This window comes from Lacerta agilis, chromosome 10, assembly GCF_009819535.1.
Source record: "Lacerta agilis isolate rLacAgi1 chromosome 10, rLacAgi1.pri, whole genome shotgun sequence".
NCBI classification, from domain to species: Eukaryota; Metazoa; Chordata; class Lepidosauria; order Squamata; family Lacertidae; genus Lacerta; species Lacerta agilis.
In genome coordinates, this window is record NC_046321.1 from 29,667,644 (window position 1) to 29,731,341 (window position 63,698).

A 63,698-nucleotide genomic window follows, 5' to 3' on the forward strand; every position below is an offset into this window, starting at 1 on the left:
AGAAGCCCCTAGTGGTGATTTCTGCTTTATATATGGCATTCAGTGGCTTCCAACCATGCTTTGGGAGATTTCATTACTGCAACATTTCCAGTTGTCATCCAGGTGGCTTTCAGCAGGTATCAGTCGCATCTGGTCTGTGCTATTTCTGCAGCGAGCTCCTCGCTCACCCTGGGGATGTCTCAGAGAAAGAGCTGAGCCTGTCTTCAGGACATTTACTTTCTGGCTTTACACTACTGCACCCATCTGGAGAAATGTCCCTCCCAATCCCCCCAAAATCCATTTCCCACCCTTACAAACCCTTACTGCCCTTGCACAAACAACAGGGACAAGAGGCTATTATATATCATGCTTTTAATACAAACTTAAAAAAATCTGGAACAATAGAAACTGTACAGATTTGATCAACCTTTGTTGTTTTTTAACTAAATCTCTAGACACGCCAATGTCCTGTTCCAAAATATTGCACAACATTCTGAATACAAAACTCTGATTGTATTCCTCCTTCGCTAGAGAAAAAAGAAAGAAAAAGAACGAAAACCCCCTCTGGATCCCTACTCAATGGCCCCCTGCATGTAAGAACCAAAAAACCAAACAAGAACAGCATGGACCTCTGCATTAAAAAACATACATAATTCTGTCCTCTGTGTCCATCCATACTCCAATATCACACGTTGCTGATTCGCTCTTCAAAAAGGGTCAGGAAGGAGGGAAGCGAGGGGAGAAAAGGAGCTTTCACTGCTTTTTTAAAATTTTCCTGAAAAAATATTTTTTTCTCTCTCCTCTAAGAAAAAATCTTGAAAAGAAAAAAGTTCAATTTTTTACGTTAGAAATATACATATATTATATATACCTCTTACATTTTACAAATGTAGCAAATTATTCAATATAAACGGACAACAAAAAAATTAACACAAACCCATAAAAATAAAAGTTAAAAAAAATCTCTTTTTCTTCCTAAGAAACCAGGTAAATTAGTGCAGGTTTTAAAAATAAAATTGAAGCTGAACGTCTAACTCTTGAGACAACAAGACCAAAAAAGAGGCCGTGAGTTTCATTGTCGCCAGCACTGGAAATGCTTCTGAAGCACGGTATATGTTCCTTTAGGAAATACAGAGGTTGGTCGTTCCCCCTTTCCTCCTTGTGAACGCAGACTTCTTTTCAAAAAGCAGTTAACAGGATAAAGCAGTGTGAAACATCACATGTTGCAGGTGCTAGTGAGGTTCTCTCTCTCCCTTCAATATACTTAAGCCTGAGAAGGGTACATAACCCCACCCAAGGCAGTGGCTCAGGGCAGCTTTCTGCTGCACGTGGAAGTTCTCAGCGGAGATTATGCTGGGCAGATAGGGAGCCAGCAGCTCTCCTAGGGAGGAAGTCCAGTGTAAAAGCATGGCAGTCTACAGTACATGTTGAGAGGAAAGAAGTGGGTGGCAGTGGTAATGTTGGGAGTGGGGGTGGGGGGAAGACAAACAAATGTATTTGCTGAAGAGGTCTAACGTGTCTTGTTCAGGTTTAGGACTTGTAGCTTCATGAAACTTCACCCATCACATTACTGCCCAACAGTATCTTCCCTCCTCATCCATTAGTGGCTCACAGAAAACAGGCAGAATGCAAGTAAGTTTTTTTTTTTAAGTGTCCTTTTCCTCAGCCCAGCAAAGAGGCAGAGGTAAGAAGGGGTACAAAGAAACAAAAAAGGGCTCAACTTGGGGATACCTAGAGAAGATCTCATGCATAAGCCACATCAATGTGGCCTGGGCAGGAGACATTTCCCATCAATTTCACCGAATGATCTCTAGTGCATCAGAGTTAGGCATCCTTCACAGGAGGACAGATGCTTGTGGCAGTTAAGGCTCATATACAGTCCTGCAGGGAATCCTCAGTTTAGCTTAAGTGGAAACGCAAGTCTCCAGGTCAAGTCACTGGAGAGCTCTAGAATTGTAGCTTATTTATTCAATATGACTTTGCCAGAGAAGGTGCAAAAGCAACACTTTATACACAGTCCAAACCATGCTGTTGGGGGTGGGGGGAGCAGATAGTGATGGTAGAGAGAATATGCCTAGAGTATGTAATCCACAGCCACATCTATGTTATCTCCCCTGAAGCTCTCTCACCCCTTATCGCCGTAGATAAGTAAACTTTGGGACTCCATAATTATCTCACAAGGCATAGATGGGGAAATGTTTGCCAATCATCTGCCAAAAGAAAGAAAAAAATCACTCTTGAAGGCCTCTACTGTCCCTGTCTTCCAGGCTGTCCTCTCATGACAGAAAAGGGAGATGCAGGGAATACCATTAGGATTCCTAGTTCAATAGCAACAATAAGGAAGGAGAGACTCTACATTCTTATCAGAGAACACTTTCTTCTCACCACATGTTGAGCAACATTCTACAGCAAGCCCACTTCATTCCTCATGCAGAGTCTCGAAATGGAACAAGTCCAGACTGGACCTGATATGTGGGGCGCTCTTCTGTACAGGAATGCCTGCTTCCTTTCAAATGAAAAATCATAAGGTTTTTGGTCAGAAGTCTTAAGAGACATGAGATTCAAAGTGCAAACCCTCATGCTGTTCATCCAGAAAGCAGTCTGCACAGTAACTTCCTCTTCCCTGCCAAAAAGTAGTGCTATCATAGTCAAGAGCAGGAAACCATTCTTTCCATGAGAATTAGTAACCAAATGCTCAGCTGTCAACAGAAGAGCTCAGAACCCCATAAACCAAGGCAATTGGTCCAGAGGAACATCAATGGGGGCTGCTCAGGCACAAAAAAACCCTGGAAGGCCAGCTCTCACTCCTACCCTTGAAAGAGAGTGCAATATACATGGATCAATTTTTCTCACAAGTCAGAAGTGTTTGCATCTAGAGTCCTATTTATAAATCATAGCATTAGCAGCTGACACGGGATCTAAGCTTCCCAAATAGTACATCTAACTCCAGACTCTTAAGGGGGCTAAGGGGGGAAGAGGAGCTTACAATGGAAAACTGTAGGGGGGGGGAACCTGTCCCAGATGCTACAATGCTGCCCCTTCCAGCATTCCCCTGAAGCTAGAGGGGCTAAGGCCTTGCCATCACCAGTTAGCGCAGGAAGAAACAGAAGCTGAGAACTTTGTTCTAATCCCATTTTGCAATAGGAATACAAAAACTGAGTTATGAGAAATGAATACATTTGCTCCACTGTCTGGGCCTCTCATTACACATAGAGAAGCTCAGGCCTACCCTAGGAAGTGCTTGAGACTTCACACATCCAGAAGCCGTCTAAATCATCCCCCATCACTCCAAAACAGGGAGGGGGGAATCAAGGTATCTGGCTGCAAGGGACATGACAGCACCCTGAAAAATGTCATCCTTGCAGTAAGCATATTTGAGAACCAGTTCCAAGAAGCAGCATGGGACATAATATAAAGTGGCTCTGGCTCCCACCACTGCTGGGCTGGAACAATAACCTTCCTCATTAAGTGTACAACAACGGATAGGAAAGAGCACAGGAAACAAGTTTAAAAAAATAATCAGTGCTTCAGCAGCGCTTCCTGGCATGACACAACGAATCAGGATTTGTCTCTTTCCAAGAAGCTATATTTATAAGATTTCAAATATTTCTAATTATTTTTTCTCTTTTTTTGGAAGTTATTTTCCCCAGAATACTCTCATGGTGGTCAGTTGGCCAAAACCACTGGCTGAAACGACTGGCTGGGATACTGCATGGCGTTCAGATTGTAGCTGAGTCCTTCCACGAAGGGTGTCTTCTCCAGAAAGAGGCTGTTGGTGCTGCCCCCAAAGACCTGAGCCATGTCAAAATTGCCACCACCGCCACTGGCACTGAATTGGGATGCAGGAGGCATGCCGCCAGCCTGGTTTTCGGTGGCTACACCATCAAAGAAGAGGCTGCTAGCTCCTGGTGATCCACCATTGTAAACAAACTCCTTGGCATTGGGGGAGAGCTGAGATTGAGGGGCCGTACTGCCCCCAATGAAGTTCAGAGAATGCATAGACAGGGAGAGACCTTTGTGCTTCAGCAAGCCATTGGTGGGTGACCTGGCCAGGCGCTGCTGCTGCTGTGGTGGAACCCCTGTGCCACTGGTGGCTGCTCCAGCTCCTCCGCCTTTCTTCATCTTAGTTGAGCCAAACTTAGTGGCAGCAAAAGTGGCAGTGGTGAAGGTAATGGGCTGGGCAGAGCGGGGAATGAACGTGGGGCTGGGTGACTGGCCAAACGATGGGGATGGAGAATTGGACAAGGAGTTGTCCTGGCTGCCAATGGGGACGAACACCTGAGCGTCAGGATTGAAGCTGCTCTTGATCTCCTTGTCCAACTCGGCTGCACTGCAGCCCTCGCTGTCATCTAGATATAGGACCTTGACAGACCCTTTCTCACCAATCTGGTAGGAGACCTCAAATGGGTCAATCCAGACACTCAGTTCTTCAGGAACATTGGCCCGCACATCCTCTACAGCCAGCCCACTCCGCTTGGCTGCCATCTCGACTACGGGGTCCACCGTCTCCCCAATGTGAACACAGCGGTAGCCAGAGCCCTTCAGGGGCTTCTCTGGGTACCAATGGCCTTCATATTTTTTCTTCAGCAGCCGCTCTAGCTCTTCACCAAACAAGTCGGCCCGCCTCCGTGGAAGCTTGTTGTACAGATATGAGATGATGAAGTTCAGAGCAACTTTGATCTCCAGATGCATACTCCCTTCACAGCAAGCAAGGTAGGGCAGTATATTAAAAATAGACAGCGGACACAAACATAGACGGATTTTGGCTCCAAACAATTCTGAAAAAGACAAAGAGAAATGAAATGTAAGGTGGAAATATTGTATCTTTAATACTGTTGCAGCACAATGGTTATACTTTTAGTTGCAGAAACGGATTCCTGAGAATTCAACATCATAACTGGCAACAATAAATCAAAGACTGTGCAAAGTGCATTTGCACCTTGACAATTGTAAAGAAGAATATTCCTTTATGCTTTTAACACATACACATTTCTTTGGTTCTTTGTATGCTGTCAAACATTATTATTTATTAGTTTATATCTAGACCACCCACCATCCAAAGATTGCAAGGTGATATACAACATAAACAGCTGTAAAACTACACAATAAAAAATACGATAGATCCTTTAAAAAAATCACAGTAAGTTAAATGTTATAAAGTAAATCAAACCAGCAAAATATATACACCCCTGGAGTGCCTGAACTTCCTTCAAGAGCCTCAATAAATAAATAAATAAATACATACATACATATTTTTTAAAGTGCCTAAAATTGCTAAGGAGACCAACTGAACCTTTAATGGGAAGGATTTTCATAACTGGGGTGCCACTAAAGAGAGGTGTTGCTATCTGGACAATGCCATTGATAGCACCACTAGCAAAGCTTTCAGGTAGTTGCTACTGTTTTAATGAGTCAATGTTAAATAGATAACAAAAAGCTGAAAAGGTGTTTCTTCTGAAAATAGCTTCAGAAGGTCAACTCAGATAACAGAAGATAATCCTGGATGGAACTAACAGTAGCTTCTGATCCCAAGTAATATAAAAACCATCAGGAAGACTCAGGAAGGTTAGTACTATGTGGCCTGGAAGAGAACTTTAGGTCAGGCTTTCCCAAAGTGCTGACCTCTAATGTTTTGGTGTACAATCCCATCGTCACTGGCCAGTGATGAAGCCCAAAACACCTGAAGGACAATAGAATGACTTAGGTTCCCAAACACCAACTTTTCTTCTTTACCCCTCCATTACCCCCCCCCATTTACTAACATTCTAGGAGACCTCCAATCACCACCGTTTCACTCATTCTATTAAATACAACTCTAAATGCCCCAGAAAAATAATAATAGAAAATGAAGGATATTTAAAATGAAAGCTATATATATTATCTTGGCAGCTTAGCAGGACAGAGACTAGCTTTTTGCTTCCTTAGGATCACCTATAACAAGTGCCTACTAAAAAGCAAGGGCAAAGGATACACTCCAAACTTCTGGCATATATGTCAAACTGCTTCTTCTGGTGTGGTGTTTGGAGCTAAGAAGTAATCTAGGCTTATCCTGAAGAAGGAACAAAGAGACCTTTAACTACAACATCAAGAACAACAAAGGAAGCTACTGGATAAGTTTCCATCTTACATGCCATTTCTGAACACTTGTGGCAGCTTATCTGCCTTCAATGTTTGAGACTGCCCTGGTGTATGAACAGCTGGAATTAGACAAAATTGTGTGAAAGAAGGAATTAGCACACAATGACTGTACAAACTGTACACAGGTAAGATACTGAATTTGCTACCAGAAAATGTGGTGATCATAGGTGGTGATTCCTTAAAACCAGGGTTGCAGTTGCCAAAAAGAATGCCTAGTTGCCATTTTGGCAACGGCTTAAAAGTTGTATTTTTCAAAATGACTTTTTGGTTCCTGAAATTCATTCTGATTGTGCAAATAAAATATAATGGATAGAATTCTACAGGATGTGTTGCAAGTGTGTGAAAATACAGTATTCAAGATCCAAGGATTCCCAGGCATGCATCTCCAGATGGTGAAGATGTCAGGCACCATCCTGGCACCCAGGCATCTTCACCTGGCTCCAAGTGGTTGATAGCCAGCTGCAAAATGCACCTGGCGATTTTCAAACACTGGCAACCACCAGTATTTGAGAGAGTAGACAGATTTACAGAGAGTAGTCCTATCAATGGCTACTAGTCATGATGGCTGTATGCTATTCTCCAGGACCAGAAGCAACATGCTTCTGAAAGTTGCTGGGGAACAAGAGCAGGCTATTGGGCTTATACTGTATTTGTTCCCATAAGCATGTGGTTGGCCACTGTAGGAAAAAAACTGGATTTAATGGGTCTTTGGTTTGAACAAGCAGGACTTTGTGTTATTGTGTTTCACTAAAGCGTTAAAAAACTAAACTCTGCATTAAGTATGTCCACAGAAACCTGCCGATTCTATGCCTGCTGTATTATCAAGTTGCAGCAAATGACAGAAGAGCTCTCTAAAAAAATTCCTCTGAACACAGTCTTATGTATGGCCTGACCGCTAACAGAACAGCCCAAGACCTTGGAGCTTGTTTTTCAAGAGTTACTAAACCATGAGAAGTTTTATCACAGCTATTTGAATGTGCTTCTTAAAATGGAAATTGCCACAGGAGAAATTTGAGTAAGGCAAATTTCTGAAAGGTCAACTAGAAGCAGAACATTTTCAAGCTAGGCAGTCAAACAAACTCTTTAAGATGGAGCCTTTCAATGGATTTCTGGCTGAAGAACTATTGTTAAGGCAATGATCCCCAAATTTCTCCCCCCACAGAGCCCCTGAGGGTCTTGGCAAACCCCTAAATTCTGTTTATGCCTCTTGCAGAAATTATAATTATTTGTAATTTTATTATTATGGTTATTTATTATATTTGCATATCATCATTTATCCAAAGATCACAGGGCAGTTCATAACAGAATGCACTGTGCTAAATACTGTATGATTTTTAATTGTATTTTTATTGCTTCTTCTTTTCTTATATTGTTATTTTGTTGTACTGTAATTTGAATTTCATAGAATTCTATAGAATTCCTTCACCAGCATGCTGTGGAACACCTGAATGATATTCAGTTTGGGAACCCCTACCATAAAGCACACAATCAGGTTGGAACAGAAGCTCATGTGCAAGTTCAGCACTCACCACCCTCAGTAAACAAATAGGCTTACTTCTGCATTTATTCCACATATAGCGAAGTTTCAGTCTGCTGTACTGAAGGCCTAGCAAGCTTGAGAGGGTAATACATGACTGGCATTAAGAGACCTTATAGAAATATGCCACATTTTGGAAACTGGCTACTATAATTCAGATCTGATAGGATTTCTTTCTTTCTAAAGGGAGACAGAGCTGTGTACAAGTATGTTTTCAGAAGATAAACAGTTTTTGCTTGTGTACATGCTGGATACCTTGGTCAGAATATTAACTTACAGCTCACTTCAGAGTAATTATGCACAGGAGTAAATACCACCAAGTTGAAAGGGACATACTTGCAGATAACTGTACAAAGGATTGCAACCTTCAGACCTAAATACCATTATCGTGATTGAGGATTGCTCTTTCATAGTATAGCTTTAAGACAGGCATCTACAGCTGGAGAATGGAAAGACTTTTTCTCACAGTTCCCTTGTCCATCTGGCTCTCTCTCTCAGGGAAATAAGAGGAATGTATTACTTTTCTTCAAGCAGATGGTTGTCAGTCTTCAAAGATAGTATGAAAAACTACAGTTATCTAATCTTCTACTCTTTGGATATACCATGCTGCATTTATACCACAATGATAAATTAAATATTTGTGTTACAGCATCTATACAAATAATAACAATCAAACACTAGCTGACCCCACATAATTTAGCACAACTGTCTAAATTGTTTTAGAAAAAGGTCCACAAAGGAATATAAATCTAGTTTACATGTCAACAAAATAAGCTTTATATCCATCAGGATTCAGTAATCCCTAGGCTGTTAACATGGCAACCTACACAGGGGACAACTGCAGGTGGCAAAGCATAACAGTCAATACAGAATCCCTGGTTTTCTCTGCAGAACTTCATCAATAAAGGTACACATTACCTCAGGACAGCCTATGGTTCTGAAAATGTAAGAGGCAAGTAGCAATTTATTTTGCACGAGACAATTACAAGCACATGACACAATGTGGAATAATGAGCTACACAACATTTGCCTATGATTCGATACAAGAACAATCTCCGGCATTAGTGCATAATGTCTCAGTAATACAGCACTGTCAAGGTACATCACTTGCACATGAGGAAATTCTACAATGGTCCAGTCATATTGAGTAAATACTTTAAATAATGACCTTGTCAGCCAGGTTTCTGACCCTTACAAAATATAGCAATTACTGCAGGGAGGAAAGCTGTACAATGCTGGCTTTATAAAGCCATCATTGCTTTATACCAATATGTCAGAATCTCAGAATAGTCTCCTAACATTTGCTTGCAAACCACACCCAAGCAAAACAGCAACCTTCGATTCAGTTGACCCCACCTCACCAATGCACCCAATTTCAGAGGATAATCTGAATTAAGTACAGATGCAATACAAAGCGACGGTGCATGGGGAGGGGCAAGCCCGAGGAAGAAACGTTCTCGATCCACGATTGCACAACCCACTCCCTCTTCTGCTGCCAAAACCTCCTGCGTCTGTGGGCGTTATTTGCACAGGGCACCTCCCTCCCAGGCCTCCTCGCGCACGCAAATCTGGCATTACCGTCCCGCACGGGGACCTGCTCTCCGCCCGCCTCCTCCCCCCACAACTTCAATAATCGCCTCCGCCAAGGTCCACGGATGAATGACCCAGCCAAGGAAGCCTCAACACCCATTAAGGCTGGTCCCCTCCCCTCCGCCTCGACTGGAGTGTCCCGGGAGTTGTACTACGTAGCGAGCCCTGCTTCTCCTACACAAGATGCAGCGACTGACCTACTTTGCCTTTTAACTACCCTTCTCAATATGCTTTGCGCCAAAGCTGGCCCAGACAGCGAGCGCCTGCTCAGTGGAGCACGGCACAAAATTTTCCAAGGCGCATGCGCTCTCTGTGCTCGATTGCTCAACGCTTCCCCCCTCCTCCCCCCCCCCCCGGCCTCAACATGCCATCTTGCATTGTTGGATTTCTATGTGGAATAACTAATTTCTCGGCCTCTTTCTCCCCCGCGCGGAGAGGCGGCTTGCGGGGCGGGAGATGGGATTAAGCGGAGGCAATTCAATCAGGGTTTATTGTTACGGTTGCAACTCACATCTGCTCCTGCTGGGTGGCTCAGAAATGGACAACCCCCCCCCAAAAAAGACACACCAACACACACACGCAGGGCTGCTAGGCCTACGAAACAGACACTTGGCCAGGCGACCCCGCAGTCCTTGCAATACTCGAAAGTAAATCCCCGCCAGTTCAAGTGCGCCTTGAAACTGACAGCCAAGGCACCAAGCCGGGAGATGCGGCCCGCACTGGGGGGAGGAGGAAAGGCCGCTTCCCCTTTTCCCTCCCCAGCCAGCAGCCCACCTCCGCCTCCCCTTCCCGAGGGATGCACGCACCGAAGGACCACCTGCAGCCTCCTCTTCCTAAAGGAAGGCCCGCAGAAGCCAGCCGCCCCCCCCCGCCCCAGATGGGCGGAGGCCCAGGAGAAGCGTAGGCCGAGTGAAGGTGATTCGGCCCTGACCTTTACCTCCAGGCTGTGGCTCTCCCTTCAGGGCCGCCCAAGCTTCTGGGTCACAGGCGCCCCCGCCCCATAACTGAGCCTTCCCTCCCGAAATCCCCCTTCTCAATAATGGGGGGCAGGGCGGAGGTGACACCCCAAAATTAAATTCGAGGGCAGTGCAAAAATGTGAAGCGTTGGCCGGCTTTGGGCTCCAAGATGCCCCAGGCCCGCACCTGCAGGGCTCTCTGAGGTAGATCCCTGGGCCTAATTTACCTCACAGGGTGGCTGTGGCGATGAATGACAGGAAAACGGCAAAAGGCCCTTCCGACACCGAAAACTGCTCCCAACACCGAGTCCAGTACTGCCGTTTTATTTTCCTGAGCCTCCCCTCCTCCATCCCATTATTAAATCACTGCGGAAAGGAGAACAAGTTCATCATCCCACTTAAGCTTTGGGGCTGCGGGAGGCTGGATTTCTCCCCCCCTTTTACCCCGCACTATAATATAAATATATCTATATTTGCTTTGTTTTAGGTCTGCGTTTGTGACATAAGAAATCCTAAAGAGGGCCCCGGGGCTCTATTCCGAGGAGGGAGGGGGAAAGAAAGTTCGAGCACAAAACGGGCTGGAACCATCTTTTTTCCTGACAAAAGCCGACCTTTTGAGTATTGATCCGGATTGAGCGGAATGGAGCGAAACAGAAACCATCTTCTCCCTCGCTCGCTCGGGTCCCAAAGATCCCCCACGGCTACCCCTTTCGGTCCAGCCCTGGTGGTGGTGGTGGTATTGTTGTTACCACCACCACCGTTTACATTCTTAAAAAGGATTCAAATTTTATCTCCTAATTCACACGAACCTTTTACACGATAGGTGGTCCAAGGGCTCGATCATCGCTAATTACCTGAGGGGTCTGGGGTGGCTGTTGTTTGTTTTAATCCACTCCGGTAAAATGAGTGAAAACAAAATGGTGAACCGGGGACATTTTTCAGTCGTTCAACCCAAATGACTTTCAACCTCCCTTCACCATGAAATGAAAAACATTAATCGCTTTTGGAGGGGGGCGCGCGCAAAGAGTGCCGCGTAAGAGACACAGCGCTATTAAGACTAAGGCCGGGATTCATTTTTTTCCTCCTTTCTTTTAAAGGGGCAGAGCAGATCTGCCTACGATGATTTGAGTAGAAGCCAGCCCTTCTCTCCTTGAGAGAACTAGAAGCGGAGTTGGAAGACCGGCGGCTTCTGAAAATCTTATTAGCACAATGCGATTAATTCGTTCCTTAAAGGAATATACGAGGCGCAGCAAAACCCGAACGAGATAAGCCGGCGTGCGGAAGAAAAACATCGTTCAAGCAAATGATATTTACATTGTGTGACTATGGAAATCGTTCCTCTTCCTTTGCCCTCATCACCCCTCAATTCTAGCAATAAGCCATCACTTACTTCTTTTTTTCAGCACCAGGTGAGATGGTTTGGTGGCTTCTTTTTCTTTCCAGGGTGTTTCTTGGGAGTTCCTTTCTCACAAAGTGCTGATATGGTGGTGGGCGTTCGATTTTTTTTATATAAAAAAATTAAATGGATGCTGTTTTAGATAACTTCTCCCCCTTCTACAGGCCCAATCAGAAGTGGGGTGGGGGGGATGTTGACTGGGGCGCCCCCTACTTCCTTCCTTCCCTCCCTGCGCAGGGAACCTGAAGCCACCCTCTCCCTGGCCCAAAGTGAGCAAAGTAAATGAAAAGTTTCACCCTTAGCAACCCTGCGCAAGGATATTCCCTTCCACACCCAGGGTGACGCGTCCTGCAAAGGACAAGGAAGGGGAGGGGAGGGAGGGCAGGCTGGAACTACTTTCCCAAACACCGGCTTTAAATTAACCCGTTCTGCGCCGGGCGCGTTACATTGTTTTTTATCAGATGCTTGGAAACGCCTCCCGTAAAGAAAGTCCAAGTCCATCATTTGCCACGGATATTTATTTATTTATTTATTTAGATACGCTTTAATGAATTTCCCCTCTTCATTCTGTGACAGCAAACAACTTGTATTCAGAGAACCCTCCTGAGAACAAACCAAAGAAAAATTTAAATAGATTGGACACCTTTACTTACTTCCGAGTAAACCTACATAGGCTTGGGCTGCATGAGAGATCAAGCTTTTATACCGAAGACTTTACCCCTTGTAATCTGAGTTAATTAATCTGGAATAACTACCAACAATCTTGCTTCCATACAGATAATCATTTACGGAGAAAGAAATGCTCCCCTCCCCCTAAAGATGTGCTGAAGGTGAGAAAATTCCATATTTCCCACCCTTAAGCCTCACTAATGGTGTGAGTGGGTGGTTAGCAACCTTTCACCACCAATTAGTGAATGTTAATAAAGAGACAAGGGTTGGTAATTATATTTGATTCTACTCTGCTATCTTCAGTTAGGGCTGAGAAAGATTTCAGACAAAAGTCCTGGAGAGCTGCCAGGTAGTGTGGATATATACTGAGCTAGATGGACACATAGTCTGATTGGATAAGGCAGCTTCCTGCATTTGACATATGAAGCAAGAAATATTGTGCAGCCTGATGGTATCTATGCATGTTTATTTGGAAGAAAAACCTATGATGTTCAGCGGTGCTTACTTCTCCAGTAAGAACCGTAGCTTTGAACAAATATACACCTATTCTGTACCTCCTACTTTACTCAATTAAATGTTGATAATGTTTGTATGTCATCATACCAATGAAGGATAATTTGAATTAGACTGAAACTGAACAATCTCTCCCACACTTCCTACTGAACATTTTGGTTCACCCAGTCCTGTAACCCTCCAGTCTGGTGCTGTCAGACGCCAACTCCAGCCTCAGATGGCACAGCCAACAGACAGGGGTGATGTAGTCCAGCATTAGAAGAATGCTCATTGCAGGGTCAGCCCAAGACATTTTGCAGCCTGAGGTGAAGCACAAGGTGGTGTGCTTCCATTTGATATACACAATGCAACTGGACTGGTAGCTGGATTTTATTTCATCACTGGCAATGGGGCAGTGGCCTCTGCCACACCTGTGGGAAGCACGTTCATTTAGGGCGGCCCAGGTCATGTGGCAGATGGAGATCTGTCATCCAACAGAGAAGAGTGGATCTTGGAGCCAGGAGGAATGCCTGTGAGGCTGCCTCTGCTGCTTCCTAGCATCTGTTGCCTCACTATGGCTAGTGGTAAGCGTAGGCCCTGCACAAAAATTGGGTTCTGTGCTTAGATTTTTTTTTTAAATAAACATGCTGCAGAAATAACATTTTATAAAATGACAAGCTAAACATGTTTAGGGTGGATTTGTAGATTAGCGCAACAGCACTTGTACCACAGAGTAGGACTACTGTTTGCAAACACTTTATTCAGTTTAATTAAGAACTGCTTAATGTAGGTTCTTATTATAAAATATGTCCATAATTTTAGTCCACTAAATAAAAATTGTGTTGCTTCCCTCATTTTCGTAAGTGATGGGCTTTTTTCAACCAGGACTATGATGACAGTAGCAGCTGGCTTAATTATGCCATAAAAGTGTTTCTGTGAGAAATTCAGTGAATGAAGGATTATAGTTGAAATTTTGTTCTTATTGGCTCCATTGGCTCTTAGTACCTGTTTATATTACATTTACTTATCAGGAAAAATCCACCTGCACTTTAAACATACAATATTTTGACAGGTGAAATTGACACTCTTTAATACTTGTCTCTGTAAATAATACTAAATACCCTGCACTGCATATTTCACTCATCCTTTTCCATGCATTGTTCCCAAAAATGTAGTGGGTGTAGAATAGGCTTACCAAGAGAGAAATCCTATACATCACGTATACTCAAAAGCAAGCCACATTAAGTTCAATGGGACTTACTCAAAAGTAGCGTTTTCCAGACAGGTAGCTATGTTTTCTGGTTGCTGCAAAAACATCGAAGAACCCTTTGGCACATTTAAACACATTTACTGTATTATGGCATGTGCTTTTGTGAAAGAGAATCCCTTTCATTAGATGCAAGAGTCCAGGCCTTTGGTGTGCAACGGATGACTTGTCTATATCTAGCATTGACAAAGTGGTGTTGGTGTGGAATCGGAGACAAAAACCTATTTAGCTGTTGTTCCTGTAGCTCTTTGGCGGAGCCATACCCAGCTAAAATAGTCTTGTCATAGCAGGAAATTGGATCCCCGACCATAGGATCTCCTTCAAAAAATGGCAGCTGTTACTTTCTTTAAAAGGGAAAGAGAGAGAAGGGAGGGAAGGTTTGCCCTTGCTTGGAAACCGTGGGCTACGACTTCACAGCTCTGTGGTAAGCTTAAAACTATCGGCTTTTTGAGTGCATGAACTTTCTTAAGAAAGAGCTCGCTTAAAATGCGTGAGGTGGTCTTGGCCCCTTCCCCTTCAATCATTTATGGAGGGCACTCAGAGGCACATTGCGCAGTCTCAGGATACGCTCTCGCTTCACAACAACCCAGACCTTTTGCTGGCACGAAAAACAGATCCTGGGGCTTGGGGATCTCTGCGATCCATTTCCCAAATACCGTCCCCCACCCCACCCCCACTTTTATTGGGAATTATGCCCGTGGTTAAACCAGACTATTGAGATCTAAAGACTCTGCGTGTGCGCGAGCGTGTCCTATTCGTCGATAGACAAGCCTAATTATATTTTTTTCGTTGGAATTCGAGCATAGAATACACGTATTTATTTGTAACACGGTGGCATAAGGGGTTGGAGTGCGCCATCAGATCTCCCCGCTGGCTGCCTTGCGTTAAAGCACGCGAACTGCAGGCTGCACAGAAGCGCACCTCTATTTCCCTGTTTATTTTCATCCTTCAAATGCCGGAGGGTATGCAAATCAGCTCACAGCCCCTAAACAAAACCCCACAAGGCACGGATGTCAGATGGCATTTTAACTATTCATGGAGCACGTTTCTCCGCCCTCAATTGCAGGTGTTACTCCGCACAATTCAGGGACTACTTTTTCAGCAGTGCGCCTGTGCATTTGCCTTCGTCGACGTAACTTCAGACGCAAGCACTGAGATAGGCAGAACAACCTGCAAGGTGTAGGGAGCGCAGGCTGTTCTAAAAATAACAGCACCATGCTAGCAACAGCCTTCCCATTGGCTGGAGTCGTTAGGGGGTTCTGCAGATTGGTCTGCTGCGTTAACCAGTAGGCTAAAAGCGGGGTGGGGTCGGCGTGTTTTGTGTGTAAAACTGGAAAGGCAACAAGGTTGCTGGGAAGTGTAGTTTTTGCCCGTAGGTTCCCTAGGCCTAAAGTTGCCAAACGAAGGTTCAAAACAAGACTTAAGGAACGATGTGAAGCTGTGCTGTTCAAAATAAGGGATGTGTTGTATTTTATCTGCTCCCATGGACAAATATGCTGTTTAGTATGTGTCTCCATAGAGCATTTTATTGGTTGTTTATAGGGAGGTGTAGAGACACATGAGATGGTTGGACAGTGTTCTCTAAGCGACTGGTATGAGTTTGGCCAAACTGCGGGAGGCAGTGGAGGATAGGGGTGCCTGACGTGCTCTGGTCCATGGGGTCACGAAGAGTCGGACACGACCGAAGGACTGAACAACAACAGAGACACATTCTGTGCATCTAAATCCTATTAGCGCAACTATGGAACTTATTCTATGTTTTTCTCTTGCCTGTCTGCATAGCACACAAGCAGGAAAGCAGGACAGGTTTAGACTGCCCTGTGAACCATTTAGGTCTTATAGTAGATAAAGGGTATCTCTACTCCTTATTCTTTCTATTCAGATTTAAGCATGAGAGCTCTGCATTTCCTGCTTCTAACAAAAGCCAGGGGCTTTGGCATAGTCTTTAAGCCAGTAGAAATATTTTCTACAGCATTTGTGTTACTGATTTTTATCGTATGTTAATTTTTATTTATTACACCTCTACTAGAAGCTCCAGAGATGTAAACAAGCATATAAGTACAATTTTGCCAGTCACATAACGAGTTTAATCCTAACTGCGCTTACTCGAAAGTCCACATTTCAATGTGGCTTGTTTACTCAAAAGCACTGTTCATTACTGAGCTGTAAGGCTGCATTCTTAAATATACATGCTTGGAAGTAAACCTCACTGAAATTAATGCAACCGCTGGGGGCATACCATGGATGATTAATTAATATGAAATGAAATATTACTTGTATCAATAGGATAATTTGCCCTATATTATTAAAAATAAATTTTGACATGTTTTAAATCTGGCTTACTATTCCTGTTGTTCATTGTGCTGCTCACCTCCATTCCACTCAGTGGGACGTTTGTACTGTAGTTTCCTGTGCATAGTAGGAAAACTTTGTGGATTGTGCCCAGAGTGAACATAACAGCTCCACAAGTTAAAACAACGAGTTTGTCCAACAGGAAGTTAGTAAACCTGCTAATCCAGACAACAGAAAAGTAGGACAGAATTAATATACAATTACACCAATTTGACTTAAATGGGACTATATATTATGTCTCTATCTTAAACACACTTAATGCAAGGCTTTTTAAGTTCAAATCTCATTGTCCAGAAGACTAAATAGAGCGCTCAAAAGGATGTTTTTCAGATTTCATATAGTCAACTCAATCTACATCTAGTAAAATGAAATTACAGCAGCATTTCTATACACATTTACCTGGAAGTGTCTTATTGAATTCAGTGGGACCTCATTTGTTCCATAAAAGTAAATGGACCTTAAGTTCCTTTACAGCACAGTTCTATTAGAACTACTGTATCTTAAATCCTGGAAGCTCATATAATTAGAATGTAATAAATGTACCGCCCAGTATGCAATCTAGCCTAACAGGTTATGTTCTATATGAAGGCTATATGATCATCATAATCATTATGTATATTAATAGCAAACTCACAGTTGCTGAGTTACAACGGCTATGTACTGGTAGCCAAAATGGGGCTACTGAAAATACAAGAAGTAAAAATATCAACATGCTTGAGAAAACCCAAAAATAAGCAAAAGTAGGGAAAAATAATTATATTCATTGTAATAACATTTTGTTGCAGGCCCCACTTGTAATATCACATTCTTTTGCCAACATATTTGGTTGTTTATTAGGCAGACAATGTTCCAAACATTTAAATAAAGGCAATGAATTTCCCCACACATCCTGAACTGTCCACTGACATACAGTACTATGTAGAGATGCCTCAATCATTAATTTTTCCATGGTTCATGTGCTCTTTTTACAAAGGTGAAATATTATATTCCAGTCATCAATGTTATACTGTACTTGAAGGAATACATGCACCCTGAACCACTATGCATGTTTATGAAAAAACGGATCCTTGTATATTCAGTAAGGCTTGCTCCACAATACATTGAAATGCAGCACACACGTCTATTCTCAGATATATCCGTCAATGACTGCATCCATATTTCCACGATGTTTTCATCATTCGTATCCATTTGGAACCAGTCAGGGAGAGTTAGGAAGACAAACTGAAATAGAAAACATTTTCAGCAAAGACACACAATTTATTATTAAATCCAGCAATTCCTTATTTTGCTTCTGGTATACCAGCCTTACATTAGACTGACCAGTCCAATTTCAAACTGACACTGGAATTTATGTAGATTTTCTAAGAGTGCAATATCCTACACATGTCTACTCAGAAGTAAACTCCACTGACTTCAGTGGGATTTACTCCTAGGTGAGTATAGGATTGCAGCCCAAGATTACATTTTAATTATTGATTTTAAATTGGATGAAATTGTTTTGGCACGTTTTTTATTTCCCAGGCATATGGGCAGCCCTAATGGTATTTTATTATATTATTAAATCAGTTTTTAGTATTTAGTAATTTTATTATTGGATTTTTTATCCGTTTATAAATGGCTTTGGAACTTTTTAGTGGAAACTAACACACACATTTAATACACTTTAAAAATAATCCAGAAAACTTGAAAGTTAATATTGCTGCCGATGACTGAATAAATCCTATTCATAGGAGAGAAAAACATTCCTTCCACCATACTAGCTTTGCTGTGAGTTTTTAATACCAAGAAAGACCAGTCAGTCTATAATTAGGTGTAATTAGCACTTAACTCATTGCCCAGCATTCTTTACCTTCGCATCACCTGACACTTACAATCCAAGGAAATTAGTTCTTTCCTGCCTTTCAAATGAAGAAACAGTTTGACAAGGAGCAGTTACTCACCATGAAGGTGCAAAACACAATATATACTACAAAGTCAGACTTATTCATCTCAAATCATCCTCCAATTTAGTTCTCTATATCTTAAGACTGGAAGGTGAGAGGTGTGGACTTTTGTGAGGGGAGGAACAAGCCATTCTCCTCCACCCCCTTCTTGATTTATGGCATGAATAATAGGGCACCTGTGGTTATCCAGATATTATTGGACTACAAATTCCATCCCTGTCCCTCCTGATGATTGATCGTGCTCGCTGGGGATGATGGGATGTAGGCATCCAATACCATAGATTCCTCATCCATCCTTTATGTCCATTTCCCTGAGTTGACTTACCAAGCTGGGAATCATGGGGGCAACTCTGTTTTTCAGTCTTTATGCCTTCCCTCAAGTGCTCACCTGACTTGGGAAAACTTGACCAGGTAAGATAATTGCTTCCTTGACAAGTATAGCTGGGATGGCAAAGTCTGAGAAGCCATGAGACAGAAAACTACTGAGTTGTTCACACCTATTTTAAGATGGTTACATGTAAGACTCAGGAAGATGATCAGGCATGTGATACGCATGATATTACTAAGGGGCTATTATGGGCCATTCCAGGTCTCCTCACATGACCAAATTTCAGCTTAGTAGTTATGACTCCTTTCTTGGCCTAAACAAAACATTGCAAGTTTTATTTTCATAGGACTTGGCCAGATATGCATCTAATGGGACACAAAGGAATAGATATGAACAATTGAACATAACAATGCATTTTAAGCAGGGCTAGTTGAAAGGTACATAATATATTCTCAACACCAGAGAGCACAATTTACACAGACCTTCATGCAAGTTATGTTGTGTGTGGGTTTTTTTTTTTTTTTTTTTTTACAAATTGTATTATCTCATGTTGCAGGACCAACATGAGTACAGCATCCATACCATAAATCTTTGCTTCATTATTTCAATACAATAATCTCACAAGGCAGGCTTTTGGCTCCATTTTCAGAGGAAAAGCCAGGCTGAAATATAGTGACTGGATTTGGGATTGGTAAATGCAAGTTCAAAGAGACTATTCTCCACAGAGGCTGCACTGGTTTTTAAATCTTTTAAAACACTCTTTAAATTTTGTAATTGAAGAATAAGGAGCCTATGCCATTAGTAACTACACATCAAGTGGTACAAGCTTTTGAGTGCCAAGGTCGCTAAAAGTAGTGCACACTGTATCTTGGTAACATTGGTTTCCCTGGAGATTTACTAATGTAGGCCTGCATAATTTGTAATCCCTCAAGTTGAAAATAGCCCACCAGCCACATTATTGTGGCATGCCAAGCAATCCCCCATCCCAATTTTTGCAGGTCCAGGAAGGAAGTAAAATCAAGTTTTTTGAGCCCCTAGATGGCTGCCACATGCGGCTAGTGGAACGCATCCAGCTTGGTGATAAGACAAGATGTTTAGTCTCATAACAAAAAGTTGCAAAGAAATCAGAATAAAATTCTTATCTGAGCAGCCTGCTTTACATTTTCACTTTTGTTGGATTCTTAGGCATTAAACCAATCTCTCAAACCTGGGTCCCCAGATGCTGTTGATACCAGGACCAGTGGTCAGGGATGATGGGGGTCGTAGTCCAACAAGTTTGAGAAAGGCTACATTACACAAACATATATCAACTTTAAGATATCTGTGCCAAGTAGAAGCAAAACTCATTAACAAGACAGTAGCTCACATTAAAAGGAATGTCACTTCTCTTTGTATCAAATATTTTAGTCAATAACATAAACAGTAGACCAAGGCAAGACAGAATCCACAAATCATGTCACAAGTCATGTTCTGAACACTTTTCATGCTTTCACATCTTCTTCTTTTTCTTGCATACACCATTTTCAGCCATTCCATATCATATACCCATTGTGGGGAACCTATGGCCCACCAGTCCTCTCCATTTGGCCCATTAGGTCATTTGGGCTAAGCCATGCCTACCTGCTTTATATCTAATATCACATATGATGTCTGGTGTAGGACAGATAAAGACATGGCTGTGCCAAACTGGGGCTGCAAGCACTACCAATCTAGAGTACAGAGTCTTCATTTTGAGAATTAATGAATCATAGAAGCATAGAATTGTAGAGTTGGAAGGGACTTCAAGGGTCATCTAGTCCAGGCCCTGCAATGCAGGAATCCTGCCCACAGCCACCCCTGGGAGGGCTCAAGCCACCAAACCTCTGGTTAACAGCCAGACATACTGACCCATTGTGGCACTGGTGGCTACATGACTGGATAGATTTGCAATATTTTGCGTCTTGAGTCTTTCCATTCTGGTCCCATCCTCCCATCCAATTGCTCCTCAAAGGTAATACAGTATATCTTATTGGTCCCCAGCACTAGCTCAGTAACAGCCTCTAGAGCCATTACCATTTTTTGTAAGAAGATGAAGAAGAAGAAGAAGAAGAAGAAGAGGAGGAAGAAGTAGATTCACCCGCATTAAAAAAATAGGAAAGGCAAGAAATATTATGAAACCAGCTATAAAAACCAAAATTCCAAAAGTAAGCTTTTGGAGCTAGTACAGGGTATACCGAGACCTGTTCTAGTTATAGCATTTGAGAAACAATGTTATTCATGGCTGTGCTGTAGTGGTGTGTTAATATGCTTTGCCTAGCAGGCACAGTGCACTATGGAATTGAATAAGGTCAGTTAAGAGTGACCTATCTTCAGAAACTTTGGAAGCAAAGGCTGAGGTCCAGGGTTGCGAGTATGTAGAAAGCTTGCTGCTTCTCTTGCTGAACCTGTTCTGTGGAGAGTAGCTTTCTACCATGTAGAGGCACCTTGGTGCTTAGAAGTACACGTTTATTACCACATCTTTTACCACACCAACTATTTCCCTTCAGAGACGACAACTTGTGCATAATGTCTGGCTGTGATCTGGAATCTGGTAATCACAGCTCATAACAATGCCATTTATGGGATGGAACAATAATCTGGGCAGGGCAACACCCATCTTTTTATAGTCTGCTTCTCATGGGTAGGATGTCATTTTCCTGCTGCTGAACTAGTTCTATGTAGATAATTGCACTAGAAAAAACTGGGTAAATCTCAAATGGCAACTAGACTTTTTCAACAGTACAGTAGTCAAGAATGGCGGTTTTACAGCATAAGCATTTCACACTGATGCAAGACATTTTAAGAAAATATGAACTGCTGTTCTTTAAAGCCTTTCAGTGCTGTGGACTTCAAACTTGCCACTGTTGGAGGATATCATTTTATACATATCTAACAACAGAAGCCCAGAAAGAACAATATGGAGAGATTCAGAGACAAGACCCTCCTTTAGAAGACTACTATAAAACTTTATTGATGCATAATTCACAAAGAAGCTGTGGCTTGGCTTACTTCAGAGAAAATATAGGCATGGTCATAACACTAAGTGAAAGGATTCAGTCAACAGAAATTTAGGTTGCTTATCTATAAAGGGGTAGATTGGAAGTCACAGGGGCTGAAATGTAAATCTCCTTCCTCTGAGACACAGATGCAATAAAAATGCTCAACTCCCTTGGTAACATTAGGGACCACTGAGGAATGGCAGGGAAGACAGCAACCTCCAAATTTAGTTTTACATACTAGTTTCTGCAACAAATTTTAAGGACTAAGAACAAATGAGCTACTTTCCAGTAAGATGGTAGTCCTTTTTTAAAAAAAGCATCCTTGCAGTCTCCAGCAAATGCACCATGGTGGAGATGAGATCACCTTTTCTTAAAGCCATACTTTTTTCGCTCATAGAAGAGATCTGTTTTTGAGCTGCCCAGATTGACAATCTTAGGACAGCCATCTCGCTGAAAAGGAACAGAAAAGGGATATGGTTAGAACAAGGGTAATGCTAATAAATGTTATCACACAAGTTACTTCACAGCTCAGATAGGGTGTGCAAGAAAACATTAATCATCACTAGACCTGATTCTGATACACGTACTTAGTTGGTCTCTAAAGTGCTACTGGAAGGAATTTTTTTATTTTGTTTCAACTACAGCAGACCAACATGGCTACCTACCTGTAACTGGCTACAGATAGTTATGACAACCTTCCATTTTACGTCCAACAGAGATTCTGCCACAAAGGCTGCAATTCTAGATACCCTTAATTATTTCTGAGTACAGTATTTTAGGATAGTGTTGCAATTCAATTTTCTCTACCGGGGCGTATGAATTCTACATCCAGAATAAGTTGCACAAAGCTCCTTTATTTAATTTGGCCTTGCTGTTTGGGGCTTTGCAGAATTTGGAGCGTTTTTGCAAAGACAGAGGAATGAAAAGATCAAAGTCATACCCTGTAGACCCATGAAAATCAACAATTTAAGTTAGTGATGGCTGACTTAAGTCCATTGATTTAATGGGTCTACTCCGAGTATGACATGGCTACCCAAAGAAAGCAGGCATGGACAGTGAGAAATATTAAGAGCTGTACAGAGCAAGAAGATTAAGCACTTTGCAAGCCAGACTCAAAAACTTTGCTTCAGCTTTCTGCAGATACATCAGCATTATTTTTAGATTTCTCTTCACCACCATAAGAGCTAGAAAATGAAAAAGCAACAGAAAGCCAATATGTGAGCTCCTCAAGGAGTCAAATAGCATGCTGCTGTTCGACTGTACAGAATTTGATGGGTTAAGGTAGTTCCTGAAGAAAGAACTGATGTTCTGAAATGCACTGAGCTGTAATGAATCTCAGTTGGCACTTTTGAGAAGTTTCTCCATTTTGTATTCTTTCACATTTCTGTGGCACCTTACAGACAGCTACTGGCATGCAGTGTTTGAAACTCCCATTGTGACAGGGAATTTCATTAGTGTGAGCAGCTTCTGAGCTCTGGGCGCAGTACTGCGCCTAAGATTTCATATTAAAAACTGCAGAGTGGAAGGAAAGGAGGACCCTTTTCTGCCTCCCCACTTCCAGCTACTCTCTGAAGACTGGAGAAGAGACCCTCTGAAAAATATTAGGAGGGTAGGGTAGGCAAATGAACATAATATTTTAGCTGCAGTTCATTAATTTTCAGCTTTGTATGATTGTTATAAAAAAGCGAACCTAGACATTTTGTTGTTGCACCCATAACATAGGTTTAAGGTGCTCCTAAATTTAGCTCCTAGCTTTCATATCTCAGTTTCTAACACTACTGGCATGGCAGCTACAGGGTTAGGCAGGTAGAAGATCATTTGCTGTTGAATATGCCAGGGTAGCTTGGATTCAGGGTAGGCAGGGACCACTTATTGTTCCAATAGCTGTTGTGAAGGGATGAAGAAACAGAATGTGGTACAATTACAGCTGGAGGAGCCCACCTTACAGATAATTTTCAGTTACATTTAAGCTGATAGATTTGTGAGCTTTTTGCAGGGTACTGGATTCTGTTCACCAACCCACTCGCTCAACAGATACAATATTTTCCTCAGTTTACACTTTGACACAGGAAATCAATAAATGCCTCCCCAGTCTGAAGTGACACATTTTGTGCATGCCCCATGCCAGTTTTCTGGAGGGGCACTTTCATTACTGTGTGATCAGATGCAAAAGCGGACAGGGCGCCCACACAACTGTTAAAGGTGAAGGAGCCCTGGCCTCTTTTTCACCTGGCTACCCTATTGTATTCACTGGCAAACTTCCCACAATTATAGAAATAGCTTCAGAACCAGTTCCAACTGTACTTCATGGCCTCGCCATTTCAGCACCTGTCTGATTTGGAGAGGATCCTCTTCATAGCATCCCATCTTAACCAGGGTGCAGCAGTACTTTATGCTAAAAGAACCCATTGTTACTGACCCATTTTCTTCATACTGCCCTAGCAGCCCTAGTGCCTTCTTTTCTGTCTACAGCCGAGACGAGTTTATGCACACATTCAACATGCACTCAACTGTAGAATCCAATGTTGATTTACTCATAAAGCATCTATCACACCATAGATGGCTCTAATGTCACAGCATCTCAAACAGTACCTTTAAATGGATGTAGTCAATACACATTCAACTGCAAACCATCAAGCAATGTATATGCAAATTCAAAAAGCCCTTTAAAAAAAACAAAAACAACCTCCTCTTCCCAAGCTCTTCCTACACAGTTAGTATCAGACAGAATGAATTGTCAGCTACTCCATTTTCAAGAGCCACACTCTCTACTTCTGCTTATTTTTCAACTCAAATGCAAGACGGCTGGGTAGGAACAAGGTCACTTCTATTGTCCCTGTGTAGCAACCAGCAAAACAGGTGCATTTCACTTTATAGATAATTGCACTTCTGTGGTACAATTGGAGCAGCGAGGTGAAAAAGGAGAGGACAGGAGCTCCTGCACCTTTAACAGATGTACCTTCCCTCTTCTCTACAATTATTAAAGATGCATGAGCCCTGACCTATTTTTCACAAGGCCACTTTAGAGTCAAGGCATTTTTTCTGTACTCATTCATTGTTAAAACAGTCTGAATCTGCTCTTACTGTAAGGGTTTCTGGTACAGAAGAACACCAGCTCTACTGTGGCAACATTGTAATACCCATCCTCAGACAAAAATATAAGGTGTCCCAAATTCATAGAAGGGATCCTGAGGGTTATCTAGTCTAACCCCCTGCAATGGAGGAATCTCAACAAGTGACATTACAAAGGAATTTGTAGGACTGTGTCATTGGAGAGAAAATCCGATACCATTGCTACTTACAAACCACCCCACCCCAAGACCGCCAACCCAGATTGCTGTTTAGAATATTACTACACTACAACGGCTGGTTGTTGATACTATAATTTTATATTAAAGGTTCAACTGCCAATGCTGATTTTTATTTTTTAAACCTCTGTCCTTGATCTCTTGATCTCATCTAAGGCATGAATGAAATCTATCTACTGGTTTGCAGTCATAAGTTATTTTAGAAGAGTTTGAAATTATAAATTATGTTCGTTTTAGGGCCCTTTTGAAAGAGACAAGTGTGAATAGGCCTTTATTGAAGGTACTGGACATGAGAGCATATAGATATTAGAATATAAGCATCCCAAGATTCAGATGTTTACCAACACATGGGCCAACAATAATATTTAAGAACAAACTATTGCAACTTAGAGAGTGGAAAAATGCAACCCCCCTGTAGCAATCTTACATCTTTCTCCTGGATGGTGCATTCTTTACAGTAGTATGCATCAGAGACACCAGGACCTCCACATATCACACAGCGCCCTTGATAAGACCCATAGTTGCACTCATCACATATGCGCACCAGTGTGCAAGGCCGCACATAAGAGTCACAAATAACACACTTTCCATCACCTGCAAAATAAGTACATGTAATTCAACTGAAAGAAAAGATGCAGACAAGCCACCCACAGAAAGAATATACACAGCATATTAGATTACCGTACCCACAGAACATGCAACAAAAGCAAAGCATCAATGGGGCTTGCTTCCAGGCAGAAGGTGGAGTTGCCACACCCCAAATACAATGGCTTGAGTTGTTTACAGATTAAAGCCCAAGGCAATTGGCATTTCATTGAACTTCTCCATAAACCAGTCTGCCACATTTTTCGAATTTTTTAATCATATGTAACACCAAATCAGTATCTGTGTGCAGGGATGAACACAGAATGCAGCATCACAAATACATCAAGCATACAATGCCAATGCAATCTTCTACACTTGAAAGGTATATTCAGCAATCTTCTTTTCTTAATTTGGCTTTAGGAAAGGCTGAAAGGGCAAGTGCACACATACATAATTGAAGCCATTATCGCTGTAGATAGCTCTTGAGGTATGGAACCAAAGTTAGCAAGTAAGTAAATAGCCAACAGATGGCAATGACAAGCACTGCCAGCCTGGACCATATCCAAGCAAATGACCTAAAGATGAAGAGCTTCATATCGCATTACCCTAGTCCAGGCATAGGCAACCTTCGGCTCTCCAGATGTTTTGGCCTACAACTCCCATGATCCCTAGCTAACAGGACCAGTGGTCAGGGATGATGGGAATTGTAGTCCGAAACATCTGGAGAGCCGAAGGTTGCTGACCCCTGCCCTAGTCCATCTAATCTTTATTCCTACTAAGGACTTGTTTAACTTGCTCTTTCTTTCGTAAGGTGAACAAATTCTTTTTAAGAATGCTGCTGATAATTTCCTGGGTGACAGCTACAATAGACCATCTCATAGTTTCCCCCCAGTACTGCTGTATTTCTAGTTTCAAGGATGGGGCAGGAGTAGGAAGCCATTTCATTTGTGTGGCAAGAAGCCTTGGGAAGCACCCAAGTGCAGCACCTTCTACTCTCTTAATCTGCATCCCTTGGCTGAAAAAGCATCTCTTTCCTGTCTGCAATAGCTTATGCTGTTATACTGTCATTTTATGACCAGCAGAGACAGCATATGTTACCCCAATAGCGATATTAAGAAAAGCCATAATCTGCCTATAACTTCATCCTTTCTGACATCCTTTTATTCTTTCTGACGTCCTTTACTTCTGCCTAGTTTCACCTCAAAATGGACACTAACTAGCCTGGTCGTTATGTGGCCTGAAATTTTGCTTTCACTTTACAGGTACCTGTGCTTTTTAAGGACCAGAGGAACAGCTGCAATAGTGCTTTCATACTTCTTTTGATCTTTGAAGAAGACCCTGGAGTGCAGGGTGGGGATCATTTTTCAACCCAAGGGTTGCATTCCTTTCTGGGCAGCCTTCCTGGAGCTACTTGCCAATGGTAGGTGGGGTGGGGCAAAAGTGGGCATGGCACCAAATTTAAATTTTACCTTTGTAAAATAGCCTAGTTTCTATGCATACTCAATCAACCCTCTCTATCCTCCATCCATGAGTACAAGAGGAATTATCAGAGTTCAAGGACACATTCCATCCAGGCAAGAGCTCCTGGGGTGTGAAGCATGGTCAGTGAGGTGTGTACTGGGGAGAGTTCCAGGGGCCAGGCAGAAAGGCCTGGAATTTAGCCCGAGCCTGAATTTCACTGCCCCTGATAAAGTGCTAATGCATGTGTGACTGTTACGTCTTAAAATGCCAGTAAAGACAGCTGTCCAAGGCATGATGTGGTGCATCAAGAAGCATGAGGCTGGTGCACACCTTCCCTCTGTTCACAGGTGCCTTGCTTTCCTGGTCTGCTTCCTTGAAGTCTTAAGTTGTCAGTGTCAAACTATGGTTTAATGTTACATCTGAAACAGCCCATGGTCTCTTCAGACATTCTAAGGTTGAGAAAAATGTAGCTACAGTAGTACTGTAGCAACACAGACACAAACATCCTTGCTTAAGACTGTAAAGCTTTTAGGAAGCATGAAGTCAAAGAGGGATTGGAGGGAACAGCTGCCATGCTTTGATACATTTTTCAACCCTTTCCTTTCTTCTCTTAAACTCTTACCAATTTTTTTCACCTCTTACAATCTATACTGTATAGCATTGATCCACCATGACTTTATTTTTAAATTATCTAAAGTAAACATATAGGTATGTTGCCAATTTTTATATTCCTTCTCTTCTCTTGGGTTTAGATTTGAAAGTGTTTCAGACAAGTTTAGGTGAAAAGGTGGAGTTTCTCAAATCAATGGCAAGTCTTGAACATTCAAATTGCAGTTCTATACTAATTTGCCTGGGAGTTTCAATGAACATAGTGGGGAAATTCTGAATATGCAGGGTTATAATATAAAAGATGATTATATTACATGTGTAGCTAGAATTTTAAACTTAAAATGACATTACACCCAGTGCTTGTTTTCAGGGAGTACTCAAGAGTACGCACAATCAACACTTTGTTGTTAAAAAGTGTGGCACTTACTATAACAGCTTCATGGTGAGTACTGGCACCTATTTTTCTAGAAAAAGGCACTGGTTATGCCTATCAGTTTAACTGCATTTTAGAAGAGAGACTTTACTCAGCTTGGAAGAATTCTTGATTCACAATATTGGGCTCCAAATCACAGAAGACACACAGTATGTAAAAAGCTATACTCACATTTTTCACATAGTCGTCCAATAGCTGCAAAAAAAAATGGAGAAAAATGAATAACATTCATTTGGAAATTCTGAAAGGTCTACATTATTTCTAGAATCTGTACTACTCTTCAGGATTAACCTCATATTCAGGTGGGGTTAGGTGAACTATGAAAGAATAGTAGGTTTTAAAGGCAATTAACTAAAATGTTTAATAAACACTTAACTTTTGGTATTCCGTAAGAAGATCCTATCCAGACTGATATTCGGGGCTAATCCTATCCATGCTTCGTCAAAGGTAAACTGAATGAACTTTAATCAGTGAGTATCTAGATACAGTAAAGTGGCAGCAAGGCCACATGGCACAAAGTACCTGAGTATTGTTATTTTTCATTCAGTTTCAAACAGTGGGGCCTATTTCCAGGTACATGTGCTTAGGAATGCAACCGTAGGCTTTTACTCTTAATATTCGCAGGACTAAACCTAAAGCAAACATAATCTTTCCTCACTCTGCCTAAAATGTTTTGCCAAGATTTGAACTTGTCATTTTCAAAGCAGCTGTAAGAATGTAATACTCATAGGGAACGAAGGCAAAGAATGCACTATTATGATGAAAATACAATAACAAAGCCTTGTGTCTCATGTACATCACAGGCTGAGAGTGACGTAGCATGATGTAAACTTACAACTGCCAAACATAAATAAGAGGGCAGGAGGTCAAAAGCCTGTAGAGTGGTACCTCAGGTTAAGAACTTAATTTGTTCTGGAGGTCTGTTCTTAACCTGAAACTGTTAACCTGGGGTACCACTTTAGCTAATGGGGCCTCCCGCTGCCGCCGCACCGCCGGAGCACGATTTCTGTTCTCATCCTGAAGCAAAGTTCTTAACCTGAGGTACTATTTCTGGGTTAGTGGAGTCTGTAACCTGAAATGTCTGTAACCTGAAGTGTCTGTAACCCGAGGTACCACTGTACCTGTATGGTAGGAAAATCTTGTAGCAAGTATGATTTAAAAAAATAAATCCTTGCAACTAAGCAGTTAATAAAATATCAATTAAAAGCATGAGTGAGCGGGACATAACTCACACAGGAAACATGTAAAGCTGTTGTACTGATACAGCGTTCATTCCACTTTAAGCAAGTATTTGGTTGCAAGAGGATGTCCCCTTTTGCAGCCCAGCTAGCTGAAATCCTTTTAATTATAGATGTTAGGGATTGATCAGAACTTGTGTATACAGCAGGACTTAAATGCTCTATCTAAAAGCCACAATGATGCAGCAGATATATTTGTTTTTCCATCTAGGGCTGCTTATGACAGCTGCAAGGTTGGCAGACATACACTGCACTGTGTTTAGTATTTGACAAGGCGGGGGGAGGGAGGAATAGTGATGGGCTCCAGAGATGCAATTGTGTGCAATAAACCATCCTAAGGGTCAGCTGGCAGTTGGAGGAAGGGAGAGCCATTAAGGAGCAACTAAGTTATACTGTACAGAACTTATGCTCTAAATTCAGCTATCACGGCTAGCCCTTAAACGGACTAGACCTCATCTGATTTAAAACTCCTTCCAAACTAAAGCCACCAAAGCCTGCGACTATCACTGCATCTGAGGGCACGGAATCCCCCGAGTTCACTGCGGCTGCTGAGATGAGGAGAATGAGGTTTCGCCGGTCCATTTCTGAATCTCCCGCCGATCAATTTCATTGGGCGGCTCCGACTTCAACCACTACGAGCGAGGCCCACGCGCTCTCCGTCCACCTTCTCCGCAATTCCGTTTCAGACGTGAGGCGCCACTGCATTTTACCGTTTGAACCAGGGCAGAAGTCAGTCGAGCCTCCCGCCTCGGAGACCCGGCCGGCTTGGCCTTCCCGGCCGCTGGTCTCCGCTGGTCTCCGCCCGCCTCCCGCGCAGCCCAGGCACCCCGAGGCTCCTTGTCCGAGAGAAAAGGGGAAGGATGGGGGGCCTCACCCACGCCCGCCTGCTTGCGGCAGAAGATCAAATCCGGGTGGTGCTTGGCCATCCCTGAAACCCTTCGCCTCGCGCCGCTGTCGTTACTGGCCTTTCACCTTTGACCCCTTCAGGTCCTGGGGTAAGCGGAGGTCCTACAAACTCGTCCACCTCCACACAAACCGGCTTTTAATTTCCTTTCGCGCGCTACCACGTCGGGTTACAAAACTCGAATATCCCGCAAATAAATAACGTGTTTCTTCGTAGCCCTTAGAATATCTTTAGAAGAGGGGAAATGTCGGCAATTTACAACTCTCTCTCTCTCTCTCTCTCTCTCTCTCTCTCTCAGGACCTGGCAGAGTACCGCCCTCTCTACTGACGTCATTGGCACGCTAGAGATTGGACACATTTTTCAAACGGGCAGTGTAGACTTGAAACGCTTACAAAGGCCTCAATTTTCGTTTCCTTTCGCTCTCTAAAGGTGGAAGTGAGAGCTGCTCATAGAATTTTGGGAAGGAATTCACGATGCTAGCGCAGCAACCCGGTCTCTAAGGTGCTACTGGAAGGAATTTTTTTATTTTATTTTGTTACAATACTCCTAATGTTGCTACTTTTTTTGTTTCTGGGTGAACGCGCTGCTGCTCCTCAGTCAGCTATGCTAAGCTAATAAATTTCCCTATTGATTTGTACAGGCAGCCTTATTTTCGGTACTCTTGTAGCGGGACAGGGAATACGTATTCCCACGTAAACCCGGAAATTTCCATTTTTTAAAAGGTGGACTTCTCTGATTTTCTTATCACTATATGCTATGATTGACGAGAAAACCGGTTTCCTGTGGAGAAGTCACGCCTCCGGAAGTACTTTGTTTCCACGTGCTCGCTTATAGGAAACGACGCCCGTGCTTTAAAAGAAGACTTGATGGGCGCGGCTTAGGCCCCGCCTACGAGGCACGTCCTTTAAAAGCCCCGTGTGACGCTATCGCTCGGCGACTTCATCTTTGTCAGTGAACAAAATGGCGCCGTACTGTGTCCTAGTCAGTCGGTTACAGGTGAGTCTGGTACCCGTAGACTCGGTTATGGGCAGAGCAAGCGGTAGAAGCTGAGTGTAGCTCGCGGAGTCGGCAGTGGGGGTCGAGGCCTGCGCGTTCCTCGCTGCTCTTCGGGCTCGGCATTCCGCTTCCTCGTTGTAGGTCAATGTGTCCCCCATGCCGGTCCTGCCTGTGACTCCCTGCGAGGAGGGATGTTTGCTTGGCAGTACCGTAGAAAGCCCTGCCATGCCAACCCATGTACACTAGCGAAGGCTTCGTGCTGTCTCCGGGGCTGGTGTGCTGTCTGGTGGGGCCCCACTCACGAACTCAAGGTGAAGGCAAGGTTACTGGGGTTCTGCACCGCCGCTGGCTTCCCTCCACACTCGGCATTTGTAAACGACGCATTGTACCGTTATGCATGCAGTCGTATTGATAGAGGGATTTTTACAACCTACACACGGTAGGTGGCATAGGAATTCATTTCTCAGCAATAGGCCTCTTCCCTGTGGCTTGTTTCACACAAATAGTTCCCCAAATTTTACGCTACAAATTATGCACAGAACTTATTTTGGGTAGGTACGACTTAACCTCTGTAGTCCTACAATCCTGAATACACTCTTATTTGGGCGAGCCACTCAAAAATGTAGACAATTTTGCTGTAAAACTTATGGACCAAATAGTGGAGCTGTAAATGTTAGATGTATTGTTACTTTTTGTAATGTTTTGTAATACCTTTTGTTAAAAAAAAATTTTTTTTGTTTCAATCAGCCAAATAGCTCAGGCTTAGGCATTAGATGGACACGTATAACTTTGTTTGTATGCTGCCTTTCCGTAGTTCAAACCATGCTCAAGACAGTTTGCAACATAAAAATACATAATTATAAGCATAACAAAAGTAGACACAAACAATAAATACCAAAAGTTCACAAACAAATTAAACAATTTCCACATAAATAATAATAATATTTAAAACAAAGATACAAAAAATTGATTACAGCAGCAACCCCACTCAACAAAACCCCCTAAAAAGTACACCAGTCCAAGAGTCTGTTCAGCATCCTCAACTTTTGTAGCTGGAATCAGTCAGGATCCTGCCCTCCCAGGCCAGGTGGGTAAAGGCCTGCAGGGCAGAGAGCAGGTCTTCCAGGACTCACAGCCAAGATGGACACCAACACTGCAGACAGGATGAACTTGAAGCTAAGATTGTTGGTTTATGAAAGAGATACTATGTGCGTAAGGGAATACTTAGATTGGGGGCTTAATGGTGTGTGTTGATGGGTTCTGAAGATTCAAGAGATACTGTTGCTGATACCAGCCTGTATTTTTACCTGCCTTACATTTTTCCCAAGTAGTAAGTGGGACAAATTGATTTCTTAACACCCCTACTTCATATAGCCCTCTTCATTCTCTCTACTTGTTGAAAAGTCTGCCTGCTTGACCATAATAAAGAACGTTGCCCAATCCACATATGTTGAATGTTTTCCCTGAAACAGTATCTTCCAATATCTTCCATTTATATAAAGTCAGGTCTTGTTAGGGACATTGAAGACCCAATATGCAGCATACTGAAAACAGTTATTTTCTTTACCCAAACTAGCTCCTTGCACAGTGATGCTTTCTTTCCCCCCACTCCATTTATCCCTTAGTCACATACATTGAGTAAGGGTGTATGGAGGGGGGCGTTCTGTGATTATTTTTACTAAAGAGGGCAGAAGTACTTGCATGCTACTTCTGAACAGTCAGCCCTGAGGAAGGAACTTGTGCTGGATCTTCTAGCTGTTTGGTGCATCAGCTGCTAATCAAGTATAAACCCTGCTGCTGAAGATGCATATCAAGTGGTAGATCATCAATGAACACACTTATACAGTGATACCTTGGGTTAAGTACGCTGCAGGTTAAGTACGCTTCAGGTTAAGAACTCCACTTAAGAACAGAAATCGTGCTCTGGCAGCGCAGCAGCAGCAGCAGCAGGAGGTACCATTAGCTAAAGTGGTGCTTCAGGTTAAGTACGCTTCAGGTTAAGAACGGACCTCCAGAACAAATTACCGGTAAGTACTTAACCCGAGGTACTGGATACAGACGGTGACCATTTCACATGGGGGTTCAATTCCTAGAATCCATGCACATCGGCAGAGCATGTATAAGCTCAAAAGATCCCGTGTGTCAGTGATCGTGCATCAATTGGACATTTCTAAAATGGTTGCTGCCTGTACAGAGCTCCTTTTAAAAGTATTGGGAAGCTGCTAGAAGCTGGCTGTATTGTGACTCTATACTACACAGTCAGAACTATACCGTGTATAGTAGCAGTGTGAGGGAAAGCATTTCTGTTCTGTTCTGGACAGCTCCAATTTTATATAAGAAGCAAGATACTCACTGGAAGTGGTGGCAAGCACAGAATAGAATTGGAAAAGTAACAGCTGTGTCAAGAGTTTTGAGAGGTGTATGCTAACTTCAGGTAGAAGGAGAGATTGCACACTGATAAACTGACAATGGAATGAAGCTTTCAAGACCAACTCTGAAAGACTGCTGTGGGGACTCAAAAATCCGTGAAGTTTTGGGTTGCATCTTAAGATTAAAAACAGTATTTAGAGTAAGGGTGGCCTTCTAGATGTTGCTGGACCACAACTCCACTTATCCCTGGTTTATTGGACATGTTGATTAGAGCTTATATGAGTTGGAGTTCAACAATATCTGGAGGTTAGCCACCCCTGTTTTAGGAGACTTTATGTACAACTAGGGGAGAAGTTTGAAGAGGAAAAGTAGAACACATACTTGTGGGGGTGTAATGTTGACCTGTTTACAAAAATGCCATTGTGGTTGGCCAAGGACCTATGACTGAACTGAGACTTAACCCTGTGACCAGTGGTAATGGTGGTGCTTAAACACCTCTTTCCCCTCATAATTAAGCTATCTACCTGGAATGTCTCATGTGCAAGTTCTGTTAACATGAATGTCACACTAATTTCAGTGGGATTGCGCAAGAGGCATTCCATCTTAGTCATGATTGCTTTGAGGTAACATGTGAACTGCTCACTCAAAATGCCAATAGGAGAAGAAAAATGAGTGAAATCACAAACAGAATGTTGCCAGATTTGTATTTTGGGTTATGAAGTGAACAGTTTTCCAATTGTAGTTCCATTTAACTAAAGCACTAGGTAGAAAATATAATTGTGCACTGAAATAAAGATATACCTCTTACTGCACATAGAAATGCTTACAAAGTAGAGTCAGTGTTTTTAATATTCCGCACAAAGTGATGAATCAATTTCTAAGAAGTCAAATTGAGGATTGGAATCTTAAGTCACTTCCTTTCTCAGAATTTTGCACTGAGATTTTTCAGGACAGATTTATGCAAGAAATTGTGAAGGTGGCTGACCATTACTTGATCAGATTTGAAACTGAAAGCTGTTTTAAGATCTGCTGACTTCAGTCATACAAGGACATAAAGACAGCTTTGGCTACAATCCTAAGTGCCTTTACTAGGGAGTACCATTTGACTAAATAGGATTTACCCCTGAATAAGCATTATTAGGATTGCAGTATTGTGTTTGTAAGTCTCATATTAAAACAGTCTTAAAATTTGAAAGCAGGAAGCTTAATCAGGGATAGTGACAGCAACTGACAATGGTGCTAATCTTTGCTTGACAAATAAAGTTTGTCTACTAAATACATGCAGTGGTTGCCTATCTATTATTAGTACATTAATCTCTTACCTGTGTGCATGATGCTGTTGCAATCAAAATTCTGACACTTCTTTGCTGTGAACAGAGTTTCTAGATCTCCAGTGCAATTGATTTAACTTTTCCCTGAAATCATCTACCCTCACAATTTTATAATTGTTCTATTTTACATTTGTATCTGCATTTTAGCCTCACTGTGATCCTGTAAGGTAGGTTAGTTTGCAAGAGAACTAACTAAAAGCTGGCAGCCTACCTATATATTCTGCTTGAACATTCATGATTTTCACATGCTACACATGCAGCAGAAGATGATGATAGTAGTAGTGCTTTAAAATGGATTGTACTACTTCAGATTGGAGATGGGGATCATATTTTTTTAATGCTTCCCCATGTTAGGGGTGGGAGAAACACTCCCCAGAAGTAGAAAGCTAGGCTATGTGTATTTCTTCCCCTAATTTACCAGTTTTTCTTTTTGCTCGGGCATTTTTTGTTTTTTGTTTTTCTGCTATTCTGTCACTTCTCTCTCCTACCTCTCTCCTATCGTGTGTGTGTTGGTCAGGCCTTTGCTGCAAACTTTGAAGTGTGAACTTCTGGCAAGGATTGGCACTGGGTTGGTCAGTGCTGTTTGGAAAACTTGAGAGGTGCTGCTAGAGTGTGCAGAGGTGTACTTACTGCAAGCTTGAGATGTTTAGGGAGTGGCTTAGCATATTGGGCCTTGAAAAAAGAAATTATTCACAAAGTGGTACTTCTAGTCTTCTTGTAGCTGCAGGTGCTCCCTAATCTCCATAATCCCATTTGGAAGCAGCCAGTATCCTGTTGGCAGTAGCTGGTGAAAGCTGTTGGAGTTATCTCACATTTGACATTTTGTGGCTTACAAGTATTTCTCATATTTCTCATTGTAAGGTCTACATTTCATTGATGGTGACAGCTAAGCACTCCCTTGTCTGTTTATTTCAGCAAGCGTTGAGTAAAGGTGTTCGGAGGTACCATGCCTCTCGTGTCCTGTGCCAGAGGGCCAAAGTGGCCATGAGTCAGTTTGAACCCAGTGAATATGTGAACTATGAAAAGCTTGAGAAAAACATCAACATTGTCCGGAAAAGGTAAGAGTTGAGCTTGAAGAACGTCTTATTAAATGGAATTAGCTGGGAGGAAAGTCGTTATTACAAAAATACACTTGTATGCAAGATCTTGTAGTGGTAGTGGAATACGGAATATTTCTGGACAGCTTTCATGTATTGAGGCTTGAATGTATGTGGTGGCAAAGTTTTTTTATTTCAGTTTTTTCCTCTTTTCCTTAAAACTGGTTCTGTTAAAAATATCACAAAAGATTTAGGCTTAAAGTAGTCTTAAATGCACAGGTTATTTTAAAAAGTGTTTGCTTAATTCTATTACTTCATTTTAAATGCTGCCATTTTAACTGAGCACTCTAAAGTGGTGAGTGAACTTGTGGAATTCTGTTGCGGGGGGCATATATTTAAAAATATAAAGCTTCTAGAAATACCTTCTGTTATGGATAGTCATTTTTGCATCTTCCAAGTTTTTGGTAACCAATCTGAGTATGAAAATAATTGCATTAACTGGTTCCTCATGAGTAGTCCTGGCTGTGAAGCTTTTAGGATCAAAGCAAAAATGACCATTAAGCGCTCTCGCCTTCAGAGCTGTGAGGTAATTATCGCCATAGATCCCATAAGTCATTCCACCCTACCTGTAGCATCTAGGAAACATAATCAATTCATGCAAGCTGTTATCATGTAACTAGTTGAGATTTTAACCCAAAATAGAAGGTGAATACGTGAGTGAAAAATTGCTTCGAAAGTCATACAAATTTGTATTTATTTTACAAAAGGGGAAACATCTCAAATGAGAATTAGAGAAGCTAAATAGAACTGTTGGGAGTCAGTTCTGGTAAAACTTTCCTGCTTTTTAAATCCTGGTTGAGCAAGCAGTTGTGGGCTGCAGGATTCTCTGCTTTCCGTCATGCCCTGAATCTTCTGGAGCACAATTTCCCCTTGTTAGCTCTAACATTAGAGTGTATGCAGCATCAGGATCAACTATTTCTGGCCATTAGCTCCTGAAGCTCTTTCCTCTAGCAATATACTTGCGTGAAGAACCTGACAATGAGCCTTCACCTATGACAGAACTGGGATAAAGTAATGGGCTACAATGGGGTGGAGAACTTTTGGCCCTCAAGAAGTTGTTGGGACTAAAACTCACATCATCTTTTACCATTGACCACACTGGCTAGGACTAATGGAATCCAACCTGTCTGGAGGACCATAGTTTCCCTACCCTGGCGCTGCAGACAGGACCTTTATGAGTCTCATGTTAACATTTTGAAATATGTGACGTGGTTAAAATGAAGGAGCTGAAGACATAAAGTTCCCTGTTTCCTTCCCAACAGATTGGACCGTCCCCTTACCCTGTCAGAGAAGATTGTATATGGCCACTTAGACGATCCTGCCAAGCAGGATATTGAGAGGGGCAAGACATATCTGCGTCTCCGGCCAGACCGTGTAGCCATGCAGGATGCCACTGCCCAGATGGCCATGTTGCAGTTCATCAGCAGCGGGTTGCCCAGAGTGGCAGTGCCCTCAACCATCCACTGTGATCACCTTATCGAAGCTCAGTTGGGTGGTGAGAAAGATCTCCAAAGAGCAAAGGTCATTTATTTATATTTTACACCAGCATTTTATTTACTGGAAGCTTGCAGCCAAATAATTGGCTTGTTTAAATCAATATGTGAAATTTCAGAACACCCCTCTTCCTTTTTGACCTATGGGTCACAATGCTGCAGTCTTATTAGCAGTCACTGGCAGAATTCCCGTTTCAGACCTAGCAACCACTTTGCATGAGGTTGCATCTAAAATGGAAGTTAGGACTAAATGGATGTGGTGGTACAGAGCAAGAGCCTCTAAACTACCATTAAACTAATGTAAGGTAAGCCTGTTAAATACAGGGAAAACCTTCCTAGACCTCAGGAAGCCATGAGGATCCTGCATATTTCAATATTTTCCAGTCTTGCCCTTTAAAATAACTTTCCATCTTCTCACTTTTTCCTCTGAAATGTTTACCTTCGTTTCCAAAACAGTAAGACTTAGAGCAATACTGCTGTAGTAGACACTGTTGTAGTTATGATCAAGGTGACTCATGTGATTTCTTGGGTTTGAAATGTACCAGCTCAAGAATCTTTTTGCTTGTTAAGTCAGCAAAGTAATATCTGGAGAGTAACCAAAAAAGAAGGGGAAAGAACTGATTTTTTTTTATTTGTTCTGCATTTGGACAGTGTTGCATGTCAGGTTGAATAATGTAACAAATGTGCCCTCTTGGTTAAAAAAGGGGGGGAGGGGGGGAAAGGAAACAGTTCACTGCAGCATTTACAGAGAAAATCATGCTTCATGCATTATAATCTTAGGTGTATTTTTTAATTGGCTCAGCCTATTACATTGGTGGGATCAGACATAGCATCTCATTTTGCATGTGTCTCAGAAGAATGTACAGTGGTGCCCCGCTAGACGAAAATAATTCGTCCCGCGAAAATTTTCGTCTAGCGGGGTTTTCGTCTTGCGGAGCGGCAATGGGAGCCGCGCTCCGCAAAACGAAGAAAAAAAAAAAGACGAAATTTTTTCGTCTTGCGAGGCAGCCCCATAGACTTTTTCGTCTAGCGGGGCAGCCTCCCGCTAGACGAATGCTTTCGTCTAGCGAGTTTTTCGTCTAGCGAAGCATTCGTCTAGCGGGGTACCACTGTACATACATATATCTGTGTATTCTGCAGGAAGAGCATGAAGTGTTTGGAAAAGAGTCAATTTTATACAATTGTTTATATTTGTCCTTTGCCATAACAAAAAAGAAAAGAAAACTGAATAGATTTGTATACAACTCTTGCAAGCTATAAAATTAATCTCTGGATGCAGACTTGTTTTTAGAACACAACAGACAGGTTTTGGTTATTTATTCTGCCTGTCAACATATGCCTAGGAAAATTATAACTTATTGTAAGTTGCAACCAGCAAATTAAATAAAGACCTAACTGCTTGGTATCTTGACTGGAATGTCATTCTCAAAATAAAATCTCTGTACAGAGTAAAATCAAGGAATTAAGGTGAAGAGTGGGGTGGCTGATGATCTCTTAACTATTTGGGGTAGAAACCATACCAAGATCTTTACAGATACACTTCATTTTTTTCTGTGTATAAACAGGACATTAATCACGAAGTATACAACTTCCTAGCCACAGCAGCTGCCAAGTATGGAGTGGGTTTCTGGAAACCTGGATCAGGAATCATTCACCAGGTAAACTCTTTCTTCCTTAGCAGCAAGAACAGAACTTTAGTACATATGGTTTAGGAACATAGGAGGTGGACTTACATTGTTTTAGACAGTTGGTCTGTCCAGCTCAATATTGGCCACTTTGACTGGCAGTAACTCTCCAGAGTTTCAGGCAGAGGTATTTCCTTGCTCTACCTGAAGATGCTTAGGCATAGCCCATCCCCACCTTCTTGAGAAATAACTCTCTGTACTTTGTGACATCCTTTGTGTGGTTGATTTTCAATCTTTCATATGAGAAGAACTTGGATTTTCTCCTTTTTTGGACATGTGGTCCTGCAGGGTGACTAATGTGTGCTGCTCTGGGCAGATTTTCCAGCTGTCCATTCAAGGTCATGCTGATCAGTGTAATTTGATATTTTGTTTTCTAGGACACCATTGGAAGGGCTTTTTTGGGGGGGTCTCCAAAATCCAGTGTTTCTTCCCTTGTAGTCGCAAATTTAAGAGATAGTTGACAGGTTAGAATTTCAGAGTTGGACACTGCACCATGTCACTTGCATGTTTTTTTCCTGCTGAAATTCATTGTTGAAAGCAGGGACTTGAGAAGGGGCAGCAATGGATTTGTGCTCTTCACAATTAAACTGGCATTTTCTGTGCCAGAACTCACTCACTCTTTTAATGTAACATTAGTTTTCCTTTGGCCTGGTAGAAAGGGCTTTAATATATCCTATTAGATTTGACCTTGAGGTTAACTGGTCACAGTATTTTTTGAGCTATTGGTATTCTTATAATTAACTATGATTTTTTTTAGAGAGCAGGAGTTCAAGGGGAAATTTAGGAGATGGAAGCCTTTAAATTCATATGATTGTGTCAGCAAGCTATTCCTGTGTCCCTTACTGATGGCTTCTTTCTTCCCTACCCTGATGAGCATGACTCATAGCCAGCCCAAACTGATTGACCCTTCTGAATCTGCTTTAGTACTAGAAAAGTTTCCAAACCATTTTGGTAGTTATTACATCACCTTAGAGTCTTGCTGAGTTTGTATACATAAATCTCTCCCTCTTTCTCAGATCATCCTGGAGAACTATTCTTATCCTGGTGTTATGCTTATTGGCACAGATTCCCATACCCCCAATGGTGGTGGCTTGGGTGCAATCTGCATTGGAGTTGGTGGAGCTGATGCAGTTGATGTCATGGCGGGAATCCCCTGGGAGCTCAAATGTCCAAAGGTGAGACAGTGGAACATATAAACGTTGCCTCCATGCAGACAGTTGGGAAAGGTGAACAGGAGGGTTCTTTCTAAAGAAAAAAAAACGGGGATTTTACAATATCAAAATATGCTGATGTAAATGTATATCTATTGCTTGCAAGTGGAAGCTCTGAATTTCCACTCTTCCCTTTTTCTTATTCTTGCAGTTTGGAAGATACGCTGATGCCACTAACTTTAGTTAAGCATACCTGAGCTTAATAGCAGATAAGGAATGTGAATCTCTGCTTCAAGAATCTCTCTTATATTTGCAATAAGGATATTAGTAAACAACCATTTGAGAAACTGAATCTGCATACTTATTTTTGGAAGTGACTCTTTCTGCTAACTCATTTTATTTGGTTCTTCAGGTAATTGGTGTAAAACTGACAGGTTCGCTGTCTGGCTGGAGCTCTCCTAAAGATGTGATCCTGAAAGTGGCTGGCATACTTACTGTGAAAGGTGGCACAGGAGCTATTATAGAGTATCATGGGCCTGGTGTTGACTCCATCTCTTGCACAGGTAGGGAAAAAGCATCTAGAAAATTTTGGACCATGGGAGCTGGTGGTAATGGTCAGATCAGTGACTGAGAATGGAAAGAAATTGTTGATCCTTGGGAGTGGAATTAGAACATGTCAAACAGCCATCAGCTAAGTAGATTAGCAGTGTGATGCAGAAGAATCTGTGTATTAATCCCTAATTTAAGATTATTGGTACATTAGTACTTTAACATAGCAGTTCTAACAATATATTAAAGGTAAGTAAACATTTATCAGTTTTAGAATTAGACCCATAAGTAGTAGCAGTTGCCAGGACATTGCCATATTCACCTCTACATAGCTCCAGCCTTATTTCAGATATCGTGATCTATTGAAATATTGCGGTGTTTAGCTGTGATACATCACGATATTGAAAACCAGATATCGCCCAGCCCTAGTCAGGAGTGGCAGTTTCATAGGTCTGATGGCTCCAAGTGGCTCAAGTGAGGCTTGCTTTTCTGTAAATTTATGTCATCATGCCCAAAGAGGTGCTATCTAGAAGCAGCACACAGGTGGTTGTGTTTGGTCACTACCTGGGTACTGTACTAAAAATACATGTAAATCTATAGAATATTTTTTAAACGGTTATTGGTAGTAAAATGTGACTTGTTTTCTTGGAAAAGACAGTATTGCTGTTATTAGAAGGAGAAGGGATTGCAGTACAAGTAGTGTATTAATCAAACTATCTAGTTTTTTTGCTGCTTGGCAAATCTCTCTTTTAAAGAGAGATTTTCCTATCTAATGTGCAGTAATATCTGGCTCTTGGCTGTTTATAAACTCATAAGTAACATGGTGGATTCTAACAGGTCAGTATACTGACTTGCGAATGGCTTTAATTACTTGGGTTCGAATCTCACTTGTGGTATGGATCACTTCTTTCAACCACAGGAATGGCAACTATCTGCAATATGGGAGCAGAGATTGGTGCCACCACTTCAGTCTTCCCTTACAATAACCGGATGAAAACATACATGTCCAAGACTGGACGGGCAGGTAAGAACTTGTGGAAAGACGTCAAGGAGTCATACAAAACGGAAGGCATTTTTTCCTTTTCTTCACTGTTCTGCCTTGTGTGAAATTACATCTTTCATTTGCTGGCTGTTTGTCTCTTATTCTAATTAAATGGATTTTAATTTTCAACATATTGCAAAGCCAAGAGGACTTCTGGGAAATACCTAAGGAAATGAAGCTCTAGAAGACATTCATTTCATGAGTTAATGGGATAAAGCAAATCATGAATTCAAAGAGTTTCTCCCTTAAATTGTTTAACTGAAAAGAGATGGTAGGCTATTGAGAATTGTTGGGGGTGGGGAGAAAGAGAATGGAACTGTGTCATGTCGTTGAACCTGGTGCAGAGTTGCAGCTTGTGTCCTTTCCTTAGTTCATGTTTGTTTTAGGCAAACATGAACTGGTCAGGGCTCTTGTAGAAGGTAACTTATGCTATGCAGTTACAATCCTCTTAAGTAAATGTAGCTATGTTTTAAATGATTAAAACATAACTGTGCCACATTTATAAACCATGGCTCAGAGTTATTCTCCAACCTGATGCCCTCCAGCTGTTGGTGAACTAAATCTCCCACCAGTCCCAGCCAGCATGAACAATGATCAGGGATGATGGAAATTGTAGTCCCAACAACATCTGAAGGGCACCAGGTTGGAAAAGTCTGGTTCAGATTATTGGAAATGAGCCATAACATATACCTGGTTTGTGTGCTGCCTCTGGCATGAGAAGAATGGATATGTCCTTGTCCCCAACCCTTTTGGGCCTGGAGGCACATTTTACAGAAGGAAAATGCTTAGAATCCCCTCCCCCCCCAAACAAGCACAACATCTACAGTCCCCTAAACAGATAAAAAAAGGAGAAACACTCTCCCAAAATAGGCAGCCCTCTCCCAACCAAATAGCTCCAGAAAAGCCCACAACTTAAATTTAAAAAAGAAAATGGGAAGGACAGGGGGTCTTGTTGGCTACTGAGAGGTGTGTCCAAGGGTTACGACCACACGGGGGGATCTCAGATCAAACTATAGTTCCATGTTGTGGAAAAGCTTTGTGAAGCTTGTTTCATTCAAGGTACCCAAAACAAGGAAATACAAAGCCCAGCCTCAAATGATGAACCAAAATGCAAAATTGGGTACGAGTGTATAAATTTCCAAATTAATATGCAATGTGTATAAATGTATATAACTTTGATCTCTTTACTTAAGTTAAATGTACAAAATATGGTGAATAATTAATATCAGTCCAGTCTCGGAGAACCCAGTCTTGGGACCTGTTCTTTACTGCTGACTGCCTTTTGGTTTATCTCCTCTTGACATCTGCATTCAGCTTTCTCCCTCTCTGATTTCAGCGATTGCTAATTTGGCAGATGAATTCCAAGAGCACTTGAAGCCGGATCCTGGATGTCCTTATGACCAGTTGATTGAAATTAACCTCAACGAGGTAGGATACACTTGCTATTTTTAAAGAAACAGTTCATGTAGGGGACCTAACAAGGACATTTTAAATGATATATTCAAATGACATTACTCAAGAGATTTGACATAATTCCTTTCTAAAGTTTAGTCTATATATCAGTAGGCAATATTGACTTGGAAAGAAGACAAGTTATTGTAGCAACTTGAAATAAGGAAACTGCATATCTTGCTGACCTTTTCACTCCTAAAATCTAGCCTAGACTTAAATTTTTCATTTATTTTGCTCTTCATGGTCCATTTTTCCTAGATTTAGATCTCTCAACTAAAAGTGCCTATTTAAGAAAAAACATTTTAAAGTGCTTCTTGTTCATGAAAAATTCCTGTCTTGCCATTGTGTATAAAAATCATGTTCTTGCAATGTAGGGGTGATTATTCAGAACTTTCTCAACTACTTGTGACATTTCCCCCCCCTCCCCTTCCTGAAGCTGAAGCCCCTTATCAATGGGCCCTTCACTCCAGATCTGGCACACACTGTAGAAGAAGTTGGTGCTGTTGCAGAAAAGAGCGGCTGGCCAGTAGATATCAGAGTTGGTGAGTAGCACTTTTCCCTTGCTGATGATTCTCCAGGGAGCTTTTCTCTCCACCCTGAAAACTGAGGTAACATTACTTCAGCTGCCTCTAAGCGTGCTCTTCATAACTATCAAGCCAGTTCCTGGAAGGAATGCTCTGTCTATCAAGTATACAGGTAGCTCCAGTCTTGCATGTTGGGACTATAACAGAGCTTGAAGGTCCTCATTGGCTGTGGTCTAGAATATGCAGAACCCCTTAAACTCTTGTGACAAACCTGTTCTGTAAACATGAACATTCAGTATCCCACTAGGAGTCTTCATCCTTTTCCTTTAAGGAGCATGCTTGAGCTATTTTACTCTCAGATTTAATTCCAAGGGGAAACCGGCTGTTTTTCTCTTTAAGTGTTGCTCTAAGATACCAGAGGTTAAGCAGAGGGCCTAGCTTGGAAATCTCTGGCAAAATAAGTACTGATATGTTACATGTTTCTTTAATTTCTTTCTTTTTTTAACAGGACTTGTGGGTGAGGTTAAACATTTGGAGGTCTGTTATTGACTTTTCCATCTCATGTGCACAGGTCTGATTGGTAGCTGCACCAACTCCAGCTACGAGGACATGGGGCGCTCTGCTGCTGTGGCAAAGCAAGCTCTTGCTCACGGGGTGAAGTGCAAGTCTCAGTTCACCATTACACCTGGATCAGAGCAGATCCGGGCCACCATTGAGAGGGATGGCTATGTGAGTACTCTTGCGATGGCGCATCGTGGCCAGTATATGCCTCCTGAAGAGTTAAGATGAAGACCGACACGTAGTTTTGTATTGACTAATTCTGTTCTTTACCTTCTTCAGTCGAAAATCCTGCGTGATGTTGGTGGAGTGGTTCTTGCCAATGCTTGCGGGCCATGCATAGGCCAGTGGGACCGGTAAGAGGGAATGCATTAAACTGATTTCCCATAAGAAATTAATCCTTTTACATTGGAAATGAAATGAATGCAGATAAAGCAAAAACTTGCAAGCAGAGATCGTTCTCCCACATCTCAAATGAACTGGTTAGCGGGAAGAAGATGTTTTAAATTGTTTTTCAGCACAGCTTTGGGAACGCTGGTTGCAGAGCAATACAAAACTTTGCAGATGGGCAGTGAACAGCTAGCTGTTCATAGCTTCAGGTCTCACATTTTCTGTAGATCTTGACAAGCCTTTCTCTTTTGCTTGACTTTGCAGAAAGGATACGAAAAAGGGAGAAAAGAATACAATTGTTACCTCCTACAACAGAAATTTCACTGGTCGCAATGATGCCAACCCAGAAACACATGCTTTTGTAACTTCACCAGAGGTATAGTATGCATCAGGTACAAGGGGAGAGAGAGGCACCAGAAACTGGACCTGCTGCATTTCCTTTGGGAAAAGGATATGTGGGCCTTTGAAAGCTCCAGAGCTCAAGCTGGGGAAGTATAAGAATTGTGGATAGCTTCCTTGTGCTTTAAAACCTAGTGGCCCACAAGTCTTTTCAAAATGAGACTATAAATAGTTGTTAAATTGAAATTAAGGTGAGGAGATTATGCAGTTTAGTCAGGGTTGGTTTCAATGTTTAGCAGATAAGTCTTCCTTGTACCCTCACATTTCATGCTAATAGTAGGCTTTCCCCAACAAGTATTTCCTTGTGAGACATCTGAATTTTGGTAAAAAAAATAAATAGATTGGAATTTTTAGAGTGACAGAATATATGGAAATTTAGGGAATGGGCTTCTCTCTCACCCATAACAGATACTTTTTTTCAGATTGTAACAGCCCTATCACTCGCCGGCACCCTGAAATTTAACCCGGAGGTAGACTTCCTGACAGGTTCTGATGGAAAGAAGTTCAAACTTGAGCCACCCGATGCTGACGAGCTGCCCAAACTGGTAATCTTCCCGCTGCTTGTCAAACTTGCTTCCCATCTTACATCACCAATTGGTAGGAATATTATTAAAGGATGATGCATTGGAAACAATGTTTTTGCCTCAGTATAGCTGTTTAAATATGAAAATGCCCTTAAGGTGCCGTGCAGAACATGAGTAGTAATCCCACTGGACAGAGACCGTTGTCTTATCTGAGTGAGATAGATGTGGGAGGTGGGAGCAGGCAGTCAACAGCGATGGCAGAAAAGAGTTGAAACTGGGGAAGATCACATGATTCAAGGAACATCTGAAGATGGCCGAGCAGAGAGATGACTGGTGGGGGAATTCCTTGAGATACCCTTTCTTTGTGATCCTGAAATACAAAATATGTGGCCTTGCATGAATACTATGAATTTGGGTTTTTTTTTTCTCTTTTGGATAAGGTTGGCTTCCTCCTTACATCCCTTTGCTTTTAATAATAATTTCCTTCAGGAATTTGATCCAGGACAGGACACCTATCAGCACCCCCCCAAGGATGGCAGCAGCCAGCATGTGGATGTGAGCCCCACTAGTCAGCGCTTGCAGCTCCTTGAACCCTTTGACAAGTGGAATGGCAAGGACCTTGAAGACATGTTGATTCTCATAAAAGTAAGGAGGGGAGGGAAACTATTTATTATCCACTCATAGCTGGAATTGGCAATGCCTGCTTCCAAGGGCACCACACACTTCAGGGATGTTCTGAGGTATTCTTGTGCTGGAGACCTCCATACAAACTGCCCAGGTTTGCACCCCGGGGAGGTCACTTCGGTCTGCTAACGCAATGGTTTGGCTTCACCCCAGAGGCATACACCTTTATGTCTCAGGACAGACAGATGCCAACAATGTGTGATGCCTAAATTTCCCACCAGCACAATCAGTCAGGGTAGATTTAAACAGTAGAGCTTTTATTGGAAGATTTTTTTAAAAAAATGTAATTGTGTTACATATCCAAATGTTCCTAGCAACTCAGTTTTAAAATATTTAAATACAATACACAATTGCTTTAGATCTCGGGTTACAGGTTGAATTTTGCACATTTCACAAATAACGCAAAGGGTGATGAGAATCCAGGCATTGAGAAAGTTTTGCTGCAGAGTGAAGTCAGTAAGTACTACAAGCCAAAAGCTCTGCCTCACATTTGCACCTGACCCCATCTTAGAAATTCTTCATTGTTAAGGTGTTTTGCTTCTAATCCTATAAACTTTAAATATGCTACTTCTTGATCCAGGATTTACGTTTGCAGGGATCAAAGCCCACCATCAGCAGATCCAGCCTCCTAAACTGGTAGACTGCTTTTACAGTACAGTTGCTGCCATGTAGCCTTCTCTTGTCTCATAGGGTGGAGGGTGCCTGTTTATGACTGAAGGATATATACAGATAGTAACTTACCAGTAAACAGCCCAGAAAGTGGATGGGTTGGAACAGCCTCTTCACATTTCTGATTGGACTTCAAGCCCAGAGTTCTGTGCTTGTACAGTCATACCTCATGTTACGTTCGCATTGTGGTAGGTTGCGTCCCGCGGCAACCCGGAAGTACCGGAAAGGGTTACTTCCAGGTTTCTCTGCTTGCGCATGCGCAGCAGTGCTAAATCGCGCTTCGCGCATGTGCACAAGTGCCAAATCATGCCACACATCTGTGCAGATACAACGCTTCAGGTTGCGAGCTTTTCACGTTGCGAACAGGCCTCTGGAACGGATCCCGTTCGCAGCCAGAGGTACCACTGTATATAGAGAAACAATGGGCTCCCCACCAGAAGAAAACCGTAGGGTGTTAATGTCATTCATTACATATAAAATTTTTGAAGCCCTTGAAACTGAAACATACCTCATGTTGTCAAAATGCTCATCCTTTATACCGAGTTTCTCTTAACTTGTATTCCAGGTGAAAGGTAAATGCACCACTGACCACATTTCGGCAGCGGGCCCCTGGCTCAAATTCCGTGGCCATCTGGACAATATTTCAAACAACCTGCTGATTGGAGCCATAAATATTGAGAACGATAAGGCCAACACAGTGAGGAACGCATTAACCCAGGAGTTTGGACCTGTTCCTGACACAGCCCGTTACTACAAGGTGAGACTTCTCTAAGCACCACAGGGGTATGAAGGTGAATAGTTCCTAGCTACATACTCACAAATAGTGTTGCTTCCTTCTCAAAACTCATTTCTGCACTTTAAACACCATTAAAAAGGAATAAAATCTCCTCTCGACTGTCCTGCAATTGTATAAAAGCCACCATATACTGTAGCTACTGTGCTTCAGGCACGATGTCCTGCAAAAAAGGCTGCTGTTCCACTTCTAGACACTAGAGGATGCTCTGGAGCCAAGGACTCCAGCCAGTTTGGCCAGAACAGTTACATCCAGGGCCAAACTACCATCAACTGTCCTGTAAGAAGGACCCCATGAGAGGAAGGAGAGGAGTCTCCTTTAAGAGGGAGGATAGGGTATAGGAATGTAAATAATAATAAAGATTCCAGCTGGACTGTCCCCTTGACAGGGCTATCTGCTACTTGTTGGCCTGTGTGATGGCTCCATATGGCTTGTCACATGTTGGTTTTACTCATTTTGTGTGTGTTTAATGTACGTTTTATTGGAAGCACTGTACCCTGAAAAGTGGGGTATTAAAATAAGAACCTGAGAAGAGTTCTGCTTGGATCAGACCAGACCATCCTGTGGCCACCTAGATGTATGTGTGTGGGCAGCTTGCAAGCAAGATATGAGTGCAACAGCATTATTTAATGAAATATTGTTTGTTACAATTGAACTAATAAACTATAGTAGAATAAATTAACCAAACTAAATAAATGCAACATAGGGAAAGGTCTGGGTAGGAAAGAGGGGTTATAAGTCCTTGGATGCCCACAGTTTTAACCACAAGAACTAAGGAAGCATGTTTAGCTCTTCCCTTCTTTCTTACATGCAAAAGAAGCTTAACTGTCCAGTAGTTACCCATTCTGATTTCCTTCATGTGACTTGCTGCTACGATTCATGGCCTTCAGTCTTTTTTTCCTTCAAAAGGTTACATGACATCTTATTCTTAGGCGATCATTCATAGCCGAATAAGATTGTCTTCCATGAACATGGTCTTAACAGTGAGTTTGTAAGTGACTGTGGATGCCAGTTCTGGATCCACATGTCCTTCCACAGTGGGGACATAGGTTTCCGGGCAGGAGTTGATCATGGTGAGGCTTTGCTAAATGTGCCTTCCTCTTAGCACGTTTCTCCCTTTTGTCCTGAGTTCGAGTGTCTGATAAGCCCTGGGATAAACCTTCATTCCTGCTTTGCCACAGCAGTCTTTCTTTCTGAGTACTAAAGGTTTTGTGTGTGTGCATCTGCTTTGTCCACAGAAAGAAGGTATTAACTGGGTAGTGGTTGGGGATGAAAACTACGGTGAAGGCTCAAGTCGGGAGCATGCAGCACTGGAACCACGGCATCTTGGAGGAAGAGCCATCATTGTCAAGAGTTTTGCCAGGATTCATGGTGAGAACCCCACTTTTTATAGAGCCAACAGAAGTGATACGGAGGTTATACGTACGGTTGGGTTTTTGTCCAAATCCAAACATTTGCTCCCTTAGGAAGTTGTGGGTTCATACATGCTTAGATCCACATCTGTGCACTATTGGTTTTCTGTAAATGTGTATCACCTCCGTTGTACTCAAGATCCTTCCACCATACAGTGGTACCTCGCTAGACGAAAAAACTCACTAGACGAAAGGCATTCGCTAATGAAAGGGTGACTCGCAAGACGAATTTTCCTATGACAATGACTTGCAAAATGAAAACGTTTTGCGATTTTTTTCTGTAAGACCGCGCTTCCTCCGACCGTGCTTCGCAAGACGAAATTTCCGCTATACGACAACACTTGCGGAACGAATTAATTTCGGCTTGTGAGGCACCACTGTATATATCAAAACTTACATGTCCAAAGTGGAGAGTAATCAGATTAGTTTTTGTGCTTTAGTTACATCAGGACAGTTCAGAGGGATTCCCTGGAGGAAAGCTGGTGTCACTGTGAACAGCCAGCTGTGGGGACCCTGGAGCATGTAGTGTGGCATCTCTGTCTTTGTAGTTGCCCTAAACAAAATTTAATAGCAAAGTGGTGGGGGGAGAAAGGGACCGTGAGGATAGGATGTACTGGGCTTCTTGCTGACAAACCAGACCCATCGGATTATGTATGATCTAGCTAGTTTTCTAGTTGTGGTTTTGTCTAAAAAGGAATGGGCTGAATCCCATATGGTGGACTGCCAGCACAATTCAGAACACTGAAAGTGGATAAAGAGTGCCAGATAATAGGGGGTTACTAATTTTTTGTTGAAGTATTGAGTTAAATTATAAGTAGTAGCATTTTACCTCTTTTGCAGCTTGCTGTGGTTTATTATTACTGTTGAAGTGCAGAATGTTGGATGCTGCAACATAGTGTGATTCTGTTTTAATCATGCTCTGAGTCATCTACTTTTCATGGCATTTGGTAACAGATTTGGACCTCTAAATGCTTATATCCAAATGGCTAATGTTACCTTCTGTGTTCACTGATCTCATGTACGGAATACAACAATATAGAAGTTAATATTCTTATCTTCTTTCTAGTTTGTTGAACTCTCGTTGCAGATAATTGTGTACACATATTAAGGGGAAAGAGGACCCTTCCTTGATTATTTTGTTGTAAAGAAATGGTCCCCAATTCAGGGAGTTCCTTATTCTGGTGTAAACTCGTCAAACTATAATCCTAGGCCTTTAGACTTAAATTTCTTCTATATACTTTCTCCCTGAAAAACTGTTCATGTGCTCAGTGGCACGTTAAAGTAACAAAACTATTTATATTGGCTGCACATTTAGAAGCTGGAGTAGTGCATGCAAGCGGGTTAACAGTTCCAGTTGAAAATCTTAAATGATTTGCCTTTGGGATATAGAGACTTGCTTCCCTTTGTTTCTTCAGTCACATTTAATAATTTTGCTTCCTAGGATATCTGTTACTGCTTCTGTAAATGAAATATAGGCTACATTGAAAAATCATTCAGTTACTTCTTGCAACAGGCTGCTAGAATGTGTCTTAAAAGTGTTCTGCTGACTGTTTATCTCCAATGTTCTTAACAGAAACCAATCTGAAGAAGCAAGGCCTCCTGCCACTAACCTTTGCTGATCCAGCTGATTATGACAAGATCCACCCTGTGGACAAGCTCAGTATTGTGGGTCTTAAAGATTTTGCTCCTGGAAAGGTAATGACCACATTTTCTCAGCAATAGTCCTTCCTCTCCCTGCTTTTCTGCTGCATATTTGTAGTAGACAGCTGTATATATCAGAGCTATTGTTCCACTTAAGTAGATCAATTTCTAAAGAACTTCTAATTTTTTAAAAAAATGCAGTTCAGATATTCTGGATTTCTCAGAGGCACCTGAAAAAGCAATATACAGTAATACCTCCGTAAACATCCGCCTTGTCTAGCGTCCATTCCAGCGAATGTCCGTGGCAAACCCAGAAGTACCAGAATGGGTTACTTCCAGATTTGCTGCTCGCGCATGCGCAGAAGCGCAAACCACTCCATCTGCGTGCGCAGATGTGGCGCTTTGCCCTGCGTCCTTTTCAGCTAGCGGCCTGGGCTCCAGAACGGATCCCAGCCGCAAAACAAGGTACGACTGTATTAGAAATCTAGAATCTTGGCTACATTGAATGGATGGAATTCTTTACTTTGTACAGTATCCAATTGCTTTTCTGTGCTTATGATTCCAGCTTCTTTTCCCATAAAATGGTGCAAATATTTTGCTGCAGATCAAAGTATAAAATCTTGTAAAGACAGACCTTTTTGCCCAGACTTTCCCTGACCTATAAGACTGGACCCTTATATTACCAAATTCTGTATTTATAATGCTATTTTTAAAAATCCTTCCAAAAAATCCCTTGTTTAGACTATGGCAGACCAACACGGCTACCTACCTGTATTTATAATGCTGTGTTTGCTGTTTTGCTTTTTTGCTTTATTTACACTGTTTTACTGTTGTAGTTTTGTATACCACTTAGAGATTTTGAAATATCCAGCAGTTCATAAATGCTTTAAAATAAAGTCTTATCTGGAAAATGCATAATTTATTTTGGGACAGATTTTTTGGTCTTTTGCGTAGAATTCTTGTGTTTGAGCCCTGATCTTTACCCATAACGTCTAGCTAACGTTAACTGGATACATGATCTGCAATACAAATAAGTAGGCGAGGCATGTTTTATGTAGACCTGAGTTGTAAATTATGTTAACTGAATGGATAGTCCTTTAAAACAAAAGATCTGGGTATCTATCTCACCTCTTAAGACTCATTTCGACTTGCAAAAAAAAAACTGGAAGAAAAATCAAATGCATTTTTAGACCAGAGTAACTGATAAATGATGCCTTTAGCAGTCTAGCAGTCTGACGGAACAAGCTGAGATGCTTAACCTAGTCCTAGACTTCTAATTTCTCTCCTTTCCTTCATAGCCCCTGAAATGCATCATTAAGCATCCTAACGGGAGCCAAGAAACAATTGTTCTGAACCACACCTTCAATGAGACTCAGATTGAGTGGTTCCAAGCTGGTAGCGCACTCAACAGAATGAAAGAGCTGCAGAAGCACTGAACCTACACCAGTACGCACATCCAGTGGACCTGATGACTGTCTCTATAAAAGTGCAATTCCACGATTCTTGACAATTAATGTCTGTGATCAAATGTTAACTTAGCTTCCCCTTTATTACAGTACTCACTTGCTGACACTAATGGGAGTACTCATTTTTGCATTATCAGGTTCTGGCTTCCATAGCTGCCTATGTTTGGTGCATTTCAGTTGTCCCATATTGCTTTGTATTTATATTTCCTGATGATTTTTCAGCCCGATCATTTCAGTGATGGCAAAAGGATAAAACATTAGAAGATTATTGTTCTTGTGGAAAACAAAATAAAGATTGTGACTGACTCATCTAGTCTTTATTTAGTATTCCTACTAGCACTCTGCTCAGCTTCGTAGTGGATATAGGGTGTAATATGTGGTTGAGGAGTCCATCAGGAAGCATACTATAAATTCTAGGATGTGGCCTCTATGTAGAATCAAGTAGCTTTTGTGGAATCTTCATTTTAGTTAGAATTTTGTTTGTCTTAAAGGTTTCAGTAAATATCTTGATATAGGGCGCAGCACCTGTTGCAATATTGAACCAATACAGTATTAAGATTTCCCAATACCAGGGGATTTTACTTCCATTTGGCAGGAATCTCCATACCTATCCTTGTTCTACATATCTCTCTGCTCCTCTTCATGCTTTCTTATTTTGATACTTTCTTCAATATCTGGTTTTAAAAGGAATAAACAATTGTACAATAAAATTGCAACATAATATAGCACACTAGATAAACCTGCTATCGGAGTTTTCCCCTGGCTACAACTATCCAAAAAGGGGAATGAATCCCCCTAGGTTAGAAATCTAACATACTTGCTAGACCTCTGCTGGGACACCCATTGGATATTGTAATATCTTGGCTTTGGGATAACAACTGTACTTTGGGGTGGCTGTAATTTCCCATTCAGAAAATAACAAGTTTGCAAAAAATCCCCACTGACATCTAAGGATGATGCCTCTTCCAATTCTTCCTTCAACTGCAGTTAAATGTTTTTAAATGTAATGCAATTTTGAATTACTGCACAGAAAATGACTTAAGATTATAAATGTGTCTAAATCATCTCTGAGGTCCCCCCCATGACCTGGGTTTAAGCGATCAAAAACTTATTCATGTACAACAGCAAAAACTCAGGCTTCCTCCAACTTGGCCCTCCAGATGATTTGAGACTACAATTCCCATCATCCCTGACCACTGGTCCTGCTAGCTAGGGATCATGGGAGTTGTAGGCCAAAAAATATCCGGAGGGCCGAGTTTGAAGAAGCCTGGTCTAACTGATCCAAAGACTATTCTGGAGTGACCCATGTAGTTGTCATATTCAGAATTGCTCTGTGGCAGCTACATTAAAATAAGCCAGCTTTCACAATAGCTGCCACAACCTTGCTCCTTCTATAGCCAAATTGAAATAGTTCCAGGGTGTACATACAGATAACTGAATTTTAATTGATGCATTGCACATTTTCTTGAGTGACTTCCTCACATTTCTCTATACTCCCCTATGATCTGGGAATACTAGTTAGAATGCTATTATGGCTTTCTGATATGCAGGACTTATATGCTCTGTGCTTTTGATCAATCTCACATTCAGTTGTTGCAAAACCACAAAGATAAAGTGCTCAAAATACAATACACACTGGGAAGCTGCCTAACTACTATATTATTCTTTTCCTGAGTTCTCAGAGGCCTGCGATAATGTGCCCAACTAATGGAGTAGGGATTCCCCACCCCCCACTGCAGCACTTAAATACAGATTATTCACTGCCATATTAAAAACAAAATGGTGAGCATTAATGAGTCGATACTCATTGTGCACTTCTAAGAATGGGTTTCCCTGCTTAACTAAAATGAACCTGTTCCTTGCTTCATGGATGGAGGATTAGTACCCCTCCAGATACTTACAGGGCTGCACCTCGCATCCTTTCTGACAATGAGCAATGATGGCTGGGACTGATGGAAACTGCAGTCTAGCAACCGGGGGTTCCCCACCTCTACAGCAAGGTTCCTTCCACTCGTCAGTGAGATACACTGCTACTCTTCTGCATCTGGAACAAGAGAAGAACCCTCCCAGATCAGGCCAAAGGTCCATTAGTTCAGCATCTGGTTCTCACAGTGGCCAGCCAGATGCCGATGGCAAGTCCACAAGTAAGATGAGTGCAATGGCATTCTCCCTTGTGATTCTCAGCACAAGGCAATGTACACTCAGGTGCTAGAAAAGTCACTAATGTTGCTGTTCTCACTTCAGGTCAGCAGAATTGTAGCCTTCTAATGTTGCAGTAGCAATCTTGCCCATATAGCTGGTGCAAGAGCCTCATGTTGTACTTCATTCCAGTCTTGTATATATTTGAAGTGAAAAAGGGTGACACCATTTCATGGATTGGCCACTGGAGAGCAGGAAACAGCATGGCTACTTATTCTAGGCTTTCTGTACATAAATGCAGCACCCAAAGAGGGATAGATAAGGCTTTTTCGACATGAAGATTGGAACGATTGCTGCCTAATACAGGAAGCAGTAATGGTTATATAAATTCCTCCATTATATCCAGCTCTCATGGATAGTCTGGATTTCTGAAGTGCTCCAGTCTTATTTAGATGTGTGACTGTGCCCTTCCAGTATATTTCAATGGGACTTGGCCTGTTTTGCACAGCAGAATATAGCCCACCCACCTCACCAAACTGAGAATAATAGCAGCCATTTTCTTTCTCAGGAACATAGTAAAGGATTAAGGAAGGGCAGCTGAATTGATTCCTGTTGCACTGTAACCATTCCAACCTTCTTGCAAACTGCAATCTGGAGACCATTTGGACAGCACAAGGCCCATTCATTTGGTCAGGACCTGTGCCAATAGTACTTTCATGTGGCTGCCTGTTTGTACAACACAGTTCCAGACCAGACCAAAGGGAGATTGACAGCATTATGAAGAAGGGCTGAATCCCTCTTCCTGTCACAGCTTTCTTTATTGGCATTTCCAAGACTAAAGAACCAGATTGTTGCTTTTCCAGACTGCTAATCCAGTGTGTCAGAAGTGCCTCCATCTACTTTACATGCTAAGGTAGAAATGGTGCCTGCAATACTGGATAAAATGGCTGCTTACTTTCATAGTATGTCCCTCCATGTTCCTCTTCCCAAAAAATGCTTCTCAGGTTCTACATGAAGAAAACAGAATGCACCCCATGTGGCACCAGGAAGGAATCTTCCCCAAACTTTGTATTATCTGAAGGGTCTAGCTTGAAAAAATTGGAGAAGAGATTACCTGGTTGAAAAAATATATATGCATTTTTGCATTCCAAAATAAGATAAACTGACAGATTTCAAATCAGCCACCATGAACATCCCAGTTCCTCTGTCTGAAAAAAACAATGAAGAACATTACCCAAAAAAGTTAATTGTGTATTCTTATTGAACATAGAATTGACATAAGATAATACCCCCATGCTGTATAATTGCTGTATTTTGCAATTAACATTATATACACTGTATATGGAAGGAAACCTTCCAAGAGCAAAACACACACACTCACATGCTTTTTAGCTTCATAGGGGGCCTCCAAAGGAATTGGCAATCATACCCCGCTCTGCATATTTCTCAGGAATATTTCCACTGATACTTTCTTGTTCCCTTCAGAACCGCTCTTCCAAAACATAATAGCCCCTTGTTCATGCCCAAGGTCCTTCATTCTCCCCTTTCACCCATCCTCATTATTTCTGCTGTCCTTTAATCATTCTATTCAGGGCATCTCCTGCCTCTTTCCCCCTCTACTTCCACCTTGTCCATGTTAAATATCCCCCTCAGGAAGGATATCCTTTCCCCAAACTCCATTTGGCATGTCAACCCCCCCTCACATTTCCCTCAGAACTTCCTCACCAATTCTGATTCTCTTTATCAGTCCCTCCCCAGTCATCACCCCCAATATTTATTGTATCCCGTTATTCTCCTCAGGAGCCCCTTTTCCAGATCCTGAGAGCTCCATACCTCCTTGTTCTCCCTGTTACTTCCCTCAGGAGATTCAAGACCCCTTTCTTTTCTTTCAGGTTCTCTTCTGCCCCCATCCATTTAGCCACTCCCTTTATTATTTTCTTGCAAGAGACATTCACTTGCACTTTACCCATCCTTCCTTCCTTCCTTCCTTCCTTCCTTCCTTCCTTCCTTCCTTCCTTCAAATGGGCACTTTTGTTGCCCTGTTTGATCTCCCCTGCCTGTCCCTCTACTGCCCATTTTTTACTTAACAAATTCTAAATAAGCTTTCCCTGTTAAAAGGATTTGTGGCTGGTTGCCTGCTCTTCATGCTGGGCCATAGAACTATAATGGTGAGAACATGCTGTTATAAATTTATTGCTGTCCCCCTTCCCACATCCTGGTTTTAAAAGAGGAAGCAGCTACATTTTTAAAATAATAATAATAATAATAATAATAATAATAATAATAATAATAATAATAAATTCCAGCACTCTTGAGCTGCTCAGATGATACAGCTTGACTGACCAGCTATCTCAGGGATCCTGGATGAGTTAATGATGTCAACTCCAGAGGGACATCAAAACTGAGATAAGTAATTTTGGTATAAAATGCATGTTACCAAATATTTCTTGTGATACAGCAGGGAGTCTGAAAATATGACTGCCCAAGACTCTAGGGAAGTATTGTCAGTCAGACTAAGCAGTACTTGGCCATATGGACCAATAGTCTGTCTCAGTATAAGGCCTTATATGTTTATAAAGTCCATTAAGGAATTGTTTCTGCTAACAAGGGATCCTAGAGTCAGTTAAATGTATCACAGCGATTTTGCTCAATTTTATTTACAGAAACCTCACAAAGAGATTGCCAGTGACTGAAAATTCTGGGATTTCGTATTACCTTGGGTTAGAAAGCAAAATCCCAAAGCTATTAAGAAAAGCCTCGAGCCTGTCTAAAATCAGTAGCTGAGCCACTCAACTCCCAAAAATGGTTCCATTCTACCATAATGGCCCAGTATAGCAGTAAACACATTCCATAGGCATTAATTTAATCATTAATTCTACACACACTCTCTTGTTTTGTATTTATTTACATTGGGAACTTGCTTTCACCTTTCTACAATGCCTAATTGTATTAGGCAGTTTTACAAACATTTCACGATAATGATGGTCATTATAATAACAACAAGCAGGGTAACGCATGGGAATTAAGTCTTTGTTCTCTGGTTTCTAAATTTGACTAACAAAATGGCTTCCCTTTGGGATCCACTCTGTTGGTTCCCCTCATACAATATGCTGTGCTGTTCTCTACACTCACAACTAGCCGTCTAGAGACCTTCAAGGCTTCTGTGACTGGCCGTGGCTGTCTCAAAAGCACCCGTCTCCTTTCTCAAAATTAAATTATTTATCTTTAATTCCTTTCAGAATGAAGCTTTTTATCTCACCAAGCAGAATCTCCTTCAGCAAGGGTGAAATGCAATGTACCAGAAAAGCTCTCAAAAGGAACAACAACTATCAGCATCATACTTGGAAAAGTCCCATCTCCCTCCCACAATTACATTTCTAAAAAAAACAAAATAAATCAAAGAATGCAGCAATCCCATTAACAGCATTCTCCAGAAAACTGCATACTGCGTCATCAGCTCCCAAAATGAATATTTCTGTTTAAAGCACTGTGACATATTTTCGCATGACTGGAAAGTATATAAGTTTATGGCTTTGCAGAGGTGGGGGTTAGAATAAAATCTGCATGGTTCTGATCACCTGGGGTATGCATGACCCATGGTGTTGCAGAATCTGAAGCTTAGCTAGGATCCAAAGAAACAGAATTTATCAGCAAAGTTTCTCTCAGTTGCACAGCTGATTATGCAAAACATAAAAGCATCCAGTTCTAAGCAGCTGAGTGGTGGTGGTGGTTGTTTTTTTTTAAAAAAATCTGCAAGCTGGACAGACCAGAAATAGATTTCTTTTTATCTATAATCAGAGCAGATAGGACAGCGTTAGGAAAACTACTGGGGAAAATGAAGGCTGAGTACAAACAGCATCACTTGATTATTGTCTCAGTTAAATGTTTGATATGTATACAGTATTTTTAAAAATAAACACATCAAATATATGCAAAGGAAAGACATGCCAAAAAGGCCTTATTTACAATATTTATATTCCATCCCCATGGAACTGACACAGTTAGAGGTTCCACAAAATATTTGTTCTGCAGTTGTAAAAAAAAAACCCACCAATCTTTCAGTTTGGCAGCTCCCACACTTTGAAGCTCCCTGCCTATCAACATCAGGTAAGTGCCTTTGATGGGCTCTTTTTGGTACCTGCTAAAAACAGTTTTCTTAGGGGTACTCTCATTTTTCCTACTCATATTGAAATACAGTCCCTCAATGAGGCCAAACTTAAATTCACAAGATGGTTAGGGGCATGCGTACCCCTGCGTACCCCCCAGAAAAAGCACTGTATAAATATATTAAAAAATACCTGTTTATTTATTTATTTATTTATTATTAGGTTTTATTTTAGGGCTGCCATATGTCCAGGAATAGCTCAGAAAAATGGCGTCCGGGCAGAAAACCCAGACGTATGGCAAGTTGGGCTATTTTTATAAAGAATTTCTTCAAAAATCTAAGAAAAGCCCCAACATTTTATCTTCCCCCCTCCCCCGAAAGCTCAACAGCTCTTCACTTTGGGGAATATGGCAGCCCTATATATTTACAACCAAGTGGTATATAAATGTTCTTAAATAAATAAAAGATTTCCCCCCAAATGCCCAGATCTGTTTACAGAGGGTTCTCAGGGTGATTTCCTTTCAGCTAGCAGCCAAGCCTAGGCTTGTTTAGCTTCAGATCACACCACTGTCTCCTGGACAGAAATAGTCTGGCCAGTTATTCATGCTCTAGTAGTGTCCCATTTAGATAACATTAATGCATTTTGCATTAGGCTGCCTTTGAAAACTGTTTAGGAAATTCAGTTGGCGCAAAACATTGCAGCTAGCCAAGAGTACAGACCACGACTGGGTATTTGGAACACATCTTGCCAGTTTTAAAGCAGCTGTACTGGTTCCCAATCTATTTCCAGGCACAGATCAAAATGCTGATTTTGACCTCTAAAGTCCTATGTAACTTAGTGACGGTGTGCACATCCTGGACTGCTTACTCCCAGATGACTGTCTGGAACTTGAGGTCATTTTCACAGGAAGTTTTTGGGAACTGCTTACCTTCAGAGGTGAGCTGACGGATGGAGACCCAAGAGATAAAGTATTTCACTGGCAGCACCTGCCTCTAGAAGTTTTGTGTGGTGCCAAACCTGGTGCCCTTTTGGTGCCAGGTTAACACCTTTTTATTTGCTCAGGGCTTTTATATGTCTTTCTAAAATCTCTGCTTAGCTCTGGATTTATCTTGTAACATCAGTTTTGTTGTTCTGATGTTTTTAATTTTGTTATAGCATTTCTATTTTTATCTGAACTGTTTTAATGATTGTTTTCACCATTAGTCGCTCTGGGAACCCTAAGGGGTTGCAAAATGGGCTAAAATGTTCCAGACAAACCAATGAACAAGACCTTTAGGAATTTTCTGGGGTAAACAAAAATACATGTAGGCATTATTCAATTTTTAATTTGGGGCTATGTATGTCCCTTTATTTCTGAAAAGTAGCATTTATATCTGCAATTATGTACCTAATCATTTTGCACAAACTAGATTTAGCTCTGTAGTAGATTTGAACCCAATTCACAAAGAAGCCGTGGTTAGGTTTATTTGGCTCTTCATTTATTTAGTACTTATTCTGACTCAGAAAAGCATGTTATTTGGACAGATCCCTGTGACATACACCAGCGCCCACCATGAAATAAACACCAGCATTTAATATTGCAGCAATATGCCACCTTATTAATGACACCTGGGAAGGATTTGGGCTCCCCATTACTGGCATTTGTTTTTCATTGATTACCGGTATGCATCAAATGTAGGAGTAAAGAAGGAGAGAGGGGCAGCTGTTCAGCCATACAAAAGAAGGAATGGGCTGATTCTCTTTGGTAGAGGATTCACCCACTGGGTCTAAAACAGCATATCCCCACCCTTCAATGGAGAACATTTGTATTCAAGTCTCAGCTCCAGTCCCTTGTGAGTGTGAACTTCCTGGCATCAGGACCTGCCTTCCTTTGTGTATGTGGTGCCTAGCAATCTCCCCTAATTGAAGCTTCTGTGAGAAATTGCAATAACAGATGCAAACAAAACACACTGCTGAGGGCAAGCAATTGTGAGGGTGTACTGCCAAACGGAAGTCTCAGACATCAGCTCCACACAGGATATGGCTTGTCTTTTAGAACAAAGTAACAGAGATGCAACCTAGAGAACCTGTCTGTTGGCTTAGAAGTTTCCCATGCAGTGAGAGAAGAGACTATCTCTCTGAAGGGCCACAGCTCAGTTTGATATTTTGCATGCAGAAGGTTCCAAGTTCACTGCTATCTAAAGTTTGGAAAAAATCATTATGATGGGAAGACTTCTGCCTGGAACCCTGGAGAACTGCCATATCAGAGTAGACAATACTAGATGGCAGGGGTGTAGTAAGAGGGTGCAGTAGGTGCGGTTCTCCCTGGGTGTCCCCACTGCTGGGGGGTGACAAAATGGCGAGCGGCACTCACTGCGTCTCTCCTGGGAGTGATGCAGTGGCTTGAGCACCCACAGCCTCCACACTACCTCAAACAGTCTGCCCGTTGCCTCCCCCTCGGCTGTAGGGTGGCTGAGTGGGAGGAGGTAGGCAGACTCCTCAGAGGCCCCGTGGTGCCCCTGCGGGTGGCTGGCCCTCCGCCCCCAGGCGTCACCACCCCAGGCACCCGATCGGCTTGCTCCACCACTGCTAGATGTACCAGTATTGTATAAGGTAACATATATTAATTCATCATCTATTAATACACACATAGCCCTGTCATCTGCCTTCTGTCTGCTTTCATAAGCAACATTATGTACCAGGAGTCATGGGGAGACAGATGACAGGACTTTTAGTGCCCATAGCAGACAAATTTAAAGCACTACATAACCTTAAGCTCTAAAGATGGCCTGAGTTGCCCACCCAATGGACATTGCTCCATAGTGAGCCAACAACATCCCTGTCCAGGTGTTTTTCCTGAGCATGATTGTCCAACTCATCTAAGGGATAAACATCACTCCAAACATCTCCTTGGGCTTTTGTTTAGATAAAAGGCAAGCAAGAGGTGACATGGCAGAAATGTATAAAATTAGGCACGGCAAGGAGAAAGTGGATAAATACAAGGTTTTCCTCCCTCTTGCGTAACACTGGAACTCATGGACATCCAACGAAGCTGAGTGTTGGAAGATTCAGAACAGATTTTTTTTTAAATGCTTCTTCGCATAGTTAAACTGTGGACCAGGAGGCAGTGATGGCCATGAATTTGGATGGCTTTAAATGGGGATTAAACAAATCAATGGAGGATAAAGCTATCGGTAGCTGCTAGCTATGATGGCTATACTCTGCCTCCATGGCCAGAGGCAGTATCAGTCTGAATGCCAATTGCTGGAAATCCCAGGAGGGGAGCGTTGGTTCAAGAAAAAACATAGGCATATCATAGAATTGAAGAGCTGGAAGGTACCCCAAGGGTCATCTAGTCCAACTCCCTGCAATTCAGGGACTTTTACTCATATTAGATCCACTAAACTTAAGGGACCTAAGTTATTAATAGCCATTAATGTATCTGAATAAAAGTTATTTGAATACAAGCCTATCACAGCTATGTAGGAGACATGACTATTGCATAGAGGAAAAGCAGACTGGGCTCCTACACCTTTAATAATTGTGTAGAAAGAGGGAACCTCAGCCAGTGTAGTTTGTCATGCAAGGTTGACAGCAAGCATGACAGGCAGTTCTGGCTAGGGTGGTCATATGCAACAGAGCTCCTGCACCTTTAATTGTTGCATGGAAGTGGGAATTGCAGAAGCTGTAGCTTTCTATGCAAACCACGCCTGCTGACATTCCCTCTTCTATGCAACAATTAAAGGTGCAATACTCCTGTGTGCTGTTGCATAACAACAACAACAACAATTTATTTATACCCCGCCCATCTGGCTGGGCTTCCCCAGCCACTCTGGCCATGCTAGTCTTGGCTGCCCCACTGAGGTCAATTAAAGTTAGAGCCTAGCTTCTATCGACTCTGCTTCACATCTGCAGTAGCTCAGGCCTCTGTTACACCAGTCTTTGATTAACATATCTGTATGGTGACCAAAGTACTTATGCAGGTGCAGCTTATCTCACTTCTGCAAGCACCTCTGTTCTTTGTACTTGGTAACGTGTTGGTCCATAAGGGGGGAAAACCAGCCCCAACTACCGTAAGGCAAGATCTTTATTGGGACGAATCAAAGTGTCACAGAAATGTGGAAGCTTTTGAATTATCCAGAACTCTTCGTCAGGCAAGATGTTACACAAAGTGGGTGTGTGTGTGATGTAATAATAGCCACGAGGTCAACTATTCAAGCTGTCTGCAAAGAAGGTGGGACTGTCTGGTGTGACAGGCAATGAAAGCTCCTGGGTGTCTCCTGAAACTGGACTTCTGAAAGCCATGACTATGAGTCTGCTCTATGAAACAGGAAGCCCCTGGACTCAGAACTAAATCCCAGAGAGGGTGCAAAATGCATTTTTTCCCCCAGGCAGCTAGTATTTGATTTAATTAGAGATGATCACTTGCCTGGGGTGTTTAATGTTACCGTTTTTGCAGGGCAGCTTTTTGGGTATTGTTCCGTCTGCTTTTGTGTGCTGCCTTTGAGTGTGTGAAAAGGTGGCTGGCAATATAAACAACAAAGGACCATGCTGTAGTACAGAGGATCCCACGGTGACCAGCTACAAAGCAGAACAGGGTGGCCTTGAGCCAGTCTCTTAGCTGAACCCACCTCACAGGGTTGTTGTGAGGATAAATCGGGGAGGAGAGCTATGTCCACGACCTCGAGTTCCTTGGAGGGAAGGTGGGATACAAATTTGAAAATAAATAAAAACAGAGTTCCCCCTACCCCTCTTAAGAGCCATGTATTACCTAGTTACAGGTGGGTAGCCGTGTTGGTCTGCCATGGTCGAAACAAAATAGAAAATTATTTCCAGTAGCACCTTAGAGACCAACTGAGTTTGTTCTTGGTATGAGCTTTCGTGTGCATGCACACTTCTTCAGATATGTATTAGCTAGTGCAGCTTGCTATTCATGCACGACAAGACTCTTGTACAAAAAGGATTACCTCTGACAGGTATTTCCTTCGGAAGTAACAGGGTCAGGGCACCGCTGGACGATGGACAATTAGTACTGCACCTTTAGC

General features: G+C 42.0%; 3 protein-coding genes across 3 annotated transcripts; 1 reads left to right on the forward strand and 2 right to left on the reverse strand.

Moving 5' to 3' along the window:
* Positions 1-334: 334 nt before the first annotated feature.
* TOB2 (transducer of ERBB2, 2) lies at positions 335-11,887 on the reverse strand. The gene is made up of 2 exons (XM_033163294.1): positions 11,591-11,887; positions 335-4,757 (listed from the first exon to the last, which is right to left on the reverse strand). The coding sequence occupies exon 2, from the start codon at positions 4,669-4,671 to the stop codon at positions 3,646-3,648; it is 1,026 nt and encodes a 341-aa protein (XP_033019185.1). The 5' UTR covers positions 4,672-4,757; positions 11,591-11,887; the 3' UTR covers positions 335-3,645.
* Positions 11,888-21,610: 9,723 nt separating this feature from the next.
* On the reverse strand, positions 21,611-30,351 carry PHF5A (PHD finger protein 5A). Its single transcript, XM_033162752.1, has 4 exons — positions 30,173-30,351; positions 28,232-28,255; positions 25,400-25,566; positions 21,611-22,114 (listed from the first exon to the last, which is right to left on the reverse strand). The coding sequence occupies exons 1-4, from the start codon at positions 30,222-30,224 to the stop codon at positions 22,025-22,027; spliced, it is 333 nt and encodes a 110-aa protein (XP_033018643.1). The 5' UTR covers positions 30,225-30,351; the 3' UTR covers positions 21,611-22,024.
* A 691-nt stretch (positions 30,352-31,042) lies between these two features.
* On the forward strand, positions 31,043-52,738 carry ACO2 (aconitase 2). Its single transcript, XM_033162753.1, has 18 exons — positions 31,043-31,199; positions 35,816-35,958; positions 37,260-37,518; positions 39,056-39,148; positions 40,192-40,350; positions 40,739-40,889; positions 41,795-41,899; positions 43,254-43,345; positions 43,806-43,911; positions 44,465-44,622; positions 44,734-44,807; positions 45,106-45,217; positions 45,663-45,785; positions 46,254-46,409; positions 47,683-47,874; positions 49,149-49,281; positions 50,896-51,017; positions 52,262-52,738. Exons 1-18 carry the CDS (start codon positions 31,164-31,166, stop codon positions 52,397-52,399), a joined length of 2,352 nt encoding a protein of 783 aa, XP_033018644.1. The 5' UTR covers positions 31,043-31,163; the 3' UTR covers positions 52,400-52,738.
* The last annotated feature ends 10,960 nt before the right edge of the window (positions 52,739-63,698 follow it).

Coding starts and splice junctions, on each gene's coding strand:
- ACO2 (XM_033162753.1), top strand. CDS start 31,164: ATGGCGCCGTACTGTGTCCTAGTCAGTCGGTTACAG. Junction 44,623..44,733: donor CCATTGAGAGGGATGGCTAT/GTGAGTACTCTT, acceptor TACCTTCTTCAG/TCGAAAATCCTGCGTGATGT. Junction 51,018..52,261: donor AAGATTTTGCTCCTGGAAAG/GTAATGACCACA, acceptor TTTCCTTCATAG/CCCCTGAAATGCATCATTAA.
- PHF5A (XM_033162752.1), bottom strand. CDS start 30,224: ATGGCCAAGCACCACCCGGATTTGATCTTCTGCCGCAAGCAGGCGGGC. Junction 28,256..30,172: donor CCGCAAGCAGGCGGGCGTGG/GTGAGGCCCCCC, acceptor TTTTTTTTGCAG/CTATTGGACGACTATGTGAA. Junction 25,567..28,231: donor TGGACGACTATGTGAAAAAT/GTGAGTATAGCT, acceptor CTTATTTTGCAG/GTGATGGAAAGTGTGTTATT.
- TOB2 (XM_033163294.1), bottom strand. CDS start 4,671: ATGCATCTGGAGATCAAAGTTGCTCTGAACTTCATCATCTCATATCTG.